This window comes from Sminthopsis crassicaudata, chromosome 3 (assembly GCF_048593235.1).
Source record: "Sminthopsis crassicaudata isolate SCR6 chromosome 3, ASM4859323v1, whole genome shotgun sequence".
In the NCBI taxonomy this organism is placed as follows: Eukaryota; Metazoa; Chordata; class Mammalia; order Dasyuromorphia; family Dasyuridae; genus Sminthopsis; species Sminthopsis crassicaudata.
Window position 1 is genome coordinate 337,663,120 of NC_133619.1, and position 60,000 is coordinate 337,723,119.

Here is a 60,000-nt window from a genome sequence, read left to right on the forward strand (position 1 = left end):
TTCTCAGATACTTTCTCTGATTAAAAATTGTGTGTTGTGTATGTGTATGTGTGTATTTTTTGTTCCTACCCCTGCTTTGTAGAATGTGTTGAGTTGGAGGTTCATGGAATACATTCAGTCTGTCTGACTATTCTATTGCCTTGAACATACACTTTAAAGTTTAGTACTTCAAACATCTATCTTAAGATGCTAAATAATCTTCATTAGGTATTAATTGCTACCTTTAGCAATCTGATGAAACATTTATTTCTATTCTAGTTTGCCCTATGCCATAAGATGCTTTCGCACTGTTTTTATAAGCCTGATAAACTAAGATACCACTTCTCCCAACACACATACACACACACACACACACATGCATACACACACCCCTCAACATATTTGCACAGTTCATCTCTCCTTCAAGTACCCAAACTCCAAATTATTTGATTTGATGAAGATCCTCTTCATCAAATGTTGAATTCCTTCAGTTTATATACATCAGTGAAATGTTAGGAATGTCAAGTTCTGATTTAAATCAAACTCCTCCTAGGTTAATCTTAGACTTGGGGAGGGTGAGGGGAAGAAAACCTGTATTCATGGCATGTTTCCCTGCCAGAGTTAGGAATCTAGATCACTTATCTCCTCCCTCTCCTATGAACTATTTTGTATTAGGAGCCAAAGAATTTGAGTTCAAATTGTGGCTCTGCTGCTTACTAGTTCTATAACACTAAAGTGTTTTCTACTCTGTAGGTCTCAGTTTCTTCATCTATAAAATAAAGCTGTGGACCCGATAATATTTATGGTTCCTTGCAATTCTAAATTCCCATAATGTCCTGTGGCTCTAGCATCTGCTTTTTCTTCTTACTGAGGGTAGAAGGAAAGGGAAACCAGTTCTGCCATCTAAGAATATTCAATGATGTCTCACAGCAACTTCTTGGTTTTCCCAAATTTTTCTTCCCTTTCCTCCCTTGGATCCCAGGCACCTTGGTTTGTTTATGTTAAAGTAATACTAATTACAAACAGTATGTGAATCACTTACCATTTGTTTTCAATTGCCATGAAATATGATGATGTTTATGAAAATCACTTCAAGTAAGTGACACACTAACTTTTTTGTAAGTTTTATTTAGTGATAACACTAAATTATTTCCCATAAACTCAGTTATCATGGTTGCTTGTGTAACATAATTATCTGTTTATAGCTTAAAAAATAAGATGCAATATTCATAATGCTTTGGATTAACGTAACACTTTCCATTTGAATAACCAAGCCATGTTTTTGTTGAGGAGCTATGCTTTTAAAAAGTTAATCTAAATCATGTAAATCAAAGAAAGGATGAGAATACTTAGGCTATGAATACTAGACAATAAGTTCCTTGAGAGCAGGGACTCTTTTAGGCTTATCCTTGTAGGTCTTTCAGGACATGGACAGTGCTTCGAACCTGGGGGATACCAAAGAACTGTTTATATACTTTTTTGGGGGGAGGGGGTTGCTAAATTTTTTTTGAATAAATGCTTAGGGAAGTACCATTTAATAGTTGATGAATGAATGTTTTTTTTTTTTTTTTTTTTTTTTGATGTTTGGTAGAGTTCAAAAGTTTCTTCTCTGCTCTTTTTGATGGACTAGAGAGCCCAATCAGAGTTGATGAGTCTTTGAAAAATGCAATATAAGAGAATGCTCAGTCTAGTCTGCTCTGACCCTGCTATCTACTAGATGAATATTTGAGAAAAAAAGGGGGGGGACATTTAAAAATATTTTACATATGACCAACTTTGTATCTCATTGATGCTTGCTTGCATTTTCTTTTCCCACCCTAAAATAACACCTCTAAATGGGGGTGGGATGGGTGGGAGGTCCATGATAGTGGGGGAACACAGCATCCCAGCATGCATTGCTGCCCCCTGCTGGTGGCCACATATTACCAGATTTATGGGTTATGTGAGGTCTCAGAATCCTTCTATAAAAAACCTAGGGGAGATATTCTTAATCTTTCTCCTTTTGCGAACAGAAGGCTGACCAAAAAATGAGGGGTTAGAATTTTTATCATCAGCAAGTTGTCTTATATTACATATGTATACATTGTATACTTTTTTCAAAATTTACACTTCAAAATATTTAAAAATTAACGCTGACTTTTCTCTTCCCCCCCTCTTTCTCTCACCCACTTACCCATCCGAATACACCCCTTCCATTAATCCTTCTTGCCTTGAATTTCTCTCATTTATCTGCTTGCTTGCCCTCAAGATGCAACATTTCACATCCCAATTACCAAATATTTTTCTAAATTTCCTGATTATTGATAAGCTATATGATAAGATATTTTTAGGATCTTGAACTTTGGCCTGTATTTTCATGACAGCAGTAAACTCAGCTACATTGTGGTGTACTGAATTGTAAAGGTTTCTCTGACATACTAGATACATTTTTTTCTCCTCTCTCTCTGAATAAGGAGTAATGAAACCAAATGGCATGATGGTAAATTTTACTAAGTGGCTAAAAACTAGATCTCCCAAGATACTTCCTGTTCTTAGATCTAATCAATTGAGTCTTACTACTTGAAGTAGCTTAGGGAGAAATTACTGGCTTTTCAGAAGGAGAGGCATTTTTTGTCTTAGCCAAGAAAAGACAATAACCCCAAACTCAGATCTTTTCTATTTGCTAAATGGCAAGCATGGATATGCTATTCTATGTGGGAAGAAATAGTATTGCATTGGTTTGAATCAGTTCCAGAAATCCCCTGTAACATATAATTTATCCAGATAGAACAAGAAACTAATTAGATATTCCTCTTCCAGAGAAATTCCATTTTACTAATCTAAAATCGAGAAACGTTAATATTAAGTCCATACTTTGTGCCATGTACTATGCTAGGTCCTGAGGATACAAAAATGAAAAAAAAAAAAAAAACACAAAAAAAAAACAAAACAGCTTCACTCTCAAGGGACTTACATTTTACTTGGGGGGAGGTTTTAACAAGAATTAATTAAGCACCTTTTATTGTGCCAGCACAATAAGACACTGTGTAAGCCCATTGTGTTAGCCCACATAAGACACCATGCTAGGCACTGTGGATATAAAGATCAAAAAGAAATTGTCCCTGCCCTCAAAGACATTTCATTCCAAGAGATGGGAGAGAATGGAAGCAGGCAATCGACCAATCAATCAATATTTTTAATTGCCTTCTATGTGTCAGGCACAGCACTATTTGTTAGGAATGCAAAGATAAAAATTAAATAGCTTTTGCTCTCCAGGAGTTTACATTCTATTCATTAGAAGAAGCATGTACAGAGATACCATTTATAACTCCCACTCCTCAATTATAATTTTCATTGAGCATTTTTGTCCAAGATCATGGGAAATAGGAGAAAAAGGTGGTAGGAGAGGAAAGGAGTGAGAAAATTGGGTTCAAGTAGGAAGCCTTCTTTACTAATGGTCTTAAAGGTAACTTTCCCAAATTCCTAATGACAATGTGTATTTGGGTAAGGAATAATTATGCAGAAAATATATCGTGTCTCTTCTCAGTAGGGATTGTAACCCCCTCTGACTCTCTGTTAAATACATTTGCTTTCCTCTACCCTTTTCCAGTGTGGGCTCATGGCTTGTCAAGTTTTTCCCCTTTCCCATAGTATTTCTGTCAACACCATCTTATTTGGTATTCTGTCTTTTTCTATCAATAGCTCATTAAATTCCCCTTGCTTTGCACTTACTGGTTTGTGTATGTGGGGAATTCTATTTTGTTTCATTTCAGGTAGTTTAATTTTGCAGACAATGTACTCTGTGGCATTCTCTGACTTTCACTGTGGATAGAGATGATGAAAATCAATTTGTCTCTCACCACCATTTCCAAAATATCTCAAGCAAAGCCAGGAGAGATATCCAATGGCACATTAAAGCCCATGGAGATATTACATCTCCTAGATTCCCAAGTGTTTATTACAGTTATATTGAAGTGCCCCAGCATATTCCTCGATCCTTCTGTCTTGAGGATACCAAAAAAATATTTCCAGAATAGCTTAAATATATAGTTTAATCCTAAGCAATGAAATTTGGGTGGGGAGGGGCGTGTGCTTAGTAATAATCTTTGGTCATTAGAGAGTTAGTGATCATTTGTTTTCAATTTCCAATGAGTCCAGATTAAAAGGTAATGATTGATTTTGGCTAACCAGGAGGAAAAACTGCCTGATATAATGTATAATAAAGATTAGAAGGGGTATTTTGGAAGCTTGTACAATTTTCTTTAAAAAATGAATAGTTTGGGATGGTCCTGCCTAGAGCCAGGGGGAGGCATAAGATGACCTCTAGAGATCTATTCTTGACCTCAGGTACTCTGATTCTATTGAACCAGGATTCTTAACCTGAGGTTTGTGAAGCTTAATATATACTAACATATTTAACATATATTTAATATATAAATTTCAACATAATTGATTTCTTTTATAATCCTGTATATTCTATTTTTAAAACATTACTCTGAAGAGGGTTCCATAGATTTTGCCAGATTGACAAAGGGGCCTATATCTCAAAAAAAGGAGAAGATCTTGTATGTCCTAATCTTTTCTCAAGTTCATAAGTACCTGATGGACTCAGAAATGGTTCTTGGGGCTTAAAAGATTATTTAGTTGAGAAAAATGTAAGTGTCTAAAATAAAAAACTCTGCATTCTGTTGTCAGATTTCTTCAGTTCTTTTAAACCCACGGTAGTGCTGGCATCCTGTCCAGTCAAATTTTTGATAATGTTTTATTATGTATTTTTGGTCCAGTCATTTTACATTGGGCTATTTTCTAATTCTCATAGATGTTGTCTTTCACTTGAGATCACAAACAGAAAAATCAGGTTCTATCTTCAAAATGTTTTGAATTCTTTATCTATACCTTCAGACTATTTAAGTAGTTATGGATAAAGAGGTCAAAATCCTTTACAGATAGAATTTGCTTTTTCTTTCCTTTTTTTTTTTTATTTGCATCTATTCCCCTGATATTTGAAATCAGGAACAGGGTTCACAGACCACAAAGTAACTCCACTCTCAAATTGGGCTCTTTTCTATCTCACATCAGCACACTCCTGGGAACTGTACTTCTTCCTTGCTCTGGCCTCTATAGGGTTACTCTTCACAAGATGTCTGGATTCCCCTGCAGATAGAATAAAATAGCTCTTCTCTTTTATATTTTCGTGGATCTTCCCATAGTTTCTTCCATAATCCTTCTAGTCTTTTAAAATCTTGTTTAACAAGTACAACCCAGAAGTAAAGAATTTAGTAACCAATCTCCAAGTCACTGGTTTAATGAGGATCTTTCTCTTTTTGGGACTCAGGCTTAGCATAATTCTTCATATGAACTAAGTATTTAATAAATACTTGTGGATTGATTGATTGGGGACATGTTGTTTTAGGCAGCTTACCCAAGGCAGTAATTTCAATGACCTAGTTCTTGAAGAATGCCTTTTCCTATACCTTATTCCCTTTTAATCCTCACAAAGAATCCATAGAAGTATGTGCAAAATCTTTTCAATGGTGTCTTCCTCATGGCCCATAGACATCATGATCCTTTGTTGAGGGTTCATCCCTGTGCAAGTCTTTCCCATGCACTGGGTTGCCATGGTTGTCACTTACCCCAGCATAAAATAATGCAGTGTTTCCTTGGATCAGAACTGTTTTGGTATTTATGGGATCTGATTTATGTACTTTGAGGGTAGATAACTTAAGACTCCTCCCTCCAAAACCTCCCCAGCAATTTGGGATGAGTCCTTCAAATGTTTTCCGATGCTGACCTCCAACACTACTGATTAAGATTAATTTGGATGATATCCCTCTAATAATAATGATGACAAATAGGGATGGTTCTAGTTCCCCCACCTAAGACTTCTGGGGACCTCATAATCTGGCTCATCTTTAAACTTTAGTATCATTACAGACCCATGATCACCCGTTACTTAAATCCCTGATTCTTGAAGCTTAGGATTAGTTCAAACTTTGGTTTGGCATCCATTCAAAGTCTTGAGGACATACACATTTACTTATTCTAAATTTTGTGTATTTCTGCAGAGCACCATACTCACACATCACTGTGATCTTCATGTCTTCCTCATATTGGTCCTTTACTCCTATTCATGGATGCCCACTGCCCTTATACATGTGTATATCCCAACCTAAGGACCTTTGGGTCCTATGTACATTTCCCATTCTGAGTTGAGTTCCTTATCTTGGTTTGTGCTGCCCATATCATGTATGATCCTGCATAGGCCCATATATTTTCTAGCCATTGAAATTTATAGTATAAAAAAACTATTACATGTTAGAACCAAAAGGGATATTTGGGATCATCTTCTCTAACCTCTCATAGTATAGATGAGTGAAGACTGGAGAAAATGAAATGACTTGCCTAAGAAGACAGTGAGCTAATGATAGAGTTACTTCTTTAAACTAAGGTTTCCTGCCTCCTAGTCTTTTACTCATTCACTTTGTCATTGGTTCTCCACATTTTTTATTTCATAAATAATTTTTGAAAAAAATGTGTTGTAATCTCTCAAGGTAATTCAATGTGTTATTCATAACATTCTGCATTAATATATTAATACATAATATATAACAGTAATATACTTTTAGTGTGTAAATCTTGGACCATTGCCAAGGATTTTGCTGATCACTAAATGAAAACTACTGCTTTACAGCAATCTACTTCTTCCATGATTAGGATACCATCTCAATCAATCATTTTAGTAAGTACCCTCTATATGCCAAGCACTGTGCTAGGGTCAGAGTATTTACGTACAAGGAATAAAACAATCCTTGCTCCCACTAAGTTTAAATTTTACTGGTGCATGGGTAGATAGAGATGGCAAGTACATGAAACTATATACAGTGTAAATATGAAGTTAATAAGCCTGACTTTACTCTGAGTCTCCATGATGCCTTTTTCTTCTGGAAAGACAACATGATATAATGGAAAGTATAAAGGATTTGTCATCAGAGGACCTGTTTGGACTCCAGCTCTAATCTGTTTCCTGTATGTCTTTGGGCAAGCCATTTAATTTCTTTTAGCTTCAGTTTCTTCAAATGTCAAATGAGAAGGATATTCTAGAAGACTTTTAAGGACTCATCCATTTCTAAAGCTTATGAATTCTCCTTGCAATTGTATTTAGTTCTATACCATCTGTTGTTTGAGTCTTTCCTTTTTCACTAAACTATAATCAACTTAAAAGTAGTAATTATGACTTAGTATCTAACACAATATTAGATATGAAGTAGGCACCTAACAAACAGGTGATTGATTTTAAGGAAAGAACTATTATTATTCACTATGGCATAGTAGAAAGGATACTGGGGTCTTAGGAGACTTGGACTTTATGGTTTAGGTTCAGTACTAACTGTCCATGAGACCTGAGTTAAATAAAATTTCTGACTCTGGGGTTCAGTTTCCTCAGCAGTCTAGTAAAAGAAAGTCCTTTCCAACTTTGTCATTCCACAATATTCTATACTAATGAATAGTGTCAACAAAGTATTCACTGCAGAGTTTGTAACAAATCTTGCTGTAAGGTCATTGTTGTTGGCTTAAAAAATACTCTCATTTATTTCATTTTATTAAATATTCTTGAGATAATCGAAATTTGTTTACTCCAATACAGCAAAGCTGAGAGAACTTTCTAAGCCAAAATATGTAATTGCCTCTCCTAAACCCAGGAAGATGAGAGCCAGAAGGCTAATAAGGTAAGGAAAAATGAAGATGAAATAACTGATGAAGGGAGGGAGGGAGGAAGAAAAAGATATGGGAAGAAAGAAAAAGAGGGAGAGATTACATTAGATTGATTTAAAATTCATGTTTAATATGAATCTAATAGTTGTAGGCTCATTTTTGCAAGAGAAGGCTAACTGAAAAGTTGAATAGGGAAGCAGAGTGGACAATTTCCTATCTCCTTAACTAGACCTTCAAAAAAAAGTATGGCTTCAACAATTTTTTAAAAGAAGCACAGTATGATGAATTCTGGGCAACTAGGTGGTTGGCAGCTGGATAGAGTTGTCATGGTTCTCCAACCTGGAGTCAGGAAAAACTGAGTTCAAATCCAGCCTCAAACTTACTAACTGTATGACCCTGGGCAAGTCACTTAATCCTGTTTACTTCAGTTTCCTCATCTGTAAAATAAGCTGAAGAAACAAATGGCAAACCACTTCAGTATCTTTGCTGGGAAAACCTCACATGGGATCATGAGGAGTTGGACATGATTGAAATGACTGAATAACAAATACCCTGCAAAGCACATTGTTAAGAATGGTCTCATTTTATTCAATTCCGAGCACCATGTTCTAGGAAGGACAAGGGGGGTGTCTAGTGAAGATGACCAGGATGAGAAGGGGCAAGATTGTGCTAGTGCCAGATCTAATAGTTGTTGATATAAGCATTTATAGTTTAGAAATTGGCATTCAAAGCTTTTGACTATTTTGGTGATTATCTAGACTTAATAAAGTATTAATAATACAGATTAAATTTAAAAGATGTGTATACATTTTTTTCTTTCTGGGGAGACTGGTTGTTAAACATTTGTCTTCACACCTATGTATTGCTCCATAAACATTCCTTACACTCAGCAGTCACGCAGTGGAAGGCTCAAGTCATCCCCCAATTGAGACCTGATGACTGTAGGTTGAGAATTGTAATAATTAGCATTTCTATATGTTTATGGTTTGCAAAGTGCTTTAGCTCTTTATTTTATTTGAATCTCACAATACTCTGAATGAGGGACCCTCAGATATATGAAAGGAGAAGGTGGAAGAGGGGATAAGGTAACTGGTTTTAGATACTTGAAAGATTGCCATAGAAAGTAGGATTAAGCTTGCCTCAGGAAGTAGGATTATTCTGATCTAGGAGCACATTGGATGGACATAGCAAAAAAGCAAGTTTAGGCTTTATGTAAAGAAAAAAAAAATTGGTGATAATGGTGGTTGCAATTGGAGTTGTCCATAGACGAACAAGACTTGCCAGAGATCTGCTTTTTCTACTTTTGACTCTAAAAGCACTCATCATCCCATCATTAACATTCCTGAAGAGAATTTATCAACCAATTTCCCTTTGACTCCACTAACCATTCCTGTGACTTCTAATATCCCTCTCTGGACTAATAATCCATTCCCTATTAAGTGTTGTCTTAACTCATTAGAATATAAACTCTTGGAGGTTAGGAACCATCTTGTTTTACAAATTTGTATCTTGTAACCCAATGGTAATATGTGATAAATGCTTCACAACTGCTTTTTCATTCATTCATTCATTTAGGCATTAGTTTATCTACTCAAGTGGAAGCCGGTTTGCTGATCAGGTATGTTGTAGGGGATATAGGTAGGACTTAATGCCTGCTGAGGTTCCTTCTAACTCAGAAATTATGTGATCATGAGAACCCTGGGTGGCAGGTAGAAGTATTATTTTCCACACTTTCCAATTGATGAAACAACTAAACCACAAGATAAGTGATGTGCCCAGTGTTCTTGGTGGAGAAAGAACCAGTGACGCTTTTGGCAAGCATTATTAAAAAGAAACTGTATCACTTTTTATTTATTTTAGAAGGAATAAGGTGAGAGATGTTTTCTGTTCTCAAGGATATAGGCTATCAACATCCCAGACCTGTTTCTTGGAGATCCAGGTCTCTTAGTGCAAGCTATCTTCCTCAGACAATGCCTGAATTCCTTTAATTAGATAATAAGGCAAAAGCCTTAACACATTGTGAAATCTTTAAATAATAACTTCTTTGTAAATACAAATGCATGTGAAAGCAGGACTGTTTAATGGTGGGGAAAGATTTTTGGCAGAGATTATAGAATCCTCTTTCTTAGAGGTCTTTAGACACACATTTGTCCAGGATGATATTTATGCAGTTCTGCCTTAAGGCAGGGGGATGGACCAGCTGCCTTGAATCCCATAGTATTTTATAACACCTAGCCATGATTCTGATATAGGATTGCATTCAATTCATTTGGGTGTTTCTTTGTCCCCAGGGTAAAAGTCTCTAATAGAAAAGATTGATATTTATATTCATACATTTGCAGGTAGAGATCTATACAAATCAGCAAGAGAACAGTTAATAAGCAAGGGTCCTGATTAAGCTTGCCAGGACCAAATTAATGCAGAGAAGTACATTGACATTTTTTTCCACATGCTTCAGATATTCACTGTCCATAATTCATGGAGAAAGATTGAGGTCAAGATGGTTACTCACACACACAAACCTGTGTGTGTGTCACACACACAGAAACTAGTAAGTAGAGCACCTTTCCATTGCTGGATGAGATTGTGTGTCCTGTTCACCCTCCCCCAAAAGCATCTCCTTTTCTGCATGAAAACAATTTGTGGGTGTGGTATTTGGGGATTGGATACCACACCGCCCAAGATGGTCTCCAGAAAGCAAGAAGGAGGCAGTTTCCATCTCAGGATTTTTTCTGGAGCTAGCAAATGAAAACAACCAAGTCTCAGTTTCCTGTGGGAAAAGGTATACTTAGAATTCAAATGACCAAGGTTCTGATCTCTGATGGGGAAAAAAAAAATCAGAGAATCACACTCTCAGAATTTTGATCTCATGGGGCCCTCAGAGGGCATTTAGTTCATCCTTGTTAGCTTACAGATGAGAAAAGTGAACCAGGAAAGTTAAGTGATGAGAAAGGTCACGTAGAAAATCAGGGCTAAAATTTTACCTTGGGTTCTTTGACTTTGAACTCAAAGGGCTTTATTTTACTACACTGTCCCAGTTATAGACCTCAGAAACTAGAATCTCTTCTCCCTTTCCTTCTTTCATTTTATTTTCAAGATCAGGATATTTAGCCTATGCTCAGCCTAAAAGGCTATTTGTTCTTAGTCATCCTTCTGGGGTCCTAAGGACAGAGTTAGAAACAGGTTTCTCCTCTGCCACCAATGTGGCAACTGCCTGAACTGAATGCAGGCAAGTCTGCCTTAAGTGTAGGGAGCTTACCCTCACTTCCATGACACTAAAAGAGAGAATGAGGTTGATGAGCCTCACAATGTATAACTTGTGTCTTTTCAGTCTTTAAGGGATGTTGCAGTGCATGAGTAAGAAAACACACGGGAATGAAAAAATATAGGCACAATTATTATTATGGTGATTGGTTTAGTCTTTCTCATAGTTTAATTATTATTTCCATTCTTGGCATTCATTTCCAAATCAAGATATTATCCTTGTAATATCAATGGTTGTCTTTGAGAATGTTGAATAATAACCCTCACTTGGAGTTAGAAAGAACCAAAGTTGAACCCCTGCCTTCGATACTAGTTGTATGACCTGACTTTTCTAAGTCTCAGTTTTCTCATCTGTGAAATGGGAATAACAGCAGCACCTACCTCACAGAGTATGAAAGTATGTAATGGGAGGATGGGGGTAATCCACTTTGTAAACCAAATGTCAGGGATAATTGACAAAATCTGAGCCTTTATGATCTTCTTTGTGGGCTTCCTCACTTTAAAAAATATGACACCTTTCTAGTGTTGGAAATAGAATTTGAACTCAGATCTTCCATACAACAACCCCAAAGCGCTATTCACTGTGTCATCTAACTGCCTCAGGACGATCCATAAATGGGCACATTTCTTAGGAGGAGGGGAAAGAAACTGTGGATACTCACCAAAGAATGCATAACGTGTATGTTCTCAAATTCCAAGGGATATTGCGATGCATGAGTAACATGTGTGAATGCAGGAATACAGGTGCACACAAGGTATTATGATCTTGGTCTTTCTTATAGTCTAATAATTATTTCCATTCTCAGCATGTCTTTTCTAGTCCAGGAGATCTTTCTTTGTTAGAATCCCTTGAAAATCTAACCAAGGGAACAGGGAAGAGAGATAAATCTGACTCAATTTCTTTTAGGCTCACTGCGGATTTCCTCTAAGCCTTAGGCATAGGGTAATTTGCATGGCATTGTCAGGCTCATTAATGTACATGCAGTTAACCTCCAAAGTGCCACCCTACCCAATCCACAGCTGACACCATATCACCCTGACTACAGAACTGCCTGTTCTCTGGCAAGATGGAAAATCAAATCAGCCTAGTTAGTGCAGCTAAGGTGAGGGTGGGACAGCTTCTGCCCACACAAGCTGGATGCATTCCCAAGGTGTTCAGTTTCTGGGCAGAGCTTCTGGGGAGGTACATTTGAAGGATTGATTGTGTCCTGTGTGACATCTTTTAGAGCAGGCAGTTTGCCTGGGCAAAGGGCACATGGGAGGCTAAGGCTGCTTCTCTCCTTATCCACAACTGAAACTTGTGGCCCACCCATTTCCACCAATTCTCAATCCTACTAACGTGGTCTAGGATCTCACACATAGCAAACACTTAATAACTGTTTGTCAAATGACTGATACATCTTCAAATTATTACAATATCCTCCTCTCTGGTTCCCTTGGCTCCAATACATATTATAAATCATTGCCTGATAAATATTCCTAATGTATGATTCTATACAAGAGGCCCAAGCAGGCACAAAATAGCATGAGCAATAGATTAAGAAATAGAAGAGGGAGACTAAAATTCTTTCTTCTACATCCTTACTCTAGCCTTTGGGTAAACTGCTTAACCTTTATGAGCCTCAGTTTCCAAATCTGGAAAATGGAATGGTGGATTGGATCAGTGCTTGCCAAGATACATTCTAATTCTAAATTTATGAAGCTGCATTGACTTCTAGTCTTAACTCATGTTATTTATGGTTTAGTTGTGAAAGTCCATGTTTTTTTTTTTTTTCTTTACTAGTTTGCTATTTTCTCCTTCAATGTGTTTCCATTTTATAGATGAGGAACAGAGGCAAAGAGGAATTAAATGACTTGCCCAGGGTTACAAAATCAATAAGTTTATAAGGCTGAATTTAAACTCAAATGTTCCTGATTCCAAGCTTGATGCTTTTTCCACTGTGCCACCTCTCTGCCTCCATCTTACGTTATATGTACTTCCTTTATTTTTTCTACTCAAAATAAATTGGGCAGCGAGGTGGCACGGTGCCAGAGCACTGGGTCTGGAGACAGGACTGTTCATCTTCCTGAGTTCAAATCTGGCTTCAGACACTCGCTAGCTATGTGACCTGGACAAGTCACTTTATCCTGTTTATCTTAATTTCCTCATCTGTAATATGAGCTGGAAAAAGAATGGCAAACTGTTTCAGTATCTTTCCCATGAAAACCCCAAATTGGGTTATAGAATTAGAAACACACACAAAAAATTGAACTACTCACTATTTTCCTGGACATAGCCTCCATTCTCCCAGCTTTATATCTTTGTTCACATCATTTACTATCTCTGTAATGGATTGTAATTCTTCCCTCATTCTGCCAACTGACTTCCTACCTATCCACATGCTACTTCTTCAAAAATATCTTCTTTACTCTCCCATTATAAGGGATCTCTTCCTCATTTGCTCTCATTCTCCTTTATATCAATCGGTCAGCCGACAGGCATTTAACTTACTCTGTGCCAGGCACTGTGTTGGATATTGAGGAGCTGGTATTTTTCTAGGGGAGGGAACACATACAAAAACAATTACATGCATCCAAATACATAAAAGAAGTTTTTCCTGAGTAAAGGTAGGTCACTAGCATTTGGGTACATAGAAAAAGCTTCCATAGAAAATCTCTAGAATGCTGAAAACACGGAATGCTAAAAGACATGAGCAAAGTGGGAACTCAATCTAAGTCCATGCAAAGGCAAATAGATGGAAGATGGTCTGGGAGAAGAAAGCAAAAAGGGTAGTCTTGTTGGACCGTGGAGGGGAAGGAAGGGGAGAAACAGATTGAGGTTGGAAAGGTAGGTTGTAGCCCGGTTGTGAAGGGCTAACCGAAGTGTTTCTATGTGATCTTCAAAACAAAGGAGAGCTGTTGATGTTAATTGACAAGGGTATTAGTGGTCAGACTTTTATTTTGGGAACAATTAGTTTAGCTGCTGGGTGAGGATTGAATGGAGAAAAGAGTAATTTGAGGCAGGAAGGCCATTTAGGGGTCTATTGCAATACTCATTTTATGAACTTATGTTCTAATTTGTTTCATACTTAGTTTTATACTCCCCAACTAGGCCATAAACTTCTTTGTACCCCAACACCTAGTGTGGTACCATGCACATAGAGTGATAGATCTAGAAATGAAAGGCACCTCAGAGGCTGATACCTTTTTATAGATGAGGAAATGAAGGCTGATGCTCTTTTTAACTATATCCTACTGCATCGTAATCAATGTTCATCTATGTTGTTGTGAAAGTCTTTCAGCTGGTTTGATCTTAGATATTAGAGTGGATTCAAATAAGAGAATCCTACATCACAAGGCACTAATCTTTAAGTGAGCCCTCCCACTCCCTATCCAAAGTACATGCCTTCTCTGTAGTGTTGCCAGCCTGTTAGAGAAACTTATTAACTTTTATTGCCCTAGGGAATGGAAGATACCATAAATACAAGTTGTGAAAGAATGGTTGATGGAAAGGAAAGGGTCTTTAATGATGGAACTTCCATCATCAGCTCCATAGGAATGTGAAATTAGAGTGCTGGGGCCCTGTGAAGGGTGCTTGGAGAAAGCAACTGGACAGCTTAGCTGCCCTCAGGCCTCAGTAACCTCCCACTGTCCTTTCTCCCAGGCAGTAGGCAAAGTCCCACCTGCCAGCCCAGCTGTCCTCCTCTTTCACTAGCCATGTGATCTCTGCCAGGAAGAAAGAGGAGAAATATGAGCTGGGCCACCTCCCACTCCATCCTGCTATATGAGCTGAAGGGGCTAGGGATAGAAAAAGGAGAGGCACTGGGAAAGAGAACCAGCCTCTGTACCCCTCAATCTTTTTCAACAATAACAGGTCACACATTTCTATGAGACCTTGGAGCCTGGAAATTGTATGGCTGTTTCTGAGAGCATGCATTCTTTCTGCCAGTAGCTCTGTGTCCCTCAGGGCACCCAAGGGCATTTAGATGCCCTTGTCAAGTCTGTTTCTCCCGCCACTGCCAGGCAGAACTTCTCTCCATGCCATCTTTTCTGAACTTGCCCTTCATAACTTCTTGCTTCTCTCTTGCAATTCCACAGTTTTTACTGCTATCTCCTTTATCCTAAAAACAACCAAATATTTACTTCAGGAATTCCCCCATGATCAAACAGAGGTGAGGTGTATTCTTATTCCCAATATGTTAAACTGTTGTTGAGTTGTTTCACTCATGTCTGATCCTTCATGACCCCATTTGGAGTTTTGTTGGCCAAGATGTTGGAGAGGTTTGACATTTTCTTCTCATTTTATAGATGAGAAAACTGAGGCAAATAGGGTTAGTTAATTGCTCAGGGTCCAATAGCTAATTAATGCCTGAGGTTGGATTTGAACTTAGGAAAATGAGTCTTCCTGACTCCAGTGTTTTGTCCAGTGTTCTGTGCACTATGGCACCACCTAGCTGTCTTAATAGGCTTTAGCAATAAAATGGGAGTGGAAAACAAGTAAATATACCAGAAAATAGTATGCATTATAGTGTTACTATGTGTTGGTTTGTGTCTTATGTTATTGGTACTCTGCTATTAACTATTTTAGAAAGTCACTTAATCTCTTTGAGTCTCAGTTTCCTCATTAAATTAGAGGTAAAATTAGTAAAATTAGAGGTAAAAATAGTAAAATTAGAGGGTTGATCAAGATAATCTCTTAATTCCTTTCAGTCTAGAATCAGACCTAAAATCCTATTATCCTTATAACTTTTTTTTTAACCTTTCAACACTTCCGGGATTTGAGATTTCTTTAGCATGCATAATCTTGTCACCAATGCAAATTATGATCCCTCTTTGGCTTAAGTTACTATGGCTGAAAAATGCATCATTTTATTTCCAAAATTCTGAAGCTCTTTGAATTTATCTACCAATTTAGCAACAATCAGCAATATATAACTACTGAAAAAAATTCCACAGCATCTCAGAGTTAGAAGGGAAAGACCTCAGGGACTATCTAGCCCAACCTGAACCTGATCCAAGATTGATCTTAAGTTTTCACTGACAAAAAGTCAACTAACTTCTGCTAAAAGTTTCAAGTGAAGGGTAACCAAATCCTTCTCAAGGCAGCCTATGCCACTTTTAGACAGTTTTAATTATTGATAGTTTTGCCTTATATCTAAGCAAAATCTACTTCTCTACAACTTTTACCCATTGATCCTAGTTATAGCTCATCTAAATGACAATTTTTCAAACCTTGAAGATATCTATCATATTTTTCCTAGGTCTTCTCTTCTTCAAGCTAAACATCCCAAGCTCCTTTTAAGTGATCTTCGGTCAATCCCTTCTGGATGTGATCCAGATTGTACATATCCTCCCTAAAATACATCACCCCAAAATGAATACAGTACTCCAAATATGGCCTGACTACAGCCAAGTCTCTAAATGATCTAAATGAAGCCTTTCTGGCTTAAAAAGGAGGATCTGCCAGAACTCTTAGCTGTTGGGAATAATTTTTGAGAAGTGAAAAGTATCAGAGAAGAATTTTAACTTAGAGTTTTACTAGATTGGAGATCAAAGCTAGGAGCTTCCTTTTTTCTCACTCTGGATGAACAAGTGACCTCTTTATATTAGTACATATGGATTTATGTCTGAGCCAATTGCTTTTTTTGTTTTTAATGAAAGCTTTTTATTTACAAAACATGCATGGCTAATTTTTCAGCATTGACTCTTGCAAAGCCTTCTGTTCTACATTATTCCCTCCTTCCCCCCCCACTCCCTCTCCTAGCTGGCAGGTAGTCCAATACATGTTAAATATGTTAAAATATATATTAAATCCAATATATGTATACATATTTATTCAGTTATCTTGTTGCATAAGAAAAATCGGATCAAGAAGGAAAAATAAAACTGGGAAAGAAAACAAAATGCAAGCAAACAACAGAAAGAGTGAGAATGCTATGTTATGGGCCACACTCAGTTCCCATGGTTCTCTATTTGGACGTAGATGGCTCTCTTCATTACTGAACAATTGGAATTGGTTTGCATCATTATTGAAGAGAGCCATGTCCATCAGAAATGATCATCATATAGCCTTGTTGTTGCCATGTATAATGATCTCTTGGTTCTGCTCATTTCACTTAGCAACAGTTCATATAAGTCTCTCCAGGCTTCTCTGAAATCATCCACTGGTTCTTTCTTATAGAACAATAATATTCTATAACATTCAGATACCATAATTTATTCAGCCATTCTCCATTTGATGGGCATTCATTCAGTTTCCAGTTTCTAGCCACTACAAAAAGGGGCTGCCATAAACATTTTTGCACATGTGGGTCTCTTTTTCCTCCTTTAATTTTTCTTTGGGATATAGGCCCAATAGAAATACTGCTGGATCAAAGGGTATGCACAGTTTGATAACTTTTTGAGCATTATTCCAAATTGCTCTCAAGAATGGCTAGATCTATTCACAATTCCACTAACAATGTATTAGTGTCCCAGTTTTCCCACATCCCCTCCAACATTTTTCATTATCTTTTCCTGTCATCTTAGCCAATCTGAGAGATGTATAGTGATATTTCAGAGTTGTCTTAATTTGCATTTCTCTGATCAATAGTGATTTGGAACACCTTTTCATATGACTACAAATAGTTTGTAGAAAAACAAATAGTTTTTCTTCATCTGAAAATTGTCTGTGACCATTTGTCAATTAGAGAATGGCTTGAATTCTTATAAAGTTGAGTCAATTCTCTATATATTTTAGAAATGAGGCCTTTATCAGAACCTTTGAATGTAAAAATGTTTTCCTAGTTTATTGCTTCCCTTCTAATTTTGTCTGCATTAGTTTTGATTGTATAAAACCTTTTTAATTTAATATAATCAAAATTATGTATTTTGTGATCAATAATAATCTCTGGTTCTTCTTTGATCACAAATTCCTTCCTCCTCCATAGATCTGAAAGGTAAACTATTCTATGTTATTCTAATTTGTTTATATCATTCTTTGTGTCTAGATTATGAACCCATTTTGACCTTATTTTGATATACATTGTTATATGTGGTCAATGCCTAGTTTCTGCCATACTAATTTCCAATTTTCCCAGCAGTTTTTGTTAAATAGTGAATTCTTATCCCAAAAGCTGGAGTCTTTGGTTTGTCAAACAGTAGATTGCTATAATCATTGACTATTTTGTTCTGTGAACCTAATTTATTACACTCATCAATTTAAACCAATTGCTTAAGAAAGAGTGAATGGAACCAGAGTTCAATCAGTTAATCAATCAATCAACAAATATTTAAACTATTGCTATTGCTAGATACCTGGAATACAAATACAAAGCATGAAACAATTCCTTTTCTCAAAGTTTTTATTCTAATTTCATTGATAAGTACATCCATAGATATATGCAGCACAAACATTGAGAGAATAAATAAAATAAATACAAATGGAATTTAATATGAGATAATTTAGGAGGAAATATACAAGTAGCTTGGTGGAAGATTTAGCTCCCAGTGGACTCTCATTTTTGCATGAGAAATCCTTCTCACTTCTTGGAGCTTCATTAAGGCATTGATAGGCACTGGGGTTCCTGAACAAGATTGTACTGAACCTCTAACAGGTCAAAGTAAAAGGGCATGTGATATATAAGAAGCCCTAAGGTGAGGGAAGGGAGAAGAGGTTGAAAATGGAGGCCTACCCACACTGCTCCATTTCTTCACTCTCCTTCTCCCCAACTCTTCAAATCCCACTTTCTGCAGGAGATTTTTCTCAGGATCTTTTACCCTGCAAACCTAATTCCTTCACTTAGATTATCAACCATTTTCACTGCAGATTATGTATGCACATTATTATTTGCATGTGGTTTTGTTTTTCCTGTTAGACTATGTGTTCTTTTAGGATGAAGATGCTGTTTTGCCTTTCTTTATATCACTAACTCTTATATAGTTCCTGGAATATAGTATTTAATAAATGCTCATTGAATGGCTAATATGGAAATGTTTTGCATGATTTCACATATATAATTGAGGTCATATTGCTTGCCTTTTCAAGGGGTAGGAGAGAGGGAGAGAATTTAGAACTCAAAAATTTAAAAAGTTTAAAATAAAATAACAAGTTTATTAAAAAAACAAAAAAACAGCTTCTTTACTGACTAAAAAATGCATATTTCCTCCCCATGGTATCTCCTTTCCATTATTGCAAAGGGCAAGAAAATAGTCTTTAGTTTGTGCTGAGTCTAAATAGCAGAGGAATAGAAGGAGGTCTTTGTGTTTTTAAATACCTGAAGTTAGGCCAAAGTACTAGTCCCTGTTACAGCTCAAACTACAAATCAGTGAGCCCTCTCTTATTTGTTGCCTCAGAAACCCTTTCCTCTGTGTGGGGACAGAGCCAGCAGCTGGGGTGGCCGGCCTTATGCAACCATACCTTCTGCCCAACTCTTAATACAGCTGTATCCACTGCCACGGACTATGCCCTGGCCAATCCTCTCACAAATTCCTGCCACATCAGGGGGGGTTGGCAAAGCAATGCGAATGATTTCTTGGTTGAACAGCTGCAAACCTATGCTACTAGATACTCGACAACCTGAGATTTCTTTGGCACTAGGACTCCCAGTGTGGGGACTCTCTTCACTAAAGCAGCGCACCTTTTATGTTAGTGGCCAAAAAAGTCAAAATATAGATTTTTCTTTTGATAGTTAGTCACTAATATGATTTTCATGGAAATTTGACTGATTCTTCACTTGTTTAATTACTCATGTGTGTTTTATGCAGCATTCCCCCTTTTCCACTTCCTAAGATAATGAAGACCAAAACCCTAAAAGTGTGTGTCCTTAAGAAGGCTTCTGTAATTTAGCTTTAGATGAAATGAATGGTGGTCAGTCAGTGAATAAGCATTTACTAAGCCTACTATGTTGTTCACTTGTGTATGACATTTGTCACTCCATGAAACATACTATCCCTTTTCTTGACAAAGGTATTCAAGAGGTTTGCCATTTCCTTCTCCAATGGATTAAGGCAAACCGAGTTTAAGTGACTTAACTGGGATCACACTTCTGTAATTTGTAATAGACACTAAGTTAAACTCAGGGTCAAAACCCCAAAAAGCAGACAAACAAAATCCTCACACCAACACCAACCTATCTCTCACAACAGCAACAATTAAAAAAAAATAGTTCTTGACATGTTAGTTATAAAATCCTCACAAAAACATGTTTAGGTACTTTAAAATATAAATAATGTGGAAAATTTCCACAAATAAATCTGTATAATACAGTGTGTATAAATATCAGTCAAACAAGTTTTCATTAAATATCTTGGGTCTGTTGTGATTGACCTTAAAATTAATAAAAGGAAATTTCATCAACTAAGACTTATTTTGCCAATGGTATTTGAAATTTGTTGTATTTTTTATTCTCTGGATTTTAACAATTTAACACTTCATTAATATTTAAAACTCTTATTCCATGTACTTAAATGGCATTTATATTCAATCTATCTTTGTAGTCTTAAACAGCCAAATTGTTACAATATTCAAAAAAATGAAATTTAGGTTTAAAAAAAATAGTCCTTGAATCTTACAATGTAACAAGGGAGACAATATGTATGAATAAGTTATATACATGTTAAATAGGAAATCATTAATAGTGAGAAGGCATTAGAATTGAGAGGGATTGAGAAAGCCTTTTTTTTTTTTTTTTTTTTTTTTTTTTTTTTTAAGTTTAGGCTTAAAGGAATCCTGGGAAGTCAATAGGTGAAGATGAGGAGGGAGAATATTCTAGTCATGAAGGAGAGTGAGTGAAAGTATCTTGAGCCCAGAAATGGCATGTGTTGTTTGAAAAATAGCTAGAAGTCCAATGTCACAAATTAGAGGAATACGTGAAGGTATTGGGGTATAAAATGTAAGAAAACTGGAAAGGTGAGGAAGAGAAAACTAGGCTACAGAGAACTTTGAATGCCAGAGGACTTTATATGTGATCCTGCAGGTGATAGGAAACTTGTAGAGTTGAATAAATGATGGCAGGGGTGGGGATAAGTCAGAAATATGCTTTAGGAGAATTCCTTTAGTGGATAACTAGAGGATGGATTGTGGAGAGAGACTTGAGGCAGGCAAATCCACTATTAGACTATTGAATAGTTCAGAGGAGAGTACTAATGGATCGCACCAGAGTGATGGCAATGTCAGAGGAGAGAAAGAGACATATTTGAGAGATGTTATGTTATACATACCCTGATGGACCAAGACAATATGTTTTTTCCCTCCCAGTATCTAATGATGGTAATTTAAAGAATAACTAGTGCCAATAATTTGTCAGCCCTGTGAATTAAAGTGCATTATTTGAAAGAGGGACAATGAATTCCACTCTCCACAGATTAGAAGAACATTGGGGGCAATGTTGAATACTTAGCAAGATGTGACCTGATGGCTAGAATTATATTTCACAATTTTACTATCTTTCATGGACTGACAGATGACAAATTCCCATCCTACAAAAACAGACCTCAAAATATCCTTGAGAATTCAGCCCTTAAACTGTACTAGAATAGGACCATGATCACAGACTAACTGTTGCCCACAATCTCTTGGATATAACATCGATTCACTAAAACTGAAGAGCAATCTTTTTAACAGATGTTGCCATGCCAAATGCTCATAATCTTTAAACTGACTGAAATAAAAAGCTTTCAAAGTATAGAGACTTAGAAGAAGGAAGTGGTACTTATTACCCCCATTATTCTGTCTATTACTATTGTTAACTGAAAATGCTTTTAGTGAGCCTATAGAAGATAAGCTAGTATCCCAATACTTTTATTCATTTATCAAGAATTGTTGTCCTATCTTTGTTTTATCCATCTTTCACAATAGTCCAAAGAACATTCAATGTATAAGAATAACAGGATCATTAATTGTCCCTGTGATGAGATCCTGAGTCACTGAGTGAAGTTGGCACAGAAAGTCTTAAGTTTTGATAAGATTAAAGGTAAGCAGGGAAGGGCACTGATAGGAATCAGTTTGACTTTATAGTTTCATCCTCTGTGGAGGTCATGGGTAACCCCAACTTGCTGCATCCAGTCAGAAATCCAAGTTATGTCAAACCCCTGAGGTTAAATTTCCCCTACAAATCTTTCCACAGCCCACCCCATCTTTGCTGAATGCCTTTTCGGTCAGTTTGCTTCAGCATCTGCTTTGTGATAGTCTTTCTCCTTGCCCTCTCCATTCCTCATGGTATCTTTTTCCTTATAGCTTACTAAGTCTTTTAGGGTGCTAGATTACAAATTTAGCCTGCCAGTTAGTGGAATACTCCTACTTGATGGTATATTCCTTTAATGGATTCTTCTAAACTCCTTTCTTTGATAACCCTATTGCTCTTCCAACTCTATTTCATATTTACCATTCTTGATGTCTACTATATCTTTTCATTTTGACTGTAATCTCCTCTCCTAAATAAAAACCTTCCTTTTTGCCAAAGATAATGCCATTCTGAATTCTTCACATGACTGAACCCCAACATTTGATGACTACATCAATCTCATCATTTGGTGCTGTATCTCAAACGCATCATTTGGATCCTTGAAATCTAAACCCCACAAAAAAAGATAAGAATGATATAATATTATATTAATACATTTCTTTAAATTTTACAGAATGCTTTCCTTACAATAATATTCATATAGTACATCAATGACAATGATGAGGTCAGACCAAGGATATAAACCTCAGAGACATTGCTTCCAATATTAGTACACAGGAAATTCTGAAACCATTTATAGGGCTCTGAGTGTGATGAATGAATGCTAACAGAGCTGCTATCATGTAGAACAATCTTAAGTAGGACCTTTTATTTAGCGGCCTAATATCAGGATTATATCATTATGAAATTTGGAGCAGGAAGGAACTTGCAAGGTCCTCTCTACTCCAATACCATTATTCCACAGATACAGAAAATGAGGTATAGGAAGTGCAGTAACTTGCAGTCTGTCAAAGGGAGAGAACACAGAGGAGTGGTAGGCAAGGTAGAGTTTTGATTCAGGAAATCACAGGGACAATGAGTGGAGTTCTAAAACCATAGTGATTGTCAGGTCCTTTTCACTAACAATGGTACAATTAATCAGATCACTGTTGGAAAAGGAGAATAAGTCCTATAAAATTAAAACAGATGGCTAAAAGTGGAAGTATTTTTTAGTAGATGGCTGGTTGGGATGATACAGCAAGGTTTTTAATCTGAAATCCATGAACTTAAAAAAAAAAGTCAGTTGTCATTAAACAGACTTGGTTTCCTCTGTAATTCTATATATTTTGTTTTACATATTTAAAAACATTATTCTGAGAAGTTTATGGGTTTCACTGGATTGTCAAAGAGGTCCATGACTCAAAAGATTAAAAACCCCTATATCTGATCAATTGTAGGTTAAGTGACTTTGTGTACTCACCCTTCAATCAGGATAGTTCAACCTCTGGGCAAAGTTCCAAAGCCAGTTTGTTAGGGCGCAGAGAAAGAAGGGGAGAGACCCTGACCTCTGGGGGTCTGTTCTAGATAGAGAGAAGGGTAATATTGGGGCAGATAGCAAGATTCCCAGGTAGGCTATAATTTCCTAAGATGAGTGGACCTTGTGACCTTGAGCTGCCATTTTACTTCTAGACCTCATTTTCCTTATCTTTAAAATGAAGGAATTGTGTCAGATGATCTTTCTTTTAGAGATGGGATTTTTAAATCCTCAAGCTACTGCTTAGCAGTTTTTTCTCTCTCTTTCTCATTTTGGAAGCAACTAGAAATGGAGACAGATTGAGGAGACTTTCAGCTAAGGCACAGGCATTCCCCAGTGGATAGTGCCCTCGTGTATAACAGTGTATCTAGGACATTCTACTGCTTTAGGTCAGCTGATCAATTTAGTATTTTTTCCTCATATGCCAGATTTGGAAGGAATCACACAAGATGCTGATAGGAATTGTAATCATCCATGCCTTTGCTTCCCTCTTTGGTTAAGAGAATCTGGGTCTGAGAGCTAAGAGAATGTGAGGAATGGAACTTTTAGGCTTTATGTTGTGTTTGCCTGTGGGGAATATTATGGTGTCTTTAATCAGGTCTTATCACATTTTGGGGTACATAATGGCCTCCTTGGCAGTCCGGTGAAGCCCATGGACCCCTTCACAGAAGAATGCTTTTAAATGCATAAAATGAAATGCAAAGGAATTACAAGGAAACTACTTATGTTGAAATATAATTACCAAAATATTAAAAACAAACAAGTTAATGGACTCCAGGCTGAGTCCCTGCTTTTCCCAGTAATATGGGGAGGAATGGGAAGATAACTGACCACTGTTTGGGTATGGGATAGCAGAAAATCTTATTCAGGTAAGGGCAGGAACTTGAGGTCTCTGAGGTCTCTTCCAACTCTGAGACTGTGACTGGACTGAGAGAAAGGGAGTTTGGGGGGAAAGATGAACAGTAAAAATAGGTGAAACACAGCAATTCTGCCGGCTATTCATTTTTCCCAGGGTTTGAAGTTTCAGCCAACTTGTCTCCCTGATTAGACTAAATTCCAAGAGTGGGAAACAAAATTTTGCAATAAATCTGGAGGGCTAGAGTAGTTTGCTGGGTTTCTTGTTTTGGACAGAATTAATATTATTATGATTCTAATCACACTGTCACTGGAGTCCATTCTAGCCTTGGTTAACCTCTTACTATGAGTGTCCTCCTGCTGTTCCTCTCCCTCAAGCCCTGGCTCTTTTAGCCAGGTACAGGTTAGCAGTGGTTCAGACTTTTGAATATCCCTGAGGGAGCAGGGCCACACATGAGAGCACACAGCTCGGGCCTGCCTGTGGGTCAGGCCATGGATGGAGGTAGTGACAGCAAGGATCCCTGTTTGTGGCAGGACAGTTTATACTCCCCAGGTGGCAGTGCTGAAAATGTGAAGCGGGAGGGGTCTCTGTGATGACAGGGGCTCCCGGCCAAGTCATTAAAGCCATCTGCTCTCTGCTCCGTCAGCCCAATGGCTTCTATAAAGAGCAGAGCATGCCACGGGAAGCTAGGGCTTAGGATAACCAAAGATAACATAACTCTGCAAAGGAGCTCATTTAGACTTTGAAGCCTTAGGTTGCAATGTGTTAGAAGACAGGAATGTATCCAGTAAGATTGGTTCAGCCTTCATGATGCCCACCAACTCTCTCCAACTAACAGAGAGACCTCCTGAGAGAAATTCCTTTCAGTAATGAGAGCTATATTATTATTATTTTTTCCCGGGGAAGAATTCAACCCAGTTCATAACTTTATAGGTCAGCCTGACCCTGGGACATTGGAAAAATCAAATGATAGACCTTTAAAAGACATCCAAGACCGACCCATGGATTAGCATAGTGCAAAGTAGAAAAAGCTCTCACTGGCTTTGGATTTGGAGGAACTGTTTGCATTTTGGCTCTGCTTCGACTTGTATAATCTTGACCATATCACTCACATCCCATGGATCTCAAATGCTTCATTGTAAAATAGGGGTGTGAGTCTGGGGGAGGGTCTGAACTTCCTTCTAGCTCTAAATCTGTGCTCTCACAAAGCACTTTGTTTTACAACTTATACAACTCTCTAATGGAAGTATCATGTAATGTTGCATATGCTAATTTGTTATGCATATGCATGACATATTTCATATTCATGTTAATTGTTTATGGTTAGAATTTCCAACAGGGACTATAGCTTATGAGCAGAGCTGTAACCCTAATACTAGAGTTGATTCCTGTAAATTCCAAGAGGACAGGGACCAATCCAAATCTAAGCTTCATGTCTCTTTAGCATGTACACCAGGGATGTTTTTTCTTTTGTGTGTTATAGAAATTATTTGGCATTTTGGCAAAGCCTGTGGGTCTCTTTGCAGAATTATATTTTTAAATGAATAAAATAAAATACATAGAATTGCTAAGGGAACTACACTGGAAAAAAGATTTTTTTCCCCATTGAAATATAGAGTCCTCCCCTCCCTAAAATCTATGCATTGGCATCTGTGGATTTCAAACTAAGAAATCCTTATCTAGTTTTTTGTAAATCTTTAAAGGTTACATGGAAACATGGCTTCTTATTCTTATTCTTTCGCATTGTCCAGGTGTTTTAGTTATGTCAGATTTTTTATGATCCCATTTGGAATTTTCTTGGCAAAGATATTGGAGTGATTTCCCATTTCTTTCTCCAGATCATTTTATAGATGAGGAAACTGAGGCAAATGGGGTTAAGTGATGTGAACAGAGGTATTCTAATTTCTTTCAAAATTAAGAATAAGGAACATGAAAGTTAAATAAATATAAATAGTATCAAAGTGTTTTGTTTCATTTTGTGGAACAATAAAGGAGAAATAATTTAAAGGTGAGTAGAGAAAAGAGGAAGGAAAGAAAGAAAAAAAGGGAGAAAGAGAAGAGGAATTGAAGAAACAGGAAGGGAGAAGAGACAGGATAAACAAAGGGAAGAAAACAAGAAACATGTATAGGGAGAAAGAGATAAGAAAGAGAAGGTCAGATGAAGAAGGAATAGAAATAGTTTCTGAGCTTAGCTATGGTCTTTGCTTGATCTCTTCAATCCACATTAATGTTTCAATAATGATAACCTTGAAAAAAAAAAGCACCTCCTAATGTACTTATTATCTTCTTGTTATCCACTGTTTCCAATTCTTTGTACCCCATTTGGGATTTTCTTGACACTACCTTTAAAGAGAAGGGGATGGGGCAGCTAGTTGGTGCAATGAATAGAGCACCAGCCCTGAAATCAGGAGGACCCAAGTTCAAATCTAATCTCAGACACTTAACACGTCCTAGCTGTGTGACCCTGGGCAAGTCACTTAGCCCCAATTACCTCAGCAAAAATAATAATAATAAATAAATAAATAAATCCTTGACCTTGGTCACAGAGTGGTAGAATTGAATCTTCTTCTAACTCCAATGATACCTTTTACCATATAGGTATTACAACTATTATCACTCATATTTAACAGAAGAAAGGTTGTGCTGCTAGCATGAGAGCCAGTACTGGAATCCAGGCCTTCTTGATCTTGGTTCAATGCTCTTACCATTATTCTATGTGATAAATATGTGAGTAAATGTTTTTCTGCCTTTCTGCTAGCACTTATGTGAATCTAAGTAAGAGAACTGGATAATAATTTAGGCAAATATGATTGTTTTTTGATGTTTGTTTCACTCTTTCTAATTGGAAGAACAATTCCCTTCCCAGAGAAGATAGAAGTATCAAATAACAGCTTTGTTTCTTCTTTGTCCTTTGCTAATGCGATCCCATCTGTCCTAAATAGTATATATATTTTTGGAATCTCTTTCTTGTTTTCTCCAACCTTAAAGGAAAATCCTTTTATTCTGGATTTTTCAGGATTTCAATTCATTCTAGATTTAAGCCTTTCTTACTGTTCCTTTAAGTTCTTTTGCATTAATTTTTGGTTTTTTTCCACTCTTCCCATTTCCTGTATGATCTTTTAAAATCTGATCTTATCAGAAAGCTCTCTGTAAAAAATGCTTATACTTATACTTTCTATAGGGAAAATAATGGTTGAAGTTGTCATATTACTTGCGGTAAAGAAAAGATGAATATGATTAACCCCTAAAAACATGGGAAGACTTATATAAACTGGACTTAAAATGACATAGGGCAGAACCAGGGGGAAAATGAATGATGCCAATGGAAAGAACAACAATGACCATAACAAAACAGTTGAAATTATATGCCGAGATATCATAGCTGACTAACCTTGACCCCAAAGAAAAGATAAGAAGGACTCATGCTGTTTATTTACAGAGATAAATAGTTATGGATGGTTGTTAGTCCTGAAGGGTTTGGTAAGTATTTATGTCTGAGCATTATGTGAAGTGCTGCTAAAATGTTTTTCCTACTTTTTATTCTTTAGCATAAATGTAGTGAGGCCCTATCAGTTGTGAGGAGCTATCTTCCATCTATACATGGAGGCATTGTGTGTCTAGAAAGGAGGCAGAATAGACATCTCTAGCCTTTCCTCTCTTCTCCCTTCTTGAAGGATAACTTTAATTTCCATCAGGTAGGAAAGCAGGAAGCTGAGGCCAGAAGCTAGAGATACTAGGCTACAATTTTATCTAAAAATTCCTTTAAATATTGTTAATCTAAGGAATATAGTCAGGTTCAAACTAACTTCTGACCATTGTTTCATTATTGGGGAAATCAGGAGGACCCCAAGCTTTATTCCCACCGCTTGAAACCCTTTCTGCCAAATCTTTCTCAATGAATATTCATAATGCTAAATCAAAAAACCCTTGTATCTAAATTATAGTAAACAGAAATTAGAGATGGCTTACTAGGAGAACATGTACCAGACAATAAGGAGTGAAGGAGCTCTCCCACTGGAAATGAAATAACCTAGCTTAACCAAGAGAGAGTTTCAGGTCTCACTAAAAAGGAATTTCCCAAAGCCTTTAAAGTAACAAGCTGGGGACAGGACAGTTTTAGAGACTGCCAGTTTCTCTCATATCTTCCCACATTCTTTTCCTTCATCAACTTGAAAGTAGGATTGGTTTTGTTCATTTTTCCTCTTGAAGCTGGCAGCCAGAAGTGTGTGAAATCTGAAGAGACTCAGAGAAGAAAAAAAAACCAAAACCAAAAACTCTAAGTCTGTTAGGACTGAAGAGATCTCTCAATCTTGACAACACTTCCCTGACCCTTATTTGCCACCAATGAGTAGAGAATCTTATATCAATGGGTTTGGGGCTGGAATTATATAAGGAATGGTTCTCTAAGGAGGAGGAAGAGGAGGGAAGAATACTTTGAGCAATGTAGGTGACATAAAACAAAATGCATTCATATAATTTATTTTTAAAAAGAGAACTGTGAGATCATATTCTTTTTTATTCTTTCTTTTAATTTTTTAGATGTATCCCTCTTTTTTTAATTTAGAAAATATGTGTTTAATTAAATAAAGTAAGCAGAGCCAAGAAACTATATGCACAATGAGTACAGCAATGGAAGTGGAAAGAGTAAATTGAAATGAAATGCATGAGGTTATAAAGACCAATCTTGCCCCTGAAGATGAGGTATAAGAAGAAATTTCCCCTTTCTCCCTATCCCTACTCTTCTGTGGAGGTGGGGAGGGTTCTATTTGGGAACAACATGGTATAATACATCATATTTTTTTCAACAGGTTGGTTGGTTTGGCTCCCTGATTTCTCTTCCTCTTAATAAACTAATTCTTGATTATAATTGATGACTTTCTGGGGGAAGGTAGGGGAGGAATGCAGAAGGAAATGTTGATGCAAAAACAAGAGATATCAATAAAGATCTTTATTATTAATTTTTGCTGAGGCAATTGGGGTTAATTAAGTATCTTGCCCACGGTCATACAGTCAAGCAAGTGTCTGAGATCACGTTTGAACTCAGGTCCTTCTGACTACAGGGCTGGTGCTCTATCCACAGTGCCACCTAGCTGTCTCAATCTTTTTCTATTATTAAGAAGCATTTGTATGGTCAGGGTTTCATGGTGGGGTGGAGAGGAGATAATAACTTCTGTTCCAGTCCCCATGATCATAGTTATATCTAAGAACTGGAGCAAAAAATATAAAACATATTAAATCAACTTGCAAATGCAAATTCAGTTGGGGATGCAGAGATATAGGCAGCAGGACATCACTGATACTTGTAAGAGAGAAAAGCTTGTCAAGTGAGTAACACCCGAGAGAGGAAGGATTGATATCTTGGATTTCACCTTGTTATTTTACTAACCAGATACTGAGCTCATTTATTTCTGTTGCTGACTTAGTCTCCAAATATCAGAACCTAGAACAACAGACCAGTAGTCTTGCCTAAGCTTTTGTGGTTATTGTTATGTCATTTCAGTCCTGTCCCTACTTGAGGTTTTCTTGGCAGAGATACTGGACTGATTTGTCATTTTCTTCTCCAGCCCATTTTACAGATGAGGAACTGAGGTAAGCAGGATTAAGTGACATGCTTAGGATCCCACAGTTAGTAAGTGTCTGGGGTTGTATTTGAAATCATGAAGATGAGTCTTCCTGATTCCAAGCCCAGTGCACTCTCCACTGAGCCACCTAACTGCCCTTGCCCAAGTTACAGCTCTGCTAATGTGCTATATTCCCTAATGGAGACTACCCATTAAAACATTTTTATGTTCTCTTTAACCTTTTAAAAATTTGCTTTCATAAAATCTAGTCCATGTGTCTGGCTAGCACTAGTGTTCCCTTTTCTCAGTATCATGAATACACTTAGGATGGCATGGTTACTTCCTCTCAAGGACTTTGTCACTTCAAAAGGACTAAAGAATAGAGATGTAAGTGATTGAAACTCTTCTTAGTCCAAATTAAATTGAATCAGGGGGTTGAGGACATTGAGGGCTACTGAGGAGAGAAAGTAAGGTGGTGCTTCATCTCTGTCTTGTGGATGCTAGATGAGGAGCCAATTATTGGATGATTGTGCCCTAAATCTTCAGGAGGGTACAAGGCAAGACCTGTAGACCTATAGGAATGAAACCTTAAATTGTATCCACCAGGGAAGAAATATGTATTTCAGATATTAGTATCTAAAGGCAAAGCCCCATTTACTCCTCTGCTAGCTATGACTCGTTTCACCTTCTAAATGAAATCTTTGCTCAATAGTTCCAGCTGTGAGCTTCTTAGGAAAGCTAAGAAAACTAGAAAGGTAGGGAGTAAGGGTGAAGTTATTAAGGACTTTGAATACAAAACAGGGGATTTTATATTTTAACTTGAAGTTGATAGGGAACCACTGGAGTGGGGGGGGGGTGAGGAATGGGTGACACAGCTGGACCTGTGGTTTAGGAATATCACTTTGGTGTTTAAATGGAGGGTGGACTGGAATGAGGGGAGATTTGAGGCAAGCACACCCACCAGCAGGCTATTGTAGCAATCAAAGCTCTAAGAGATAAGGGCAAGCACCAGAGTGGTGGCAATGTCAGAGAATAGAAAGGGACGGATTTGAGAGAAGTCACAAAGGTGAAATTATTGACACACAACAAGTGCTTCTTAAATGCTTATCAATTGATTTAATCAATTGATTAATTATGATTCTGCTAACCCTGGTTGATTGGGATCAAGCCAGAGTAAAAGTTTCTCTTGTAGCCTATTTTGTTTTCAGAGAGATGAAACTGTCAGCCTTGCTAGTTGAGAATTTATCAGATCTTTCCTTTTATCTCTCTTTTACTCAGTTGCCTCCTACCGTCACCCTCCAGGCCTGACACAGCTTGTCCTGTATATCCAAATGGGAATCTAGCCATCCAATAATCTGCTCATTCATTACCCAGAAGGGACTTGGAAATCTACAGTTCAATGAATGTTAATTGATAATGAGTTTACTGGTGATTTCCCCTGATGGTTGAATGTATTTATTCATCATCACATAGTATTTAAACTACTGGGGTGCCTCCATTTCTGGTTAGATAATAAATAAAGACAGAGCTAGAAAATGTTAGAAAGATTGATCATTAGAATAGGAAAAAAAACACACTTAAGAAAAACTATTTTTTAGAAATCTAGAACACTATAGGCTTTCTGAAGGTTTTTGAATTATTCTCATTCTCTTTTATATGTCCTTAGCCTGTGACAGAAATGAAATAAATCTTATGAGGTCATTTTTTAACCTCATGCTACAATTCTTAAATTGATACTGGATATAGAGGAGAGTGTGGGGGCTGCTGGGAAGGAGGGGAAAGTGTTGTACAGGGTAGTTTTTTGGACAGCACTTGAACTTTTAAAAAACAAATCTGTGCCTTCTTGACTCCAAGTTCAGGTCTCTAGCCACTGAACCACATGGCCTCCCATAGCACTTACAGAATCTCTACGTCACCTACAACATTATTTCTCTATTCTTGTGGCCTCAGGAACAGGACTGGATTTACACAGTCTTTACAGGTCCTCCTATTCTTACTAACCCCCTCCCTTTCCAATCCAGTCTTTATTCCATTGAAAAATACTTTTCTCATTTCTTTGCTTTTCTGTGAGTCCTTGCTGTCCACTGAGTAAAGTTTAGACTCCTTTGCCTGACATTCAAGGCTATATACAATCTGATACCACCCTACCTTGTTGGGCATAATTAAAAAGGGGGTCAAAAGCAATAGATTTCAATTTAGAAGACCTGGCTTCAACTCCCGATCTTGCCACCAGTAAACTATGTCACCTTTGGCAAATAGCAAACATTCTAAATCTGTTTCTTTATCTGAAAAACAGGGATAGGGATAACTTTCACCCTTGCAAGATTATAGTAAAAATCAATTTAGATGATATTTGTAAAGTACTTTTTAAACTAATGAGGGAAAGGAAAGGGGGAACCCCATTTCTCGGCACATAGATAATCCCATGAGGTGCAGTGTCCCCTGTAAAATGAATTTACAGGCCCGAAAACCTAGATTGATAAAAAAAGGTTTATTGTAGAAATTTGGAAGTAAAGTTAAGTTAGAAAGATGCCAGGGCCAGAGGTGGCCGCTGGGCGGGCAGGAACCCCTACATGGCTGGAAGGATACCATGTGTTGGGGGAAGGGCTCCTGCAAAGAGGGCGTTCCAGCTCGTTTCTTTAATACCTAGAAGATGATGAGCGGTACCCAGTTCTGGCGGGCTTTTCAGTTAGCTCAGATCAGGTGGGGGCTGGGGAAAGCTGAGCTGAGGGTGGGGCTGGGCCCGGATATTCAAAGGGTGCCTTTGACCAGGATTTGTGAATCAAGGTCAGCCATGGGTTGGGCAATTAGAAAGGAATCTTAAAGGGACCCCAACCCCCATCAAAACCTTAAAGTGATATACTAATGTGAGACAGCATGACTATCCTCCACAAATATTCAAGGTTTCAAGTCAAATTGGACTACTATGCTCATAACAGAATTTACATTTTTCCAACTCCATACTTTTGCCCATGCTGTCTCTCATACCTAAAGTACTATTTCTTTGTTTCTTTCTTTACTATTGAAACCATATGCTTCCTTTAAAATCCAATTCAAATGACACCTTTTTCTTAAAGTCTTCCCTGACCTAATTTAATGCTTAGCATTTGTAGGGGGCCTAATAAATGTTTGTTGATATTTGTTTTGTATCTCTCTGATGCACTTATATAATATTATTTATTATACTTATTTGGACTTGTCTCCTTTACCCTCTCTAAACCCCCATAAGACTAAATTCTAAGAAGGCAGGGACTCTGATTTAAAGCAGTTCCTGTAATTAGCACAGTTTCTGCTCATAGTAGATACGTGGCCAGTTTGTTGAAAGAAACAATGATTAATTAAGATTTTAGGGAGTTAAACAGCTTCCCATGATCAGAAATATCCATTGCACTGCTAGTAAACTTTTATTTATTAAATATAAAGTACTGTATTAAGTCTTGAGGATAGAAAGGCAAAAAAAGTTCTGCCCTTAAGGCGCTTTCATTCTAGTGAGGAAACCACATACAAAAACTTTTTGACAGTTCTTTAGATTGTGAAAGTGTTTCCACTTAAAAATGAAACCACCGCATAGGAGGTCTCAAATCTTGAACCTCTGTTAGATGATAAAGCAATTAACAATTTGGGAATAATTACAATGACTGATTGAGAGCCAGCTCCAGCAGGAGCCAATTTGTAAAGTTCTTGAATTGTGAGGGTCTGGTTGTCTGCTCAATTATAATCCTTCTCTGGGAGTAGATCTGTAAAATCTTTTCCTCTGTGTGCAGGTTTCTTGGGAGCTCTGAACCTCCTCCAGCCTTTCTCAAATCAGACTGGTCTCCTTTCAGCCTGCCTGGCGTCAAAACTATCCCAGAGTCGATTCCTTGGTTGGGGAGAAGAGTTCTAAAAGAGGAAGTTGAAGAATAAAAAAATTCAAATCTAATTTTTTTGACTTACAACTTTATTTTGGGTTACTGCCTAACGAGCTAAATTCTTTATCTTCTAAATTTCAGAGTATTCATTAATTTAGTCTGATCTCTTTCCCAGATATTAATGAATTTTAAAGGGATGCTTATTTCGTTGTCTTTACAACTCATTAACCATGCTGCTAATAGGAGAATCAAGAAAAGCGCAGGTGTATTATGTTTATGGAATCAGAGACTTTCTGGATCCAAACTTACTTGAATATGAATCCCCTTCTGAACATGTACCCATAATAAAATCATAAACTTTCTGGGTCCAAACTAAACTTAGATATGAATCTAACATCCTTATACTTGACAAGTAGTTAGTCATCTAACCTATACTTGGAAGACCTTCAAAGAGGAAGAATCCATCACTTTCCCAGGTGAGGTCAACCCACTAAATTTTTGCGAAGTAATTTCTTACATCATGTAAAAACAGCCTCTCTGCAAGTTCCACTCACTGATACATAATAGTAGTAGTAACAATAACTAGCATTTGCTTAATTCTTTATTAAGTATTTTTATTTTTCCCCAGTTACATGTAAAACAATTTTTTTACATTTGGTTTAAAAACTTTGACTTCCAGATTCTCTCTATTTCTCCCCATTGCCAATCCTCATTAAGAAGGCACATGTAAAGTTATGCAAAACATTTCCATAAAAGTCATGTTGTGAAAAAAAAAAATAGATTTCCCTTCCCCCAAAAAAAACCCTTAAGAAAAATAAAGTTTTTTTTTTTTTTTTTTTAAAAGAGTATGTTTCAATCTGCATTTAGGCACAATCAGTACTTTCTCTGGGTATAGATAGAATTTTTCATCACAAGTTCTTTAGAGTACTCATGATCATTGTATTGCTGAGAATAGCAATCATTCACAGCTGATGATCCTAGAATCTTGCTATTACTTTGTTAAAGTACATTTCACTTTGCTTGAGTTTATGGAGCACCAGGTTATTCTGAGAGCATCCTACTTATCACTTGCCATAGAAATTTGTTTGATTCTTCAACATTTACAACTCACTTTATGTCTCATCTTGTTTGATCTTCACCACAATCCTGGAAGGTAGATGCTAATATTATATTCATTTTATTGATGAGGAGACTGAGGCAGAGAGGAGTTGGGTGACTTGCTCATGGATCCACAATGTGTCTTGAACTTGTGCTTTTATTTCAGGGCTATTACTCTGTCTACTGAACCAACCACTCAGCTGTCTCTAGTTCCACTCTCTGGGACCAAAGTCCAATCCTCCTTCTGCACATTTTCTATCAGGTCTTCTTCTGAGGCTTCTCTTCTTCAATCAATATCAATTCCTTGAACCAATACTCTCCTTGCAGAGTTTCCAGGCCTTTCACTCTCCTGGTCACTTTCTTCTGGATATGCTCCAATGCATCAATGACCTTGCTAAAATATGGCACCCAAAATTGAAACTTGGTGATCAGACAAATGCAGACTCCAGGTCTATTGCCTTCCCTGTCCTGGACATCATGCCTCTCTTAACTTTCTACTAACTTTATTGGCTCTTGTACCACATAGTTAATTGACACATATTGAATTTACATTTTAGATGCAAACCTGCTTTGAGCCTTGGAGCTTTACTTTTTTTTTGTACATATACATACTTACTACTTTTTTAAAAAAAATTGTATTTTATTTTTCCCTTGTTACCCTTAAAGACATTTTTTAAAAAATCATTAAAAATTTTAATTTCCTAACTTTTTCCTTCTCTCACATCCACCCTCCCTAAAATGGTAAATAATTTGATATAGGTTATACATGTGTAAATCAGGTAAAACATACTTCTACATTAGTCATGTTATAAAAGAAAAACAGGTCAGAGGAAAAAAAGAACATTAAAAACAAAGAAATGAAAAATAGTATGCTCAGATCTCCATTTAAGACTTTTCAGTTCTTTCTTGGGATGTGGAAAACATTTTCCATCCTGAATCCTTTGGAATTATCTTGGATCATTCACATGCTCACTTCTAAAAAGAACTTATTCTCTTTCATGACTTTATCCCCTCTGGTCATAACTCACACAGCTATATGTCTAGTCTTGGCCTTTTTCCCTACTTCTAATTTCATATTTTTTGAAAGATCACAGACTTATAATTGGTAAGGACTTCAGAGATCATCTTCCCTACTTCTCATTGCTTATTTTCATTTGAAAATTTAGATAACTTGTCTCTTCACAATTATTAGCCTTTTGATGATTTCCAGAAGATTATTTCAATAGCCTAATATAATAGTTAGGGAGACATAGTTTTCCTATAAGAAGAAAACTTATTCTAGTAAATTTATTTATGTCTGACTTTTTGTAACCCCATTTGATGTTTTCTTGGCAAAAATATTGGAATCGGTATACCATTTCCTTCTCCAACTCACATTACAAATGAGGAAACTGACTAAACAAAATTTTCCATTTGACCTGCCCAGGATCCACAGATTGTAAGTGTCTGAGATTGGATTTGAACCAGGAAGATGGCTTATTCCAGGCCAGGACCTCTATCTATTCTGTCATCTAGCAGAGTCAGAAAATTTGTATTCAAATGTCCTGATGTTTTTTATGTGTGTGGCTTTGAGCAAGTTATTTAAATTCCTGTGCCCTCATATTCCTGCTCTATAAAAAGATAAGTTAGGATGGGATAGCCTTTGAGAATTGTTCTAATTGTAGACCAATGATTTTGTGGTCCTTGTAATTTTTTAAAACCTTAAAAAGGTCTCAAACCAAGTTCATCATCTTCACTTTTTCTTTTTTTTTTATTTTAATATTTTATTTTCCCCCAATTACTTGTAAAAACTATTTTTGACATTCATTAATTTTTTTTTTAAGTTTCAAATTCTCTCCCTTTCTTCCTTCTCTTCCTCTCTTTATTAACAGGCAAGCAATTTGAGGTTGGTTACACATGTGCAATCACATCATCTTATCTGCAAACTGGAATTGTCTCTCAATATTCTTGCCTATTTTAGTTAGTGGTACTGCCATTTCTATTTAATATTATTTGACTATGCCCAATTAACTAAGACCTGCTTATTCCTCCTTTGAAATGATTTATGTTTTCTATTGATACAAATGTATAAGAAAAAAAGTCATTCCAATGTTAAAAGGATACAGATGGCAGTTCTCTAAAGAAGAAATTCTGGCTACCAATAATAATATGAAAAAATACTCAGTCACTAAAATGGGAAAAAATTCAAATGAAAACCACTCTGAGTTTCCACTTGACACACAGATTAGCAAAAATGGCAAAGATGAAAAGTGACAATTATTGAAGGGGCTCTCGGAGGACAGGTGCACTAATGCACTGTGGGTAGACTATGAATTGGTCCAGTGATTCTGTAACACAATTTTAAACTATATCCAAGAAGTCATTAGACTATGCTTACCCTTTGGCCTAGAAGTACCAGATCAAAGGCAGAGAGAAAGGACATGGATGTTAAAAAATACATGCATAATACATAATACACCCCCCCCCACACAAAGCAACTCTGTCACAGCAAAAAACTGGAGCAAAAAGGGTGGCAATCAATTGGGGAGGGTGTTGAATAAATTATAGTATGTAAAAGTAATGGAATATTAACAGTTATAAGAAAGGATAAAAGAGATGGATTCAGATAACCCTGGAAAAGATGGATGAATAAAGAACAGAACTAGGAGAGCAATGACTACAATATTATAAAGAAAAACAATTTTGAAAGTCTTAAAACTGACTAATCATAGGTCAGAAAGACTAATATTGACATATGTTAGTTTATGGGGTATCATGGTGCTGCTCCTTTTCCTATCCTATATTTTCCCTTTCTCCAAAAAAAAAAAAAAAAAAAAAGGATGAAGAGGGCATTAATGGGACATCTACCAAATACGCAGATGAGAACAAAGGAAAAATGGAAAGGGATTACAAACAAGGAGCATTTAAAAAACATTTAAAACATATTCTACCAACTAGGCCAATAGTGAAGCCTATTATAATTAATTAGTTCTCCCATTATAACTAATTTTAACCAATTAAATGTTCCTCCTGCTATTGATCCATGTGAAGTTTACTGATCCTGCTTCCAAAAATGTGTAATAGAGGTCTCCTTTTATTCCCCACTTCATAAGATTAGGAGAAATTCTATGTTTCTTATCTGTTTACTTTGTGATAACTAAATAGTTCTTAAATGTCTGTTGAGCTTGAACTGAATGTATACATGAAAGTCTTGAACAGATTTTTTTTTTTTTTTTCTTAGAGTCCAGCAGGGAAAACATTTCTGTGAGCTGTTCCATAAGGGAAGTACCAGCAGAATCAGGAGATCATTATACATTTCAACAACAATACTATATGAGGATGTACTCTGATGGAAGTAGATATCTTTGACAAAGAGAAGATCTAATTCAGTTCCAATAGATCAATGATGGACAGAATCAGCTACACCCAGAGAAGAAACACTGGGAAATAAGTGTAAATTGTTTGTACTTTTGTTTTTCTTCCCAGATTATTTTTACTTTCTGAATGCAATTCTTCCTGTGCAACAAGAAATTCGGTTCTGCCCACATATATTGTATCTAGGATATACTATAACATATCTAACATTATAAGACTGCCTGACATCTAGGGGAGGGAGTGGAGGGAAGGAAGGGAAAATTTAGAACAGAAGTGAGTGCAAGGGATAATATTGTAAAAAATTACCTATGCATATGTATTGTCAAAAAAAGTTATAATTATAAAATTTAAAAAAAATGTCCATCTGTCAGGGTTGATCTTCACTTGTCAGAGAAGTTCTCTTTCAGAAGGATTTAAGGAATTTTAGGGTCTCTCTTAGTATCTGTTTACCAAGAGAAATCACTGATCATCAATTTATTGATTGCCAGCTAGCATAATTAATAATTTTATTATTAATTACCCCAAAAACTGTCTTTGGGTATTCATATGTCTCACATCATGTCTTTGAGGTATTATTTTCTTCTAAAGGCCATTCATCCCTTGTTACTTCAGCTCACAGTCAAGAGTATGATTTGACTGTCAAAAAAAGCTAATGTAATTTTAGACTACATTAAGAAAAGCATAGTTTTTGGACCTAGGGAAATGTTAATTCTACTCTACTTTGTTTTTTTTTTTTGTTGTTGTTGTTGTTTTTTTAACAATGTTATGGGCATCACATCTTAGGAAAAGACATGGGTTCAGTTATGGGCCTCCTATAATAGGAAGGGACATGGAATAAATGGAGAATGGCTTAAGGATAGCAATGAATTATTTGAAGGAACCAGAATGTTTATACTGGGGAAGAGAAAGTTAGGAAGGGTATTATTTTTGTCTTCAAGTCTTTGAAGGGGTAATTTTTTTGGGGAGGAGGAATTCATTGTTCTTTTTTTTTTAATTATAATATTTTTTATTTTATAATAAAAACTTTTTTTTTGACAGTACATATGCATGGGTAATTTTTTACAACATTATCCCTTGCACTTACTTCTATTCCGATTTTTCCCTTCTTTCCCTGCACCCCTTCCCCTAAATGGCAGGCAGTCTTACACATGTTAGATATGTTATAGTATATCCTAGATACAATATATGTGTGTAGAACCGAATTTCTTGGTTGCACAGGAAGAATTGTATTCAGAAGGTAAAAATAACCTGGGAAGAAAAACAAGAATGCCAACAGTTTATATTCATTTCCCAGTGTTCCTTGAAGAGGTTATTAATGGAAAAGAGAGATTATTAGACTTGATTTGTTTTGCCCCAGGGAGCTGAAATAGGAGCAATATAATTAATCTATAAGAGATGTCAATTTCCATTGGATATAGGAGAATTGTTCTAATAATTGCAATTGTTTTTAAGTGGACAATTAGCTGATACAGTGCTGAACTTGGAGTCAAGAAGGCTCATCTTCCTGAGTTCAAATCTGGCCTCAGACACTGGATGTGTGACCCTGGACAAGTCACTTAATCTATTTGCCTCAGTTTCCTCATCTATAAAATTAGCTGCAAAAGGAAATGGCAAACTTCATATAGGGTCATGACTCAGAAATGACTGAAATAAGAATAAGTGGAACGGGTTGCTTCTGGAAGGAACAGGTTCCTCCTCACTATAGGTCTTCAGAGAAAGATTTGATGATAACTTGTTAGGTAAATTATAGAGATGTCTATTTTGGTGAAGTATGGGTTGGTCTAAACACTCTCATATTTCTTACATTTTCAAGTTTCTGTGATCCTTTACCATAATTGGATTTATCAAAATAATAACTAAAGAAAAAAAAAAAGACATAACTCTGTTGGGATTGCTCACCCAGCAATCCCAACATAACTCTTCTCATTTTAGCCCCTAAAAAGGCCTCTTTCCAGTAGTTCCTGGAGGAATAGAAAGAATGAGGTAAACTTGCTCAGTGGAATGGGCAGTGGTTCAGTCAATTAACAAGCACTTATTAAAGTCCTACTCTGTGCTAGGAACTATGCTAAGCCTTCAGGATCCAAAGTCAGTCAATCTACCAATAAGCATTTATTAAAAGCCTACCATGTTTCAGGCATTGTAGTACGCACATAGAGAAGGGCATAAAGACAGTTGCCCCAAGGATCTCACATTCTAAATAGGGAGACTATACACAAACAATTATATACAAACAAGATATATACAGTGTAAATGGAAAGTAATATCTGAGGAAGATACAAGAAGTAGAGGGGCTGGGCAAGATAGGGAAAGACCTCAAAGCAGGGATCTGTCACAACCCATACCTCAGGCTGCTTCTATCTTTATACTTGTCTTGGGAAAATGCCTTAAACTCTTTGGGTCTTTATGATTCCATGATAAGAAAATATGTTAATATAAGGATGATCTGTGACATGAATCTGAATATAAAATACAGTTGTTCTGACTAAAGTGTCCCTTTACAGACTCCCGATTGGAGGATAAATCAGAAAAGAGCTTGAAACATCCTTTAACTGTCAGCTTGCTCTCTCTGGTGACAGGCAGCTTTAAAACGACTTTGGCTGTCCCTTTGAAACATGCACTTCATTCCTTGTCTTCTGAGTGCCCTCCTCTGATGTCTTTTAAGTCCAGAGCTTTAATTTGTTCCTTTCTTCCACCCTGTGCTGAAGGTTCTAGCAGGGGCTTTAGCCAAGGAGTAACTCTTGTCAGTGAAGCTAAAGAACAGCTGGGTCTTGGGAAATGAGACCCTGACCCAATATTGGAAGCTGGAGCCTAAGTAGATGGTGGAGGGAATTCTGGGCAATCTAGGAAACTAAGGTGAAGAGCAAGAAAAGGGAAAGATGACACCTTAAAGAAACTTATTTAATATTTGACTCTTTTGTATGTATGTGTATGTATGTATATGCAAGTTTCTGTATATATGTATCAATTTATCTAGTTACACATACTTTGGGGATACTCTGTATGTATAATTTTGTTTACTTTGTGTATCTCCTCCCTCTGTTTCTGTCTCCCTTTCTCTCTTTCTGTCTCTATCCCTCTCTATCCTTCATTCTCCTCTTTCCTCCTCTCTCTCTCTCTCTCTCTCTCTCTCTCTCTCTCTCTCTCTCTCTCTCTCTCTCTCTCTCTCTCCTCTATGTCTCTGTTCCTTTTATGAATTTTTCTCGTCCTTTTCTGTCTCTCTCTCCTCTAAGAGGCTCCAAATGCTGAATGTTGGGGATGGATGCTCATTTTACCTTTCAAAGCATACAAGTTTGTAATTTGTCGTGTTCTGATTTTAATACTCAATTCACCTAATATCAGGAAAGAATGAACACAAAGACACAAAAGAAATAGTGTTATGGAGTCATGAACATATAGTGATTAGATGGAAGAGAGACAGGAATGTTGAGGCTCAAATGAGATTTCATATACACACATACATATATATATATACATATATATATGTATATATATATATGTATATATGACTGTGTATAGTATATACACTATATATGTGTAGTGTATATAATACATTCTATGTATGTATAATGTATATACTATATATGTTTTTGTTTATATATTCTACCATGTGTATATACATATTTAAATATTTATCTATAATTCATATTTAACTACTTTGTGTCTATCTATCTTTCCATCTATCTACCTATCTATCTAGATTCTGTGAATAGAGCTCTGGGCCTGGAATTAGGAAGACTCATCTTCCTGTGTGACCCTAGAGAAATTACTTAACCTTGTGTGCCTCAATTTCCTCATCTATCAAATGATATAGAAAAAGGAAATGGAAAACTATTCCTATATCTTAATGTAAATATGTATGTGTATATATACATATTTTATTGTGAGTATATATATATATATATATATACATATATATATATATATATATTTGTGGATATATATGAATATATACTACTCTGTATGTGTATATATTTAAGTATATATATATATATATATATGTGTATATATATATATATATATATATATATATATATAAATATATATACACACACACACAAGGATTTATAAAGGTATACATATAAGTATATATATGTGTACATTGAACACATTCAGGATATGGCCAAAATCTTAGTATAGTTTTTATTTACTTACCTTTAATAGGAAGAATGAGATAAAATTATACAGTGAAAAGGGCTGTCAACTCAATGGTCAACAGTCATTTATTTAATACCTACTATGTGCTAGAGCCTTGTTCTAAGCTCTGGGGACATTAAATACATAAAATACATAAAACTGCATTAAGATATTGGGGATATCCCACGTACACATGTGCACATTTTACTATTTGTGGAGTATATATTTTTATATGTACTTATTTTCTCAGGTACTGTTTCACTATATCTGAGTACTTTGAATCCCCAAATCTGGCACAGTGCTTGACATATATTAGGTGCTTAATTAAAAGCTTACTGATTAATTAAAGATAGTTTGGTAAGATATCAAGCTAAGCAAAATTATCTTATGGACATTCAAAGATAGAAATGGAAGGACTAGAAAATAGATGTAAAATGGAAAAAGAGTTGCCAATCCTCCTCCCCAACTATTTAAAAAATTTTGTTTTGCTCCATCAAGGAGGCATGGAACTACCATAGTAATAACCTCTTGTAAAAGTGCTCATTGTGATGTTAGAGGCAGTAAAAATGGTGCTAAAGAATTCTCATACAGACAACATATGATGCCCAATTATTTAACGTAGATTGGCACAATGGAAAAATAATTGAGCTTTGAGTCAGATGACCTGGCTCCCAGTCACTCCCTGCCACTAACTAGGTCTGTGTTTATAAGCAAATCATAACCTGAAAGACTCTGCTGTCTCTTCTGTGAAGTGGGAATAATAGCACCTATATATCTGATCTCTCAGGATTATTGTATGGAAAAAAATGAGATAATACAAATGAGATTGCTTTGTAAATTGTAAACTTATGTGAAGATTTTATTTTTGGGTAATAAGTCTGGATAAACATTATAAGCATTGCTTTTCCAACTAGTGTGTGTGATATTATTTGGGTCAGCTGATGTCTATCTAGTTCAAGGAAGAGAACTAGTGGCAAGGAATATGACTAAATACAATGGAAGCTTTCCTGAATATCTTTAAAAGAAAACAGATACTCATTTGTTTCATCAATAAGCATTTATTTTATGTAAAATTTTTTGTAACCATTAAATTTTTTTTCCCTCAATGACATCTATAGGCATTTATGAAGTCCTTACTATGTGCCTGGAACTATACCTGAGGAATAAAGAGAAGGGAACACCATTTCCCCCCCCCAGAAGCTATTCTAATTGGGGCAAAAACATGCAGTAGAGAGGGGCCAGTTTTGGACTAACTAACACTTAGAAGAACCTGTATAGTTTAAAAAATCTAGATTTAAAATAGGAACATTTCTTATCCCCTTACAATGGTGGTGATATGAAGCAGTTTCTCAAATTTCCTTTTTTTCCCCTCCTGCTAAAATTCACAATTCCAGTACATTAATCTAGTACAGTCAGCCAATCAACAAGTATTGACTGAGCAAGTGTTTAGTTATAGCTTTGCAGACAACAGATAAGACATATAAGGAATGGTTATTGTCCCCAAGGTCCTTGCTCCTGGCTTACAATCTAGTTGGGGAGATAAGCTGCAAATGTCCAAAAAGATAATAAATCACTCCTTACACTCATTTGGTGTTTTGTGGGTCACCACAGCACTTTCCCAGAGGCTCTTTAAAGAGCACCTCCCAGCAGAGGCATAAGAGAGGCAGTGCTAGAACTAGAGTGCAGAGTTCATATCCTACTCCAATTCTTAGAAACTATGGAACCACAGGTAAATCATTTAATAATAATAGAAGTAGAAGGGACCTCAAGAGCCATTTAGACCAATCTTCTGATTCTTTAGATAGAGAAATCATAGATGAGACCAGGTAAAGTGATTTGCTCACGATCTATCAGTTAGTTATGAACCCAAGTCATCCTGATAGCACCTATAAAACTTATGCAGCTTCAGGTTGTTGTCTTTCATTCTAGAAGAGGACCAAAATGGCATTACTGTTAGTCAAGTTACAGAGTGCCCTACTATGGCTCATCAGACCAATATGAGCTTGAAATGCTCTGCCACAGGGTGGACACAATGAAGGTAATCTATATGAACAATTAAGATTACCTATATAAAAGTGTTGCAGAATTCCAATTCATGTTTTCCTGGGTCTCAAGTCAGTTATCTATCTATTAAGCCATCCTGCCTCTTTTAAACTCTCTTAAGTATCTCATATGTGAAAGAGGGATTATCTGTAATAATTATCTTTAATGTTACCTGTATTATCTGTAATAATAATAACAGCATTTACATAGAGTGTTAACGTTTGCAAAGTACTTTATATATGCTATCTCATTTGATTTTCACGACAAATGTATGATATAAGGATTATTATTTTCCTCAGAAAACAAGCAGTGAACAGTTAAGTGATTATCCTAATCCTAAATTATCCCTATCCCAAATCCTAAAGCTAATAAGTATCTGAGGCAAAATTTGAACTTGTTTTCCTATTCTAGATCCTATGCTCTAGCCATTGATCTACCTTGCTATACTATGCACATTCCAAGCTTGTTGTGAAGCTGTTTTATACATTTTACAGCAGCTATCAGAAACAATTTTTGTTATTAATAGCTCTGCAAAGTAATCATGGTGATCAAATACCATTATTTCTCTTGTATAGATGAAGAAATTGACACTGGGGAAGGGATTCTCACTCAAGGTCACACAGTTAATAAGTGATAGAATCAGGCCTAGATCCCAGCAGTTTCTTAGTCCATTGCTCATTCCCCAACAACATGAATCCTAAGTGCCATACAAGTGGCAAACACAGGAACTGTTATGGCAATTGAGAGGCAGGAGATTACATCCTCCTCAGATATTAAACAGATAAGCAAAGGAACAGTACACATCTATCTCTCTAGTGTCAATTCTGCAATGTATGCTGAGACTGAAATGAGTATCTCTTGGGAGACAAAAGCAGAGAAGTGATAAAGGGCTTGAGAGCTCGGGGGCAGGAGCTTATAGATAGTACATAGTACACTAAATTTGAAGGAATTTAGTAGCATGATAGGTTCCATGTAGAAACCATTTTGTACTTAAAAAATAATTTTTCTTCCTGACTCCATTTTACTGAATATTTATTCTTGCTTCCAAAAGGGAGGAAGTGGTATATAAAATAGAATAATGCAAGATAAAATATATAAAGATGAAAATAAATACAGTTAAGAAAGGAGGAATAGATATTCTCAGATATTAGAGTACAGAATGTTACATATTATATTAGACATGTTTTAGGTTCCAGAAGGGAAAAGGTTACTTAATTTGTAATTTCTGTCAATGGATTAAAAATCTAGTTAAGTTCTATTTAAATGGATTTTTAAAAAATTATGCTCTGGCAAGATTGCTTCTGTGACTCTAAGCTTAACACACACACATTTTCTAACTAATCCTGTGAGTGTGAAGGTTGCTAAGAGACTATTCAATATAGATTAGGAATAACACCAATTCCTGGTTTTAAAGGACAAAGTTCCAAGGTTAAGCGAAAGGACAATTATTCCTTTTCAATAGAAATTAACCAGTGATTTCATGCAATAAATGCATAGACCCTCTATGAGTTCCCCCCTTCTCTCTTCAGCTTTTGACTTCTGCCCTGATAGAGTACAGGGATTCACAGTACTGATAATAGGAGTTAGGAAGGGGAACTATATCTTACAAACGAGGAAAACAACATATTGTTGAGTAATTTTCAGTTATCCTGACTCTTTGGGATCCCATTTGGAATTTTCTAGGAAGATACTGGAGTGGTTTGCCATTTTCTTCTTCACTTGAGGAAAGCTACTGGCTAGGGTGTTTGACCCAAAGCTGGTCAGAAGCACCAAAGTTGTGAACACAACTTGCAGAGATATTTACATTTAGGACAAATACCACATAAATCTTTGATATCCATCACATGAATGTTCTATACATGATAAATAATAAAAATAATTTTAAAAGTTTCCTTTCTTTTTCAACTTTCTTTCTGAGGTTATTCTCCCTCTGCTTCTTCCTTTTCTCTTCCTTTTTAATAGGCAGCAACCAACTTGTCTTGGGTTGATGGTATTACCTGGGGGCAGATGCCACAAAATGTTGGTCTTTTCCACTAGCTCTCTTCCCTCTTCTTTCATAGCTGTTAATTCCATGTTAGACAATCTATTTCACACATACACTTATCCATTAAGTCCTTATTTTCTCCCATTCTATTTCTCAGATTTTGTCTATTTTATTTCTCCTTTTTGCTTCTATACACTATCACTATGACCAACATTTACCTTTAGTTTTTTTTTTTTTTTTTTTTTTCCTGAGGCTGGTGTTAATTGACTTGCCTAGGGTCACACAGCTAGGAAGTGTTAAGTGTCTGAGACCAGATTTGAACTCCGGTCCTCCTGAATTCAAGGCTGGTGCTCTGTCCATTGCAACACCTAGCTGTTGCAATTGTGAGGGTCTGGTAGTCTGTTCAATTATAATCCTTCTCTGGGCGGAGATCTGTAAAATCTTTTCCTCTGTGTGCAGTTTTCTTGGGAGCTCTGAATCTCCACCAACTCTTATCCTTTCTCAAATCAGACTGCTCTCCTTTCAGCCTGCCTGGCGTCAAAACTATCCCAGAGTCCATTCTCTCAGACCCAATGCTGCCCTTCTTTTATCCTCCCAGAGAATGGACATGGGATAACACAAGGGCTTCTGGGAAACATTACCAATGAGCTTGCTCCTCCCAGAGTTCCTAAGGTGTAAACTCCCTTTAAAGGCCCAAACCAAAGGTCTGAGCCAGAGAACTGTCAAGTCAACCTGAGTTCTCACCTTGTCACTGTCCAGATAACCACCTGAGTTCTCACCTTGTCACTGTCCAGGCAACCTGAGTTCTCACCTTGTCACTGGTCAGACAACCTGAGTTCTCACCTTGTCACTGGTCAGACAACCTGAGTTCTCACCTTGTCACTGTCCAGACAACCTGAGTTCTTACCTTGTCGCTGGTCAGACAACCTGAGTTCTCACCTTGCCACTGTCCAGGGAACCTGAGTTCTCACCTTGTCACTGTCCAGGCAACCACCTGAGTTCTCACTTTGTCACTATCCAGGCAACCTGAGTTCTCACCTTGCCACTGTCCAGGGAACCTGAGTTCTCACCTTGTCACTGTCCAGGCAACCTGAGTTCTTACCTTGTCGCTGGTCAGACAACCTGAGTTCTCACCTTGCCACTGTCCAGGGAACCTGAGTTCTCACCTTGCCACTGTCCAGGGAACCTGAGTTCTCACCTTGTCACTGTCCAGGCAACCTGAGTTCTCACCTTGTCACTGGTCAGACAACCTGAGTTCTCACCTTATCACTATCCAGGCAACCTGAGTTCTCACCTTGTCACTGTCCAGATAACCACCTGAGTTCTCACCTTGTCACTGGTCAGACAACCTGAGTTCTCACCTTGTCACTGGTCAGACAACCTGAGTTCTCACCTGGTAATCCTAACATAGCTGCCCCTACCTTTAGCTCTTGACAAAGAGAGCCCAGGACCCTAAGAAAAATTGTATGCTTTAGGTCATTGGACCTGATTTAAACTCAATCCCTACTGCCATCGTTGAGAGAAAAAAAAATCATTGTGAAAAATGGGTCCACTTTTCTCATCATCACAAACAATAGGGCTGCTGATCAACTATCATCTACAGGCAGAAAAATAGAGAAACCCTCCTTTACAAAAAGATTTGTAGTTGAAATTTTCCATATGAATTGTACTTCCCAATGGAATGTGAGTTTCTTGAAACTGTCTTCACTTTTCTGCTTTTATCTGTTGTGCTTTGCATGTAGTAAGCACTTAATAAATGCTTCATTTATTCACTCATTTTCATTTCTTTTCTTACTCCCTTTCTCAATGTTAACAACTTATATTTATATAGAGGGAATGACTCTAATCATGACTGATAAATCAAGTTAAAAATTTAAAGCAAAATTAGACATAGTAAAAAAGTAGGAGGAGGGGAAAGGGACCAAAAGCCCTTCCGAGCCCACCCTCAGGCTTGCCTGTAACCCAACAGAGGACTGAGCTTTCAGAGAGGGACGAGTTAACACCCTCAGTGAAGAGTTTACAAGTTAGAGAAGGGGAGGGGCCGGCGGTTGTCATGACGACAATGCAGTCACTTCCGGATCCGGCTATGGTTAAATAGCCGGGGCTGGAGCCTCTGTGCCAGAACTCCAGGCCGACTTGGTGTGGAGCTGAGTTCGGTTGTCCGGAGCCCACGGATCCTCTTCATTCAGGCTGTTCACTGCGCTGCCCGGCACTGGCCATGACGACCTTGGGGACCAGCAGCCAGACTGTGACCGAGTATGTTGTTCGAGTTCCCAAGAACAACCTCAAGAGGTACAACATCATGGCTTTCAACGCAGCGGACAAAGTCAACTTCTCTACCTGGCACCAGGCCAAGATGGAGCGGGACCTGAGCAACAAGAAGATCTACCAGGAGGAGGAGATGCCGGAGTCCGGGGCCGGCAGCGAGTTCAATCGCAAGCTGCGGGACGAGGCCAGGAGGAAGAAGTACGGCATCATCCTCAAGGCCTTCAAGGCTGAAGACCAGCCCTGGCTACTCAAAGTCAATGGCAAAACGGGCAGAAGGTTCAAGGGAGTGAAGAAGGGCGGGGTGACGGAAAACACCTCGTACTACATCTTCACCCAGTGCCCCGACGGGGCCTTCGAAGCCTTCCCTGTGCACAACTGGTACAACTTCACCCCTCTGGCGCGGCACCGGACGCTCACGGCCGAGGAGGCCGAGGAGGAATGGGAGAGGAGGAACAAAGTCCTGAACCACTTCTGCATCATGCAGCAGCGGCGGCTGAAGGACCAGGACCGCGATGAGGATGAAGATGAGCATAAAGGGAAGAAGAGCCGGAAGAAGCCCAGTGAGCTCCGCATCCATGACCTGGAGGACGACCTGGAGATGAGCTCTGAGGACAGCAACAGCAGTGGGGAGGAGGGAGAGAAGGTCCCCAAGAGCAAGAAGAAGGCGGCTCCCTTCAGGGGGGGCAAGAAGAAGAAGAAGAAGGGCTCTGATGATGAGGCCTTTGAGGACAGCGATGATGGGGACTTTGAGGGCCAGGAGGTGGACTACATGTCAGATGGCTCCAGCAGCTCTGAGGAGGAGACAGTAGGGAAAACCAAGGTGGTCCAGCAGGAGGAGGACTGCCCTAAAGGCATTGATGAGGAAAGCGAAAGCAGTGAGGAGAGTGAGGAGGAGAAGCCCCCTGAGGAGGAGGAGAAGGAGGAAGAAGATAAGAAGGCCTCCAACCCTCAGGAGAAGAAGAGGAGGAAAGGAGACAGCAGCGAGGAGTCGGGCACCTCCGAGGAGAGTGACATCGACAACGAGGCATCCTCGGCCCTCTTCATAACCAAGAAGAAGATTCCCCCCAAGAGGGAGCAGAAGGCCTCGGGCAGCAGCTCCAGGGGCAACAGCCGCCCGAGCACTCCCAGTGTAGACAGCGGCAGCACTTCCTCCACCCTGCGGGCAGCCGCCAGCAAGCTGGAGCAAGGGAAGCGCCAGACCGGACCCAGTGATACGCCTGCAGCCAAACGCCTGAGGCTGGATGCGGGAGCCCAGAGCATCTCAGGGAAATCCACCCCCCAGCCTCAGTCTGGCAAGTCCACGCCCAGCAGTGGTGATGTGCAGGTGACAGAGGACGCGGTCAGGCGCTACCTGATCCGAAAGCCCATGACCACCAAGGACCTGCTGAAGAAGTTCCAGACCAAGAAGACGGGGCTCAGCAGTGACCAGACAGTCAACGTGCTGGCCCAGATCTTGAAGCGCCTCAACCCAGAGCGCAAGATGATCAATGACAAGATGCACTTCTTCCTCAAGGAGTGACGTGGCCGCGGGGACACAGCCGAGCCAATAAAAGCTGCTCGGCCTTTAAAAAAAAAAAAAAAAAAAATTAGTTGAAAAATCTCTAAAACTTTTGAAAATTTTCAGAGATCTTCTCTAGAATATCCATAGGAACAACCATTCCCCTTTCTAATTAAACCTTCTTTTCCACAAAACTTAAATGCTGAAAATAAAATAAAGAATGTGTATAATTTAATTTTAATTTTTAAAATTTTGTTTAGTTACTTGTATCAATCACCTAGTGTAATTCCGGAGAAACTGAGGCAAGATAGAGATTAGAGAGTTTTTAATATTTTATTTGAAAGGGAGAGATTTACTGGGACTAAATGGATCCATGGTTTGGTCCCAGGGCTGAATGAGACTATCATCTCCAAGAATCCAGCAAACAATGTGAGTTCTCAATGATCTACATGCACATGGCTCAGACTCAGGGGGTAGATTGGGGTGGGGGGGGAGTCTGGGTGCTGAGAGGGGAACTGGACTCTGATAGGGTGGGGGGAGGCACTGGAGATGGGATGACCTAAGGTGGGGGGAACCCTGGAGATGGAGAGAAGCATCTTGAATGGGGAGATGCATTCTGATATTCTAAAACATAAGATCTTTTATCCTTGTCAAATATTGTGATAAAGAGGGGGAGGGGAGGTTATGCAGGACTGAGCTTTGAGCTGACAATTATAAATTGAAGCAGAATAATTAGAGAAACTGAGTCAGGACAATAAAAGAGAACTGTGGCATAACAGTATTTATTAATTGATTATTATGTGCAAAGCACTGGATTAAATGCTGGGAATACAATGATAGAAATGAAACAGTTTCTACTGTCAAAGATCTTAACCTTCTAATAAAGGAAACAACATGTACACATAATCCATGTACAAACTGTATACAAAATGAAAATAAGATAATTTGGGGAGGGGTTACCTTAGCAGTTGGGAGACCTGAAAAGCTTCTTGAAGGAGGTAAGATAGAGGTGAGGAGAGGGGGCTCCAAGTATGAGGGGAAAAGGCACAAAAATGGGAGGTGATGAAAGCATGATGACTCAAATGCACATTCAAAGAGGGGAGTAAAGACTAAGGAGATGGGAAGAGGTCAGGGGATAAAGAACTTTAGAAAAATTTACATAAAGTGATCCTAGAGTCTTAAACTAACAAAATCGAGTAATTTAAAGACTATCCTTATTCCCTATATTTAATTCTAAAGCAATAGCCACTGGAGTTTGTTGAATAGGGGAGTGACATGATAAAACCTTCATTTTAGGAAAATTGCTTCTAGTGCAAAACTGAATTGGATTGAAGAGAAAAATAACGAAATACTTTTTAGAATATGACCAGCTCATATGTAAATTGGGCATACCTGTAGAAAAATTCAGCAAAACATTCTTCTCAATCATAAGAAAAAACTAGGATTAAAGATGAAACAGTGATTGTAAATGGCTAAGAATAGGACTGAATTGTAGCAAGGGATTTGTATTTCTTTAAATTTTGCTCTGATTCATATTGTATTGAAATATAGTAATTACTAATATTGGCCAAGGTATTATGGGTGGTTTCATTGTATTGAAATATAGTAGTTAGAAGTATTGATCAAGGTATTATGTATGAATTATATTGTATTTAAATGTAGTAATGAGTAATATTGGTCAAGATTATTACATGCAATTATATTAATAGATGGCAGTTATTCTTATTTTTAATGAAGCATAATTGATCATGCTACTCTCCTTATCAGATAAACATGCCTAAAGAAATCTAGCTGGATGAAAGTCATAACTAAGGTACTATTGCTCACTGGTTAGTGGTATTATACTGTATTGTTACTAACTTCTCTGGGCACTTAGAGAAAATAAAGAGTCCTCCTGATTGCTAGTTTACAAATTTAGACCTATAGAGTGATAATAAATATTGCAAATAATAGCATTCAGTGTGTTATTATAGTGGAATGAACACTAAATTAAAAGACAGTAGATTTGGGTTTGAGTTAAACTTGGCTATTAACTTGACTTCTAAATTTGGGTAAGTCACTTTATCCATTCTGTAAAATAAAGGATTAGATTGGAATTTGATGGGATGCGAGAATTGAGGGTTGAGAGATATCCTAATTGAGAGATATTCTAACAGCAATGGAATTCCCCTTGGCCAGAGGCAGGCTTTGTGAAAGAATTTTTCACAAACCCCAATGAATACAGGTGAGAGATTTGTGGCAAGAATGGGTTTATTTATGCTAAAAAAAAACCAAAAATAAAAACAAACAAACAAAAAACCAGCTTTCTTAGCAGGCAAACTCCTTGATTAAGAATTAGCAGAGATGAACTGACAAGCCTTCAGTTTTATCAGGTTTGTCTTGGCCCTGAGCTGGGGAGCAATTTGGTGGAGATTTCCAGTTGAATGAGATTACTCATCTGGGAGTTACCTTCATGAATGAAAGTGGCCTCTCTTAGAGGCTGGGAGGGTTTGAGACTCTGGACAACCCTTCTCTCAAGGTTTACATCAGGGCCTTTCTAACTCTTCCCCCAAAGATTAAAGGGAACATAATTTACATCAGAATGATCTATAAAGTTTCTTCTAGCTCTCATTATTTTAATACTATGTGATTCCACAAAATTGTTATTCTTGGTTGTTAGTTTCAGAATATAGCCAAGCAAGGGTTATCCGACAATAAGAGAAATATGGAGGTCTATATGGTCTGATTTAAGAGATGTTCCATTCCAAAGTACCTCTCTTGGCACACTTTAGTCCTGAGAATCTCCATCTTTCCTTAGGTATTCTGTTTAAGATATTTATGAACTTTATAAAAATGTGATTATGTTATTTGAAACAAATGAACACTAGCTAGTGTAATGCTAGAGAAACTGAGGCAAGATAGAGATTAAAGAGTTATTAATATTTTATTTGAAAGGGAGAGATTTACTGGGACCAAATAGATCCACGGTTTGGTCCCAGGGCTGAAAGAGACTATTGTCTCCAAGAATCTAGCAGCAAATGTCAGATACAAGATTCTTTTATAGAGTAAATAGGCTGATGACATAATGGGGGAGGTACCTGAGATGGGGATTGATGAGGGCGTAGCCCCCTTTAAGATTCCTTTCCTGATTTCCAACTTCCTTTGGGACTGAACTTTGATTACAAGATCTGGTCATAACCACCTTTTTGTATTCCAAGGAGAGATCAGTATCTGAGCCAGTTTAGGCTTGTACCCAGCCCCCACTGGATCTGAGCTGGCTTGGGTTTTCAGCCCCTATTCTAATGATCTATTCAGATAGCCCAACCCCCACCTGGTGGGTTCTGGCCTTTGAGGAATCCACCTGGGCTCCACCCATATGCCTCTTTAAGCAGATAAAACAGTCAAAGTGGAATCATCTCTTGGTGGAGAGTTGAAAGATGTTAGTATCACACTCTCCGTTCTACCACTTATGGTGTATTTCTTCCTCTATCTAATGCCTTTTACTAACCAGACTTTAACCTTGCTTCCAAACCCTGCAATAAACCTCTTTTTATCAATCTAGGTTTTCGGGCCTGTAAATTCATTTACAGGGGACTCTCGCTGCCATTAGACCCGATTTAACTTTGTATCCTTGCGCTGAATCCTAAGGGGTTGCAGGGAAGCTCCGTTTGACAACCTGTACCCCAATCCTGCCACTAGACCTCAATTAATCCTAATTTAATGAGGTATAAACTTCATTAGGTATTTACCTCATCAGGGATAACCTAATGTGGGGAGGCACCTAGGATGACATAATGGAGGGAGGTCCTAGAGAGGCTCCTGATATTCTAATGATGTCTAAAGACCTTTATCCCATCAAACATTAAGAGGGAATGATTATAGCCTGAGGTCTTGGGGCAGAGTAACTGAGGTAGGACGAATTAGGGAAATTAAGGACATTAAAAGGGAACTGTGGCACAACACTTGTAGTCTTGACAAAATAGAGCAAAAAACAGGTGATTGTGAGTCAGAAATAACTGGAAACATGAAACCCCGATAGAAGGAATAGAGCCTCACTGTATATCACTGTGAATGATCTCAAGCAATCAATTAAAAAAAAAAAAAAAAAAAAAGGATGATACTGATTATCTCAAGGTGTGGTGAGTATTTCCAAGAAGAACTCCAATCAATGACTGTGGGAGAATTCTACTATCTCCCTTTCTCCCTCCCCACCTACCCCCAATTCTTTCAACTCCAGCATTTTGTTTGCATTCAGAAGCCAGCACCCTGATCTCCTTTTTGAGCTCTCTTCACAAAATTACCATCTTCATCTGTTAACTCTCTCCTTCACTGCACCTCTATTTCTCCTTCTGGTATATTTTCCACCATTACATCTGACCCATCTGCCACGTGGCTCAGGGCAAATCTGCCAGGCCCATCTGCTACAGTCTTAGAAACTAAATTGACCCAAGTATGACCAACTCTTGAATATATATGGCCATGGAGCCAAGGAAATTACACACAATTACAAGCCAACCAGAATCCCAAGCTACTTTAGAGATAGCTTTGATATGGGGTCTTTGGTCCTAGGTAGCTAGGTGTCATTGACAGGAGAGATCCTGAATTACTGTCCATGGTACTCCCCAGGCAAGCAGGGAGCAGCACTAACAGGATTATCTTGTTAAGGGGATCTTTAGTCCTTAAGTAGGCCTTTTGTTCCTTGTTGAATTCCATGCATTGACAACCCCACAGTAACATCCTCTCCAACTAGGTTCTGATGTCCACCCAGGTTGTTTCCTTATGAAAGAATTTACTGATATCCTAATCCTTAGCTAAATTACCTTAATTTTTTTTTTTTTTTTTTTTTTTAGGAATTTAGCCAGTCTTATGGCATTGACTTAGTTAGAGGGTTCCACTAGGAAATTTAGCTTGTTATTAATGGTTAAAACTCCCTTCAGAACTTAAGCATGCCACAAAATCTTTGTCTCTTGATTTGGAGATGACCTAAGCCTACAAATTCTTTTGAGACACCTCAGGATGCTAGCCCCAAACTTCAATATATTTTTCCAGTCCAACCTTGCCTTCAACATTGGGTGGACCAAATGGAGAGAGATAATTTTTTTGGTTCAGTGCTTCTAAACCTCATACCCTACCAGCTTTACTTTTTTTTCCCCTTAAAATCATAGGATTTGCTCTCTAGGATTGGAAGATATTTCAGATACCATCCACTCCCCTCTCCTTTATTTTAAAGATGGACACTAAAACTTAGTACAAGGGTACATAGGTAAAATGCCAGGAGCAGGATTTGAATGCCAGTTTTCTGATTAGAAAACTAGTTCTCTTTTTTACTGTACCATAATCTTTAGTCAAAATGACTACTTCAGAGCCAAGCTTAACAGTCAGCTTCCTCTTCTTCCAGGAACCCCTTCTTGCCTTTCAAACAAAGGTAATAATGTTCAATGAGCTTTAAGACAGAAGGCAAATCCTTCAGTGTCACAATGCCTTCAGGCAACTATGTAAAAAAAGTCATGCTGAAAGACTGTCTAATCTATATCAGGGAAGGAAGTTGCAGCACCAGGAGTTCCCTATACTGATGCATCAGAAGGTATAGGCAATAATAAAGAGGAGGACAATGATAATGACCATTAGAAAAATTCTATTTATGTGCTTCTGGGGATTCTGTGTGGGTTGATGGATATTCTATTCCCTATAGCATGAAGGCCATAAGCTGCCTATTCTTATTCATCCTATGAGACATTAGTGAATGAATGAATAAATAAATGAGCAAAAAAGCACTTTTTGAATGATTAATATTTGCTAGACACTTCCTTGCCCTCTCATAAATCCAGCAAAGTAAGGTGAATGAGGGGGATCCACCCAAAGTGCTACAGGAGATGGGGTGGGGGTTCCTAGTTCTCTTGAACTTTCATTGATTTATCAAAAGAGCAGCTGAGCCATCCATCATTCACTTTGACCTAGGCAATTCATATAACAGAGAGAAAGCATGATTATATATAGAATTGTTGGCTTTGGGATCAAGAATACTTTATTTCTAATCTTGGCTTTGACAACTGCTAGCTATAGGATAACAGGCATTTAAGCTAAACCTCAGTTTATTCATCTGCAAAATGAGTTGAAGAAAGAAATAGCAAACTCAGGGATCTTTGCCAAGAAAACCCCAAATGAGGTCACAAAAAGCCGTGTCTGAATAGCAACAATTACCCCAAGCTTCAGAACTGGTATGAAGCTCAAATTAAAGAACACTTTAAACATTTTTAAAATTCTAAAACAGCATATAAAAGACAATCATCATTATTAAAAGGGTTTTAGAAGGAGAAAACAAAGGTCATGAATAAGCAGAAAAAAAATGAGTTAGTACAGTGAATTGTGCACCTGCCCTGAAGTCAAGAAGGTGTGATTCTGGACAAGTTTGCCTCAGTTTCCTCATTTATAAAATGAGATACTAATAGCATCTACCTTCCAGGATTGTTTTGAGATTCCAAAGACATAATAATTGTAAAGTACTTAGTATAGTGCCTGGCTCATAGTAACTATCTGTAGGGTCTTGAACAGAGAATTTCATTTTTCTGGGTTTCAGATTTTTTACTTTCAAAATATGGTAGCTGGACTAGATAATCTCTAGGGTCCTTTAAGACTTTAAATCTTATGAATTCTCTGGAGTTAAGCTGACAAAGTTAGTGCAGGGGCTTTTATTTTAATATACACATTTCTTTTTCAGAGCAATATGAATTCTAATCATCCAGAGGGGCCTGTTATACACATAGACATGACAGGCCAAGAAAGCAGTGTGCCAAGATTTCTTGGCTGAATGCATGCCCTGACTGGTAGACCTCTGTTTTGGTCTTAGAGTTTTATCCCAGGAAAGTGAATAGGAAAAAAAGAGATATATCTTAGGAGCCAAAGGAGGCTATTCTATCACCCTCTGGGTCAACTGACTTTTCACTGAGAATGTGTTTAATGTCAGTTTTTGGGAGAGAAAGGCAGATTACCAAATTGGGAAAGAAATGAGAAATTGATCGATAATCTTTCCTTCCATGAATGCCAAGAGTTTCACATGCAAACTCAATCTTAGAAGCTGTTTTCAGATGTCACCCACACTTCTCAAATCTTTGAATGCCTAGGAGAATTGCCTTAGTGCCATTCATATTCCTCAGAACCCCATCACTCTCATCTTCTGTTATGGCAACACAGAGAAGTAGAAAGCATTTGATGAAGTCATGAAATCTTAATTCAGACAATTAATAACTGAAAAAGTCACTTATTTTCAATATACTTAAAATGGGGATGATATTAGCACTTAGATTATAGTATTGTTGTGGGGATCCAGTAAGATAAGGTACGTAAAATACATTGCAAACCTTAAAGCATTATATAAACACCAGCTACTTATTATCATTAGTTAGAAGAGAGATAGGAAACTTCTAGTCTTTACTATCATTGCATTCCACCAGAGATTTGCAGAACACCGTCAATAAATTGGCACTAGGATAGATCTAAGAAGCATATATAATGTATAGAAAATGGGACTTGGAGTCAGGAAAACCTGAATTCAAATCCAGCCTCAAATATTTACCAGTTGTGTAACCCTGGGCAAGTCACTTTAACCATTACTCTATTCCTCAATTTCCTCATCTGTAAAATGAGGATAATAACAGCATCAGTATTCCAGGGTTGCTATACAGTTCAAAGAGGTTAATATTTGTAAGGTCTTTTGGAAACTTTAAAGTAGTATATAAATGCTGGCTACTTAATAATAGCTATCATACTTAATTTTAAATTGAGGACCAGATAAGGAAACTGATAGAAAAAGAAAGGAATAAAAATGACCTTTTTAAGATTACTCAGCAAGTTAGTGGCAAAGCTCATAGAACTCTGATCTTGTAACTCCCATTCTTTCATTCCTTCTGATGCATCCAATTGCCTGGGGCAATTAAGAGAAGGTCAGTTAATAAATATCTATTATGCATCTGCTATGTACCAGGCACTGTACTAAGCTGAGTTAAAGTAAGCTATTCTCCACAGACAGAATGCATACCAGTGTACTTTTATGGCAATCCTGTTCAGAGTAAAACCTCTGGAAGTTTAATAATGCAATTAGAGAGCTATGAAGAGTATTTGAACCATTATATTCTTTATTTAAGGAGAAAAAACACTTTGGGGGTTGATGTGGGTATATTTTTGTTTGCTTTGGGATTCCTTCTGTGTGTTCTCTCCATTAGAGCCCATCTAGGAAAAACCACATTTTAAAATATCTCAGAACAATGAATTTCTGGTTTCAATATCACTTTCAAGCATCATAGAATGAGTCAACCACAATTACTCAACATAGGTTAAGGCAAAATGACAGCCTTTGAAAATCAGGCATAGCTAGCAAATTGGATATCTCTGAGATTCTCGAGTCTAGCTTCTTCATTAACAACTGCGGAAGATTATCCACATTCCATGAGAAAATATCTCTACTTCTAAAACAAAATAGGCAATTGGGAAATAAAAACAGAAAGCTATTTTCCAGCTCAGGAAAGAGCTCATGGGTCCTAAGGGACTGAGAAAGCATGCTTCAGTTCTGAGGATGGAGATGCTAGGGAGAACTGACCATGCTACTCAGGAGAACCATAATGTAGCAACCTTTCACAATAATAGCTCATTTTAAGCATAGGGCAATACAATGGCCCCTTAGATCCAGGTTCCCTCCTTTGCTACTTTAGGGAGTTTATAGTAAATGAAAAAATTAGGAGTGCAATCCCAATTCTCTGAGCCTTGACTTAAGAAAATTCCTAATATTTAGGCAGAGGTTTGGCTTTCTGCATTAATTTATATTTGGATCTATCTCTAGCTAACTTCGAACTTCTTTATGATCAAGGCAAATTTCAGTTTATTGGAATTACTTGTGTAAAAAAGTAATTGAGTATTAAAATAGGTACTGGGAGGGAAAATTGGATAAAGAATAAACCTTTTCTTGGAATTTCCTTGAGTCCTTAGATTCTTCTTATCCTAGATGCCCATAGACCCAATGGCCTTTTGTTGTACTGCTAGACCCTAGGATATTTACCCCACTCTGATACAGATCCTGCTTTTTACAGATTCCTTAAGGTGTGACCAAGTCTCATTTACTTGGAACAGACTTCTTCTTGCACTGGAATTGAAATATCTTTGATTGATTAAAGGAGGTGCCCAGACCTTGATCTGATTGATTGTATAAAGAGGATTCTTATATTACACAGATAATTGCTTTTAGATATAGCAGGTTAATCAATGAATGGCTACCTTTATACCTTAGGATATCATAGAATATTAGAACTAGGAGCCATTATGAGGGAAACTCAGCAGATTAGGCTCACAATTGGTCTCACAGTTATTTAGTTATAGATTTACAGCTACAATCTAGGATCCCTGAAACCATCCAGTGATGTTCCTATGGTCTACAGCATTCCCAAACTCTAAAAGTAATAGCCGGAGTTTATATAGTACCTTAAAGTTTACAAAGTAATTGCAAATATTATCTCATTTACCTTGGGAATTAGGTATTCTTATTATTATTATTCCCATTTTATAGATGGAAAACTGACGCAGAGCTCAAGTGACTTGTCAGCTGGTAAATACTTGAAGTCAAAGTTCAAACTCTCTATGCTAGCACTATGCTACTAGCAGTTTTCCTAACTGCTATGAAAACATAAGCAATAAATGCAAAGAATATAGAATACAAAGAAATACAAAATAAATACAAAGAATCTTAGCTTTCCTAATTGTTATCAAAGCAGAAACATAAACAGACAAAAATATCTCAGCTTCATAAGATATAGTTTTACATCTAGATATATTATATTTCTAAAAGAGGATGCATGTGACTAATCAGAATTTTAGAAGGCAGGGACTGATTACAGGCTATTACATCTGGAGTTCAAATAATATAGGCATTTGTGGTATAGCAGAAAAAAAATAACACCTGGAGTCAAAAGATCTGCTTTTGACATTAGCCTTAAGACCTTAGATACTGAAAATTAGAAACT

The 60,000-nt window shown here is 37.4% G+C and overlaps 1 pseudogene; it reads left to right on the forward strand.

Moving 5' to 3' along the window:
• The first annotated feature begins 48,345 nt into the window (after positions 1–48,345).
• LOC141561652 (general transcription factor IIF subunit 1 pseudogene) lies at positions 48,346–50,262 on the forward strand (annotated as a pseudogene).
• The last annotated feature ends 9,738 nt before the right edge of the window (positions 50,263–60,000 follow it).